At 40.8% G+C, this 72,089-nt stretch overlaps 3 protein-coding genes across 3 annotated transcripts in view; 1 reads left to right on the top strand and 2 right to left on the bottom strand.

Moving 5' to 3' along the window:
• The window catches only part of espl1 (extra spindle pole bodies like 1, separase), a 15,520-nt gene extending 14,058 nt beyond the window's left edge, over positions 1–1,462 (bottom strand). The window contains exons 1-2 of the mRNA XM_047339386.1: positions 684–1,462; positions 412–500 (exon numbers count right to left, since the gene is read on the bottom strand). Of these exons, the coding sequence (XP_047195342.1) occupies positions 412–492 (81 nt within the window). The 5' untranslated portion in view covers positions 493–500; positions 684–1,462. The remainder of the gene's footprint in view (positions 1–411; positions 501–683) is intronic.
• Positions 1,463–1,540: 78 nt separating this feature from the next.
• Positions 1,541–11,072, bottom strand: pfkmb (phosphofructokinase, muscle b). The gene is made up of 24 exons (XM_035152293.1): positions 10,978–11,072; positions 10,185–10,250; positions 9,305–9,409; positions 7,840–7,913; positions 7,384–7,461; positions 6,885–7,074; positions 6,058–6,223; positions 5,919–5,963; positions 5,004–5,112; positions 4,809–4,904; positions 4,621–4,713; positions 4,368–4,493; positions 4,156–4,220; positions 4,002–4,065; positions 3,756–3,902; positions 3,566–3,636; positions 3,368–3,455; positions 3,088–3,240; positions 2,804–2,968; positions 2,628–2,689; positions 2,431–2,542; positions 2,227–2,326; positions 2,013–2,118; positions 1,541–1,807 (listed from the first exon to the last, which is right to left on the bottom strand). The coding sequence occupies exons 2-24, from the start codon at positions 10,216–10,218 to the stop codon at positions 1,669–1,671; spliced, it is 2,388 nt and encodes a 795-aa protein (XP_035008184.1). The 5' UTR covers positions 10,219–10,250; positions 10,978–11,072; the 3' UTR covers positions 1,541–1,668.
• Positions 11,073–46,227: 35,155 nt separating this feature from the next.
• On the top strand, positions 46,228–66,166 carry c1ql4b (complement component 1, q subcomponent-like 4b). The gene is made up of 3 exons (XM_035149960.2): positions 46,228–46,631; positions 47,140–48,497; positions 62,922–66,166. Exons 2-3 carry the CDS (start codon positions 47,958–47,960, stop codon positions 63,099–63,101), a joined length of 720 nt encoding a protein of 239 aa, XP_035005851.1. The 5' UTR covers positions 46,228–46,631; positions 47,140–47,957; the 3' UTR covers positions 63,102–66,166.
• The last annotated feature ends 5,923 nt before the right edge of the window (positions 66,167–72,089 follow it).

The raw sequence follows: 72,089 nt of genomic DNA, 5'->3' as shown, positions 1-72,089 counted from the left end.
TAGAAAACATGTATAATATCTAATATAGCAATTGGACTATTTGGAGGTAGTTAATCCTGGGTTAAAATTTTAGCTTTAGTCCTAAACTAGTAAAACAACATGGACTTGTATTACAAGTGGTTCATGTTGTTAAAGATGTGATAAATTAGCTGTAACCGCTCCAAAGCTATGAAACAGTTTCTTTTACAAGTGTGTTAATACGGTTTATGCATTATCTGTAAATAAGACTATTGTATCTTCTGTAAATAGTTATTTGCTGATGCTGCTACAATTGTTGTTTTTCATACTATATTTTTAAACTTGTATAGAGATTTATCTTGGAGAGAGAAGCATCTGATTATTTCACTGTACTCGAGTACGATGACAATAAAGACCTTTGACTGTATAAAGTTGACTGAGTGTTATGCTAACCTCGAGCTCCTGGAGCAAACGCTCCGTCTCCCCCACGGAAGCAGTCCGCTTGATGAACTCGTCCACCTTTAAGCATTTCATGTCGCAGGCTGTGGACGACACGTTAGTCAGGAGTAAGCCATTTTATCTTTGAGCTTCCACAAAGCGAAGTAGCTCAGCTGTCAGACGACATCAGCGACAACGTCCAGCACGATATGAAGGCGGCTAGCGTTGACGTCGGCTAACGTTAACATCGGCTAACCTCACTACAGGCAGCGTTAACTGCCACTTACCTGGAGCGGGAGACCCTCGTAGAGAAACCTTTATTCACAGCAGATAACACGGACAACCGATATCCACACGGACATAGATTGTACCGCTTTATTAAAATGTAAAGAATAAAATCCTCAACAACTGCACGGCTCGCGCACTCTTTTTTGAAAGGCGTCCGTTAACCAATCCGACAAGACATCCGGTTTTATACGGAAGTTCAACGGACCTGTGGGTAATGTAGTTTCTTTGCCATGTACGAGTGCCCGTTCAGGTTCAGAACCACTGACCCACGTTTGAAAACCAGTGTGTTGAAACAACATGTTAGAAAATAAACGTTTGCATCTTTATCAGAAACATGGCTTCACATAATATCTCCCAGAAACAACAGGCTGGAAATTCAAGTAAAAATTATGCTTCCTTAATTTTGCTCAATTAATAGTACAACAGTTTTTCCATAAAAATACAGTAACTCAAATACCTAAAGCAAATTACCAAGGTTACAGAATGAACCATTTCAGAGTATGTTGATTATTACTGATGCAGCATCATTTTATGTTACTGCTATACGGTGGGGTCCATTTTAATGTTATTATAGATAGATAGATAGATAGATAGATAGATAGATAGATAGATAGATAGATAGATAGATAGAGATTAAGGCATAATAATAGCTCCACTGCTGTTTATCATGAATTTGAATCCAGGATGACCTGTAATAATGCATCAGAATTCATTGTTTATAACATATTTATCATAATAATTTGTAGATCTGTTTGTGTTGTTAATGTGAATCTACAAAGTAAGTTACAATTCAAATTAAATACATTAGCAAAAGTACAATATTTCAATATTTCCCAAAAATGCACCGGACCACAGGTTTTCAAGGTGTTCAAATAGAGTGTTTATTGTGAGACTTGCTTGTCTTTATTCATATCACACTTTTCAAAGACAGGGTTGCTTCAAAAAGAAAACAGACGGGTGACGTCAGGTTGAGAACAAAGGCTTCTAAGGAACTAGGCCTCTCTTCTTAATGACATGTTCCATCGCAGTCTTTTCAGAGGTGTCCAGGTCGATCTTGTAATGGGCCAGAATTTTCAGGATGGGCCTCAGCTTTAACCACCACTGTGTCTTTGGAAGACGGTGTCTGCAGATTAAAAACAACAACAACAACAACAAAAAAAAAACATGTGTCAGAGCAAGGAGCATGATAACAACAAGAGTGAAGTCCTCAAGACGTGTCGGATGATTTATGTAAAATATTTTAAGTAAAGTAATTTTTGACCGATTTCACATCAAGAGCTAGAGAAGTGACATGAAAATAAACAGAATGGACTAAAATAAGATCTTACTCAAAGTCAGTCTGTTCTTTAAGTTCTGTCAGAGGCTGGAAGACCAAACTTCTCTTCTTCATGCCCAGCACACAAGCTGAATCTGAAGAGTTGGCAAAGATGCGACCTGGAGGGTTGAGATTAAAAACAAAGCCATATCAATTCAGGAAGCGCAAGGGGTGAGCACACCAGAAGTATACAACATTGTGTGTTTTTAGTAACGCGATGTCCTCACCATGTCTGTAGCATTCCTTCAGTTTGGCAGTCAACCAAAGGACAGACTTGATGCCCATCTTTGTGGCAAAATTCCTGTCGAAAGGACTAGGCGTTCCACCCTGAAAACAAAAAGCTTTTCTTATAATTGTGTTATTATTGAATTAAAATAATGAGTCTGTAACAACACAAACTGACAAAAGACCTGTTCTGAACACACACACACCTGCTGCATATGTCCGAGTACATTCTTTCTGCAGTCAAACACACCCTTGCCCTCCTCTGAGTACAGGTTGAAGATAAAATCTGTGGTGTAGTTAGCATTGCTGTTCTCATTTCTGAAACACAAGGAGGATATCGAATGAGGTACAAAGCCACTGAGAGTTTAAAGTTAATTCTGTTCAGACCAGAAACGATGCAAACCTAAGAATCAGTCCTCTCTTCACAGTGGTCTTCATCTTCTCCACCAGATGATCCACGTTCAACTACAAAAAAAAGCAGCTGTTAGACCACAGAGTTTAGAAATGTCCATCCATCCCTCCATCCCTCCATGCGTCCCTCACAGAGGTACTTCCTTTTATGCATTCATAAGCTCAGACCTCTAGTTCATGGATGTTGAAAGGCTCCTCATAGATGTAGGCAGCGTCAGCCCCAGATGCCAGGCCAGCCATGGTTGCCAGGTAGCCACAGTAGCCTCCCATAGTCTCAATTATAAACACTCTCCTCTTGGTGCCGGCAGCCGATTGTTTGATCCTGTCACATGTCTGAAAAGGAGAACGAGAACAAAGAGAAAAGAAACAGAGAGAAGATGAATAAATTGTCGTGAGCAGGACTTGTATAATCCTGGGTTAGATTGTTAAGTGTTTGTTTTTAAGAGTTTTACCATGGTTATGGTGTTGAGGGCAGTGTCAGCTCCGACACTGAAGTCAGATCCAGGAACATTGTTGGAGACAGTAGCAGGAACGACGACAAGGGGAATGCACAGCTCCTCATACTTCTCTCGAGCCTGCACCATCTCCAGACCTCCAACAAACGCCTGATGGGGAACAAAGGACAAAATTAGTACAAATGACTTTCATCGTATGTTTTACATGTTGCATTTGTGTGTACTGACTTTAATAGCGTCAATACACAAGCAAAACCTTCATATACTTGCTGCTCACCTCAAAGCCTCCAATAATGATTAGAGCATGAATGTTGAACTTAGTGATGCTCAGACTGATCTCCTCCATGAACATGTGTGGCAGGGATCTTTATGAAAGGGAAACACACTGAATAACCTGCTCCATGTTACATTAAGATAAAAGTCAATGTAGATTTTAAAAAAAAAACTGAAACATGTAATGTAATTGAAGTCTCACCTCTTAGTTCCCAGATTGGAGCCCCCCTTTCCTGTCCATCCTCCCACTCCAGACCAACCAATGGTCTCAATCTGAGCAGAGACAGCGGATCAGTCTCTTCCAATTGTATAGACATGCACCGACAGGGTAAAGCTGTTTATCATGAGAGTAAAAGCTTTCTTGTTTATATGTGTGCATAACTAGAATTTACCTTCCCATGAGCCAAGCCATCGAATCCATCGTGCACTGCCAACATCTGGTGGCCCTGCAGAAGCCCGATCCTGACAGCTGAACGGACTGCAGCATTCATCCCAGCACACGGAGCGCCCACGTTCAAGATGGCGATGTTGATATTACTCTGACACAGTCAAATTTGCAGAGACACTTGTCAAAACAAAAGTATTGATTTTCTGACTCAGAGACAGTTTATGTATGTGGCACAACTGCACTTCCTCACCTTTGTGTCTGGGGGGTGCAGATGAGCCAACATTTGGTAAGTGTTCCAATTGTTTTCAAAGCTCCTGTTGTCAGAAGTGAGAAATGTACAGACAAGTGAGACTCAATGCAACACATGAGAATTTGAAATGATAACACAACCGTGCATGCCTCACTTTCCCCTGAGCTTCACAGCATCGTCAAACCTCCCTTCAGACATGGCTACGGTGACGTCTTTAGTCTGAAGTTGATCAAAATACAAAAAGGAAACAGAGGATTAAATCAGAAAATGAACAAAATACTAAACATATGTTAATAATTTAGCTCATTTTGTATAAACCGTAGAAGCAGGTTTTTTGTGTACAGTATGTAAAAATAATGGACTCACCACTTGCACACACTCCATGAGAGGCAGCCTGACAGCCATGTTCCCAGACAAGCTGACCACACATGCAGGAGTGTCTGGTGTGGCCTCCAGCAGAGCCATCACGGCCTCTACTCCCATCCTGCTCGCCTGGATGATGTCAAGGCATTTGAGAGAGCACGTTGGCACTCAGAGAAGCTCATAGATGTATGTGTGGTTGATGGAACAGAGATGAGACCCACTGCTGAGTTTATATATGAGAAAAATGAGGTATTACCAAGATCCTGTCAAAGGCAGAGGGGGTTCCACCTCTTTGTACGTGCCCCAGGATGGTCGTACGAGTGTCGAAGCTGAGCCTCTCTGATACCAGCTGGACAGACAGATCATTTATGAGCAGCCTTCCTCTTGTAACAAGAGTATATCCTATGTTTTAGTACAGTATGTTGGAGCACTGTCTTCACTCACATTTTTGACAAGCTCACAGGTAATAGGCTTTCCACTGCGGTCCATCGCTCCCTCTGCCACAATGATGACGTTCAAACGGGAGCCGCGACCTCTTTGCTGAGAGGGACAGAGAACAGCTTTAGAATCAACAGGCAGACTTTAAAAAAAGCCAGATTAAAGTTAGTCTCTGAGGATGATGCAGGATAAGACGTGTACTTCTGTCAGTCTCCTGCAGAGATGCTCCTCCCATCCATCATCTGGAGGCATCTCAGGGATGAACACCCAGTCAGCGCCACAGGCCAGAGCTGTCACTAAAGCCAGGTAACTGCGGGTAAAAGGTCATCAGACGGGCGATAAATGCTTTTTGAAAATTAGACTCTGAGTAATGACCTTTTAAACTATTTAATGTGATCTTGGGTCATTTTTTATACAGCATATTACAATTTGATTTAGGTCAAATAAGCCTTTCAGGACCAGTTATCGCACAAACAACCACATTTTCCTGTATTTTGGTTAATGATACCAAAGATAAAACCTGCAAAACCCATACTATTCTCATCAGCCTTAGCTGCCAATTAGCATATTTTATGATAAGATAAACTCTCAGCATTTAGCTCAAAGTGTTGTGTGTCAAAGTACAACCCATACACTATGGCACATCCTCATAGAGCAGCTAGCATATCTGTAGAATGTGAAGAAGAGGAACATTAACTATTCCATCCTCAGAGAGGATCTGCCCCTGAGAGGAGCTATAGAATCAACAGATTGGAGACTCACTGTTTGAACATAAAACTTGTTTGGAATTAAGGTTTCAATTTGAGATTTTGGGTTAAAGTTGCAATTTCCTTTTATTTGGACTTTTTCTGTTATTTACTGTTTTACTTAGAAGATACCAACGTTGTGTGTCTTTGTTTTACATTCTTACTTTGTCTGCTCCGCCCTGGTTTATTTCACCAGATATCCCTCGAGAGTGTCCTGTGTACCACAGTCCCAACCGTTTTTTGTATGTAGTGTACAACCAGCACTTTACACATTAAGCATCAGTATCCATCATGTTACAACTACCCGTTTATAGAGCTTTGTGGCCACTTCACCCCCGTGCCACACAACATGCACACAGGCTGTACTCACCCACAGTATCTGCCCATCACCTCCAGGATGAAAGTCCTCTGGTGACTGCAGAATGACACATTTCAAGTCAACGATCTTAAACTGCCACAGCAGGTCTGTCATTCATGTAAGTGAATAACTTTTACAGTAACATTAGTACCTCTGTGCTGTGGTGGTGATGGCATCCACTATCTCTATGATGCGATGCAGGGCAGAGTCCGTGCCAATGGTCATGTCGGTGCCACAGAAGTCATTGTCAATGGAGCCCACCATGCCGACGATGTTGAGGTGAGAGGAACACTTGGCCTCGTTGGCTGTGATCTTACCTGAGTGAAGATTAAATGCACTATTTCACCAACAGGGTTAAATGAAACAGCAGATGTGGAAGAGCACAAGGTTATGGTGTCAACCCTGCTCTTGGGTTGGTTTTTCAGTCGGATTACGCATAAACTACGGAGCCAATTTCCATGAAACTTGGTCAAAGGAGGGGACATTCAATTTTGGTGTGAGATCTGGACAAAGGGATTTAAAAAAAACAAACACTTTCTTTAACATTGCAAGCAGTGGTGGGATGTAACAAAGTACATTTTCTTTGTTACTGTACTTAAGTACATTATTCATGTATCTGTACTTAACTCTGCAGTAGATTTATATTCAGGTACATTTACACGTGTTACATGTTCACGTTCTTTTTTATATTTTTAAAGGAATCAGTGATTAAAGGGGAATTGATCCACTGATCCAATCACAACGAATTCAGAAGAGGCCACCCCTGAGCCTCAACCATAATGATGTAGTAGACTATGCTGGGAATGAGTTACACTTGGGAGAATGCTGAGTGTGTGCAATGTGGTGCAGCTTGATTGAATTTAAGGGGACTGTTAGGCCTTGGCGGTGGGATACGCTCTACTGAATGACATTCTAGTTTCTCTTGTATACATAGGTTGTCTTGTTTAGATTGGTGTATTTCATGGCCATGACTCTCACCGGCTTTGACCAGATCGACCAGCAGCTCACTCCACTCTGTTTTGAACTGGTTGGCGCCCGTCAGACTGCCATCGCCACCAATCACACACAGGTTGGTGATGCCCAGCTTGACTAAGTTGCAGGCAGCCTTGGTGCGGCCCTCCTTGTTGCGGAAATCCATGCAGCGGGCGCTACCAATCACAGTCCCACCCTAAGGTCGGGCAAGGAGGAAAGGTTGCATTCCCAGACATGATTCATCGGGAGGCATATAAGGACAAGGGGTAAGGTCATGAAACCCTAGTGCTCATGGCTAAGATGCAGTGAGTCTTGCTATTTAATGAACCCTTGACATTTAAATGACCACTTGACCTACAGAACTGTAAAGTAGAAGCCAGAGCTGCTAAAGTTACACACACATCCATCCCACTTATTATAGTTTGGACAGTGATCGGGAAAACAGTAGCAATAAGAAAAATGCTGTTTTATAAATATGCTTTTGCATCCTCATGCTTGTTCTCACCAGCTGCAGCATCATCGACACACTCTCCCAAGTAGCAAGGCGGATATTATCACCTCCATCCACCAGACCCTGGTAACCCTGGCAACAAACAAACACACAACACAAAATCAACTCTTTGAAAGAGCATTGATTGGAAGAAGTACTATTTTTACTGTGACACATGTTGCTATTTCAGTTCAGTGTATGTTGGAAATGGGATTTGGTGATGTTTGTCAATGGGATAATGCTAAATGGATTTGTTGATCAAAGTACATTTGATTTTGAAGTAATTCCTCAAACTGAAGTGTGGAACATTCACTGGTACCAGCTCCACAGTTAATAACGTTTTTGATGAACATTTTGAATACAGCACTTTAGCACCACAATAAATAGGCAGAGACATACAGTCTGTTGTATTTATTTTGATATTGTGCACAATAATATTAAGAGAATAACAATTATATAAAAAAATAATACCTCATGGACAAAATAAACCTTGGCTCCAGTGTAAAGTCCAACTCGAACTGTAGCTCGTACAGCTGCATTCATACCTGTAGGCAAAGTGCATGCACATAGTAATTACATATACATGTTATGATAGGATTGAAACAAAGGTGGGACTGACTGAACCAGGTGATTGGAAAAATATGGTAAAAAAAATAGTTATTGTAAGACGTTTTGCGCTTTATATTCCTGCAAAAACATTTGGTTGTTTTTTATCAAAGAGTAAATAAAAAATGAATTTTCTGTACTACAGTTAAAACAATGTAGCATTTAGCTTGAGTGAGTTATTTTGAGAGCCCTTCAAAGCTTTAACGTGCTGCATGGATGTTGCACAACTCTCGATCATTGACTTACATTTGTATTTTGTTACTTTAAAAAAAACGGCTGATGATGGTGCAACAACAACAACAACAACAAGCTTAAGGCAAAGATGGATGATTATAACTGTAGAGTTGTGGTGTCAATCTGTTTTTCAGGAAAGGCAAGTTGGCCTCTTCACTCAGGGGGGTGGGTTACTTAAAGGACATGATTTGGATAGATTAGGTGTGCCAAGAGCATCTCCACTTACAGTTTAAAGGAGGAGAGGAGAGAAAGGTGGAGTAAGGTCGGCCTGCTCACTCACTACCGCTCCACTTTACAAACACATGACAGAAAGGTCACTCCTCTAAAATTAGCCCTCATAACAGATACAGTGTGAGAGAGACAGGAGGGAGGGAAGGAGACAGAAAGTTGGACTAAATCAAGGAAGATATCAAGATGACTAAAAAGGCAAGGCTGTGATTATGAAGATTAAGGGTGAAAAAGAAGAAGAGTGAGGGTTAGCCTGTTTGGCATGCACATGCTTCCACTAAGGTCTCGTAAAGTTAAGATAGGTAGAGAAACAGGCAGATGGAGCAGTCAGTGTTTCACACATTCACACTACAGGCTGGTGTGGGGTCACTGACACATCCTAAAGGTTGCCGTGGAGATTTGGTCCTCGTCAAGGTAAAGGTCAGAGGAGCATCTGTCTCACGCTGTGTTCCGAGCAGCTTGGAATAAGGGAGGTTGTGCTGCCCTTTTCGATAAGTTATGCTAGGATTTCAGATGGGTACCTAGCTAGTTAGACTTTTGTAGTACATAAAGAGATGTTATTACAGGCTATATTATACTTTAAACAAGTTTCAAGCTAAACTGACACACTGTGTGGAGTATAGCCTGTGTCTAAGGCAATCAATGAAGAGACATCGACATTTTCGACTCTACTCTATTTCTAGGCCTTTCTTGGCCTTCTCTCATTTTACAACTTAACTACTACTTATTATCTTTCATTAAACACTCCTGTAGAGTTATTAATTAATCACCAAATACTCTCAACCACCTGCCGTATCAAACAAACAACAGACACGTCCAGCCATGGCACTCCACACTGCCCATGCCACACTAGAAATCCTCTACTCACCCTGGGCATCGCCTCCCGAGGTCAGCACGGCAATCGCCCGACCCACTCCCATCTTGGTGGGGTGAACGGGAGCTGGTTGTGCCATGGTGCCGGACTTGAAGCTGGCTGAGGGAAAGATGCCTTGAGTGTAAAAATCCCTGCCACCCTGCTCAACTGTGTGGAGCACAAGGAGCCTCAACCTCTAATGCAGTCTGCCTGTTATGGAAAGTAATGGCAGTGGGTGTCCAGCTCAACTATCCTCTTGGCAGACACTGAGGCACACATAGTTGCACTCTAGCACTAAACACACACACACACACACACACACACACACACACACACACACACACACACACACACACACACACACACACACACACACACACACACACACACACACACAGAAACACACGCACGTATGCAGTGCCTATTAAAAGTATTCATCTCTTATTAATCTAATTAATCCATTCATACTCTCTGTAATTTTACATATTTCATCTTCTACAACTCTGAATGTGGATGTATTCTTTCACATTAATCAGCACACAAATGTCAAAAATGAAAATATAACCAATATATTTATCATGTATATTAAGTTAAAAAAGTTTTGCCCATGTGTGTAACTGCTGCAGGTCAAGTTATACGCCCCCAATTCTGAACTGAATTCTCCAGGACACTGATGTTATTTTCTCCGTACTGTCCCTGTTCAGTTGTTCGGTTTCTTTGTCTTGTTGAAAAATACTTTTAACATTAAAGTTTTGTGGAACATTAGAGATGCAGTTGTCATGTTATTCACTGCATATCGGAACAGCAGTTACTGCTACTGCAGCTGAATTTCAGGTCTTCATTCGTCACTACTGTACACTAATGGAGACAGTCCTTTCATTTCAATCTGGCTTACCAGCGCCTACTGCTGGATCAGAGCTGCAGGACATCTTAGTCTCAGACGCTGACGGGTCATCACCACCTGAGGAGGTAGAATGATACAGGATAATACAGACTGTGATAAGACCTCAGCTGTACCATACATATGCTCCACACAGACCTTCCTGTACAACTGCATCATCAGCTGTTCTTGTAGAAAACAAAGCTCCATCACTCACTGCAGTGTACAAGGGGGCTGCTCACTCACATGATAAACCCTTTTCCACAAAAGATGCTGCTCCAGCATTATTCCTCAGCTCTGTCTCTTCGGCCCATTTTGCAAGTGAAAACATTAATGATCACCATTCTTGTATTTTCTCTGCATATTAAATTAGAACTATAAAGCTTAACATTGATACTGTGGCCAATGAAATAGAAAATGAATAGGAGTCATGGTTAAGAATGTGAATTATTTATATTGACGGCCATGGAAATTGATTAAAGATGAAAAAGAAAGAATCAGTGAGAGACGAAGGCTCGTCTCTTGAACGCAGCCTATTGGAGGCGTCTTTAAATAGACTCAAGATGTCTGCACCGCCATTACTGTGAAACTGCACAGTCATCCCCTATTGGACTGAATGCCAAAACATGTCATGCTTGAGTATTTTTTACCTGATAAATACACAGCAGGCCTTTATGACATAATTTATAAAATATTACATTTAAAAAGTTTCCAAAAGTGATGCTGATGCAAATGTAAAGAAAAGCCACTGACTGAAACAGAGACAGAATGGGTCCATCACAAATACACACATATCCACAGCATTTACCTGCACCTTGAGTTTTCCTTCTGAGCCAGACCAGCAGACAGACCAGCAGCAGCGTGACAGTGAGACAACACTGGGCTGAGAGGACGGCCGGGTCCCACATCCTCTCTGGGTCTGATCTGTATTAATAGCTTTGATATCCCAACACTTCATTGTGTAATGAGCACAAGTGTAAATGCATGGTGGGTAATCAGATACAACCTGCCATAGAATCAGAGTCTGTAGCGCTGGGTAGTTGTCCAAGCATCACGTGTAATGTGAATATTAATCAAATTTGGCTGTATAATAAATATTTAGAAATGTATACTCAAAAAATACGCTAACACCATCTTAGCTGCTTAATTGATTCACGTTTCCTATAACTGAACATAAACCCAAATAAGAAAAAAGTAAAAGGGTTGCAATGGGTGGAAAAAATAAGAAAACTATGAAACAATCCAAAATCAAACCTTAATCTAAGCCCAAGCCTGACTCTTTAAAATCTCAAACCACATAAACTAAAAAGGCACTCAGTAAAGCGCATACCTCCACCAAGGCCCAACAGTTGCCTTAAATTCACAGATAATATTCGGTCATTGTGCTATGGATTGCTAGAGGTTATAGGATTCATCTGCATGATTTAAAGGGGATATTCAATCTTAACTTGTAAATCTTTCATTTATTTTGTGTTCCTTCTTCATTTACACTGTGTTACCTTTATACAGATACCAAGATCCTTCACATAGACCCTGTAGTTGTAGAGTTATACACATTTCATTTTAGGCGTCATTTTCGAGCAGGGGCCTGAGAAAAGGCCTAATACATTTTAACATCCAGGACTCAAAATGTTCCACAGAGAAAGAAACAGGGTGCAGGAGCGCACACAAACAAGCAGATCATGATCGTTAGAGAGGTCTTTAAAAAATGAATCCTTTTGTCACAGACACACACAGTCTCAGGTGATGTTTGTGGCCTGGCTCTTTGTGCAGATTCCTTCCAACACATGCGTAGCCACCCCTGGTGGGGGGGGGGACCAGCTCTCTCCTGAGGCAAACCCCGATCGATACCGCCATTTCCAGGTAATCCCACCTCCTTTCTTCCCCGCACAGTGTTAACATTCGCACAGCCTGTAATAAACCACATGGATCAATACAACAACAGTTCCAAACAAAACACTTCCCCCTCAGCTAATGCGGTGAAATGTGGACTGTGGATATTGTTACAATCTGATCGCTCACATTCTGCAATAATCTGAATCACAGTACACGGTAAGTAATTAGATCACATCAAGTAAAGGAGGATGGGGTCGTTCTGTAGCGACGTGTTGACCGGTTACACGTTTCTCACTGATTGCACAATGGTTTTCATGAATAATTTCAATTTGCATCTGACATTAAGAAATATGAGGCTGCCAAATATACAATAAATTGTAATATTTCCACTTCCTATTACACTTATTTCTTCCCTTCTTTATTATTTAAACCTCTATCTACAGTCTGTATCTCTCATTCAACTTATGAAACAATTTGTTACTACAGTTATTTATCAAGTCAACATGTTCACCAGGTGTTAAATTCCCCATTTCAGTTTATTTCACATATTCTTACACCCCAGTAGAGACGCAGGCTGTAGCTGAGAATCTTGGAAACTACAACAGTAAGTCACAGTGATCATACTCAGGACTCTTTTAAATGCTCTCTCTCTCTCTCTCTCTCTCTCTCTCTCTCTCTCTCTCTCTCTCTCTCTCTCTCTCTCTCTCTCTCTCTCTCTCTCTCTCTGAGTCGAGTGCACGTATCATGTGTCGCCAATGATGCATCTCAATAGCTGCGACTGTCTGCTGTCACCATATCGAACAAGGTGGTCCCATGTCGAACAACTTCACATGTAGTAGCCCTAGAGGTTTCTTAGTCTCTCTCTCTCTCTCTCTCTCTCTCTCTCTCTCTCTCTCTCTCTCTCTCTCTCTCTCTCTCCCTCTGACCAGCTTGTCCCTGTGGGGTGGGGCAGAGGAGTGCCCAGTGGACCACAGCAAACCTTGTCTATTTCTGTCTCCCTCTCCCCTCCGTCCCTCTTTAACGACAAAGACGGCCTCCGGGGGCAACGTCTGACCCCCTCAATATTCTCACACCCCAGTAGAGACGCAGGCTGTAGTTGAGAATCTTGGAAACTACAACAGTAAGTCACAGTGATCATACTCAGGACTCTTTTAAATACTCTCTCTCTCTCTCTCTCTCTCTCTCTCTCTCTCTCTCTCTCTCTCTCTCTCTCTCTCTCTCTCTCTCTCATGAGTCGAGTGCACGTATCATGTGTCGCCAATGATGCATCTCAATAGCTGCGACTGTCTGCTGTCACCATATCGAACAAGGTGGTCCCATGTCGAACAACTTCACATGTAGTAGCCCTAGAGGTTTCTTAGTCTCTCTCTCTCTCTCTCTCTCTCTCTCTCTCTCTCTCTCTCTCTCTCTCTCTCTCTCTCTCTCTCTCTCTGATTGAAAACCCTCGCTGAACCCTTCACCGTCAGCTCTCAGTCAGCCAACAGGTGGCAGCAGCATCTGATCTTTCCCCCCTTCCCTGTGTTTATCAGTGCTGGAGCCGCACATGCAGAGCCTGGCTAATAAATCATGCACTGAAAGTGTCAGTGCAAATTTTGTTGGATTTTATTGCAGTTTAATCAGCTCAATGAATGTTTTAATAGGCTGATATTTCAGACAGCGAATAGCAATGCAGTGATAAATTGTGTGGGGGTGAGGTGGCCCCCCCCCTCCCTGACACCCCCCCTCCCCCCTCTTCCGTCTCTTATTTTTCGCTGCAGAGAATCACTAATGTAGACCTGCACAGCAATTTGTCCACTTATTGTTGCAGGGGTATTGGTCTTGTGTACTGAGATGATCCATATTCATTTAAGAACAAACAAACTAATCTGTAATTGGCCCAACGAGACAATAAGTGTGTATTTATCTGATTAGTAAACTGCAAATCAGACTTTTCTGATAGTTTTTTTTAATCTCCTCCTTCAAGACCTTTTATGAATTCATCAGATTGGACCGGTGGGCTCCACCTTATACTCTCAGGCCTCCTACACCATTTAACATGTCTTTACCCCCTCCTCCTCTCTCTGAGGATTGCTCTATTTCTCCATTTGTCATCCCCCATCCCTCTTCCCCATTATGTACATATCTTAATCGGCCCATTTTCCTCCCCTCCTCCATTTCATCCATACCATGCTTTTTTTCATAGATGCTTCTTTGACCTTCAGCTCCCTGGCTTCATTACTCTCACCCATTTATGCATTTCTTCCCTGTTTTCATGACCATAAGGTGGTTATAGAATGCAAAATCAACATGGCTGTGACATTTTGGGTACCATTTCCCCCCCTAAAACCTGTACTCCCCTCAGCCTGTGTCTTATGTATACTGATGTCGTCTGCTGTCGTGAACATGTGTATGATGTGTGGTATGACTCCTCTAATAAGGACATAGATGAGAGTATGGAGGAGGCTGGGGGCTGTAATTAAAGGACGAAGGGTCTCTGTGAATAAATAAAGAGGGAGGGGAGGTAAAACGGTGGCTATCTGCTGCTGGAACAATAAATCAACCTGCCCCTTTTAACCGCCCTCAACACAATATCACAATACAGCATTCAGCCCCCCTCTTTGCAAAAGCAATTCCGTCATGTCTTGTTAGCTCATTCGTCTTCATCACCGCCAGGGGGAGGTTCAGACCCCCTCCTCAACCCCCAACCTCACCTCCAGCACCCTCCCCCCCTCCTCCAGCACCCCAGTGCCAGGCACCATTGATCAAAGCAGAACCAGCTCCGTGCATCAGCATGGGCGTCATATTATTCTCAAAAACACACACACACACCCCACACACACACAGAAGTGGCTACAGGAGTTAAACTAATCCAGCTCGTCCATGCAGATCTGGATCGCAGAGTAATGTTGTAATGAACGCGTGGGTTAACACACACGGTGCGCTAATGACATTCAGGGCCAATTAAGGGATGACTAATTAATGAGACATTTCCTATAAGGCTTATTGATGTGTTAATCTGAAATTACATAAATCACAGTCTTAATTTTACTGCCATCCGATAATAAGATATTCCTTGTTATGCCTGCTGATTTGACGATTCACCAGAAATGCTGTTTTGCTTTAAGGAAACATAGCATCACTATTGGGCCTCTACATGATGATATTGAAGACATTTTAACAATGGCTGTTGAGAGTGGACAGGATATAATTTTCCTCATTCTCCATGATGAAACTGGGAACTTGCTGATCATGTTTGCTTCTTTTAACTCGACGGCTGCCCTGCAGCTACTAGGTTTGATGTGAGGACTGCGTATGGACAATAGCTTCAGGCTGACAGCTACATGTCAGCAGTGCATGTATTACAAACATGTGAAACATCCTGACACTCGAGATTTGATGGTTTTTATTGTTGTTTGCTACATTGTTTCACAATCCTCTGCTCTGTTAATAGTGAGGGTGATTACAATGGATACATTCATGTACATCAGATCAGTATTAGCAAGTATTGTGAGTCACTGGTGGAGGTGGAGAAGACCACGTACTTGTGCCTTTTCTGCATTTAAAATAAGTCTGATATTAAGAGGTGATAATTGGAAAGTATCAAAGTGAGGCTGAAGACTGAAAGTTCTACTTGGAGAAATGTACATTATTGTCGTACTGATACTTTTACTAAAAACAGAATGACGTAGGTATTTCTTGCCACATGAGAATTTACCTTTCATCAAGGAAAACTTTTACACTGGTGTAATTTGTACAAAGACCTAGAGTTTACATCATGTGTAATTCTAATACTATATTAAGATCTAAACTAAAAAGTTGTTCAAGCTGTGGGGTCAGACAGTTCAGCCATTATCTACAATTGCAGAATATGTCTTTGAGTTCAGACCTGGCTGCCAAAGAGGGGTTTGATCTGTATGCTTTGTCATTAACGATTTGTTGGCAATGGAGAGTAATAATAATGCAGATAAACAATGGATGCGCTCGCTCCCACACAACAAAGAGAGGCAAGCTGAGAAATCCTCGCTGCTCTGCTCTTTTGCCACCGGCTACAAAGCTTTAAAACCTCTGGAAATGTCTGCTTTACTCAACAACACAACACAGGAGGCATGTCTCAAATGAACACAGCTACTGAGCTGGATCTCACCAGGCTGACTTTAATGACTGTTTAGTCATTAGTATTTTCATCATAAACCTCATTCAGTTTGTTTTTTAGGCTGTGCATGTGTTGGTAATTGAAAGTAATGAAAATTTCAGCAACTCCTCCTATATCAGTGACCCTATAGATGGTTTGTCACTGCCGTCTGATACCGATCTCGGAGCCCATCAGCTATCATCTGATGATAAATCAGCCTCTGGGGGCAACAGCCAATATTTTGAGGCTACCGGTGTAGACAGCTGATACCCGGGCCAAGACTCTGTCTTCTGTTTGATGTACACAGTTTACAGTCCGACTAGTTCCTTTTATTACACATAATTTCTTGACACTAAACACAAACAGTGATACTTTTTGTAGGCGTCTTACGTCCAGAGGATATTTTGACTAATCTCTATTAAAAGACTGTTTACCCGCTTAAATGGGATGGAATGCAAACCAGTCAACTTCCGGCCCGAAAATCTTTTCCCCAGATTCTGTCTATTCACATGTAGAATCTATTTAGACTCATAGGCGTACTGGACCTCTGTTGTCATCGTTACAATGACAACTATTCACAATCAGCTAGTTTGTTTGAACAAAACTTTCAAGGGTGCTAAATCACGTCAAGCAACAATACTGAGCCAGAGACTCATTCACATGATCGATAAACAGATGTTAGATGGGAGATTAGCCTAATGAATGCTAAGCATATTGTCTCAACACACACACACACACACATACACACACACACACACAAACATAGTGGCTGTCTATCAATGCTTCCCCAAGTAACACCGCATCCCAGACATTGGATTGACAGCTGTCAATCCAGCTGATGAGAGATGACTGAGGGGGTCAGACGTTGCCCCCGGAGGCCGTCTTTGTCGTTAAAGAGGGACGGAGGGGAGAGGGAGACAGAAATAGACAAGGTTCGCTGTGGTCCACTGGGCACTCCTCTGCCCCACCCCACAGGGACAAGCTGGTCAGAGGGAGAGAGAGAGAGAGAGAGAGAGAGAGAGAGAGAGAGAGAGAGAGAGAGAGAGAGAGAGAGAGAGACTAAGAAACCTCTAGGGCTACTACATGTGAAGTTGTTCGACATGGGACCACCTTGTTCGATATGGTGACAGCAGACAGTCGCAGCTATTGAGATGCATCATTGGCGACACATGATACGTGCACTCGACTCATGAGCACGACATATGAAAACTCTGTGTCTTAAATTTCCGTCTGTCCATCACTGTGATAGATAGAAGACGGAGATTGCAGAAGAAGATGATAGGAAGAGACAAATCGATTAAGTAATACCTCAGGAGGAGAATGCACCTCACGTCCATGCTCTCAGTGGCTGGATACAAACGAGAAAAAGAAAGGGAAGAGAAATGAAAGGAGACATGAGACGGGAGAAAAAGCCAAATGGCTGGAGGGAGGCATACAAGTGTGCTTTTTTAACTAAGACAGTGTATTTTTGGTCACCGTCTCTGCGGAGGTGAGTGGGAGAGAAGACAAGAGAGGAGACAAGGTTTATGAAGCACTGGGAGAAAGTGTCAAAAACAGACAGCTACATAGACAAAAGAGGGATGCTGAAAATATTTTTTACCTTTTAAAGGTAAAGAGGGGGAGAAAAAAGCAGGCCGACAGTCAGAGAAAAGACCACTGGTGTTGACAGAGGCTATTAACAGTCAGGCGGTACACTAGAAGGCTAAAAGGAGAAATGGAAGGATCGGGCTGTATTCATAATGAAGACGGAGAGCGACAAAGAGGAGCCAGAGTAATGGAGGAGAAGCTGTCAGTAGTCTTTGGTCCTTTGGTCCATGCTACAACTAAACCTTCCAACGCGGCTGATGGTCACACGTATGCACATATGCATACACACACACACACACACACACACACACACACACACACACACACACACACACACACACACACACACACACACACGCACACACACACACACACACACATACACACACTCACGTACAGACACACAAATTCATTCGTCTTGCAGACTGTCTGATCCTCTCTCCTCAGGGAGGTGTTAGTTGGGAGAAATCTAAGGGGTTTCGTTTGGACACCAAAGTGAAGGGAGTAATAATTCTCTCTCTCTCTGTCTCCCCTCTAGCACTAAACACACACACACACACACACACACACACACACACACACACACACACACACACACACACACAAACACGCACGGAGGTGACTGTTTCATTCAATGCAGCGCAGGTGAGTCAGCTCTCATATCAGATCCATCCCAAATCCCTGAGCTCTTTACCGAGGCCCAGAGTTGACGAACAACTCTGCCATGTGGAGGAAAGCTGCTAAAGATGGATACAATTAGATATCAGTCACAAACAGTTAAAACCAATGTAGAGAAAAAAAAAAAAATATATATATATATATAGGGTTATATAAATATAAAATATAGTGTAAAATAACAAGACAAAGAGCCTATAAGCTATCAGCATTGTGAGGCTGTGCTTATAGGCACATGACAAAGCATAAGTCAAATAATTGACAGTTTCCTCTGTTGAGTTGCAGGATTTAAAATAAAGATAGAATTAAGTGTGTATCGAAAATTAACAATTGAATGTATCTGAAACAATTGGCCACACACTGAGAAATAGATGGAAAAGCATATTGTGTAAACTGCGCGACATTCAGTGTTTGTTTTGGTCAAAGTAGTGTTGTCAGCACAAATTACGTAGCGCAAATCTATAGACACAAAAAGACGATGGGATAAACTTCACTGGCCAATCCAAAGAGAGGTAGAAGGTGTTTCACTTGAATTCATCAGCTAACTGGATGTAGTCACACATCATACAAGCAAATTTAAGAAGCTGTAATCACTTCACTAAAAAACGAGATAGAATATTTTAAAAAAAAACGGTTCTCAGGAATCGGGTTGTGGTGATTCTGCCCCTGTCTTGAGAGAGTTTTATGATTTCACTTCTGATATTTTCTTTGTGGACCTATTTTTTTTTTACTTATTGTGTTTATGGACTTTGACCATGCTGTTTTCTTTCTGTTTAATTTTTGAATCTATAGCTATGCACTTTGAGATCATAATTTTCTATTTTTAAACTTCTTTCTTTGCGTGTTTCTCTTTCTTCACTTCCTGTCTTTGTCTAGTTTCACTCCTTTCTTGATTACCTGCCCCACCTTAATTGGCTTCCTGTCTTGTTGAATTTATGTATTTAGATACTGTCCACACTAAAGCACTTCGGCCCATTCCTCTGAGTTTGAGCCTCTCATCCACACGCAAACAGTGTTTTAAGTCACTAAAACAGAGATTTTTACAAACGCCTTCCAAAGTGCAGATTTCAGTTTTCAGTTTCCATGAATCCATGTGTGCTCGTTAAATGGAGCGTTGGTGATGTCATAGCTTACCTCCCACATGCCCACTGTTGCTTTGTGTGATGAGGAAAATGCCAGAAACAACAACTACAATGGTGGCTATATAGCAATTGCTCTACGTTTGATTTGTACTGCTGCATCTAAGTACAAGTTTGCAGCTAAATTTATGATCAATGTATCACATTCACAGGCTTCTACCTCCCCCAATATGGATCTAAGCTCACTGAGCACGCTCACAATGTTCTTCTCTGGTGTTCCACGTATCATTGATGTAGACTTTATCGCCACCTATTGGCACCGCGTGCTTGTTTGTGCATTTGTAGTCATCTTGTCTTGCGGGAGATATTTTGAAAACAAAGTTCATGTGGATGGATATTTTTTTCTTTAAACTGAGGGGAAAACACATGTTCAGAAACTATCTGCAGCAGTGTAAACAAGGTGTTAGTCTGTGCAGTGCATTTTGTTTAGTGCTAGTTCATTATGTCAGTTTCCCAGTGAGAGTTTTAGTGTTTTTCTTAATTATCTCCTGTAAGTTTTGTGTTTTGTGAATACTTTCATCTAATTCAATTGCAAACCTCTACGCCTGCCCATAAGTCATATTAAAGAATTCCTCATCCTCATTCAGTCGTAGGCTTAACACTGATAAACACAGTTCAGGAGTCAACCAAACCAGGCACCTGAGACTTGCAAATCAATAAAAAGTCACAAAACTCACAGTTAGACACAGATACAAAAGCTGCAAGGTTGAGATGGGAAAAGGGAGATAGTAAGAAAAGTGTGTGTGTGGACAGATCAATATCAAACAGTGCTGTGATACCATTTTCAGCCTGGGGGCCTATCAGAGAGAATGTCAACACTCTGGTGAGAGTATCCCACCAACCATCTCCCCGCACATTCACACACACACACACACACACACACACACACCGACACACGCATACACACAGTGTCCCCACGTCACCTTTTCCCCAATTCATTATGAACAAGCTCGCAGGGCCTCATTAGCAGCAGGCCACACAATGCAGCTTCCACAAACAAAACAAAACGCTCCACAACAGTAATTGCCTTCTTCCTCCATGTCTCCACCTCCAAGCCTCCTTCTTCAGCTGACACCTGCAGTGGAGAAGTTTTAACAGAAAACAAACACACACACACATTGACAAGAGCAACCTCTCTAGGACCACTGAGTCAGTCTATCTTTACGATTTGGACCTTCTTTCTTTAGTCCAAGTTGGTTATGACCTTCTGATAATAACAGCCAAATCAATCATATTCTTGTGAGGACTTTTTTGCATTCGAACAACTCCATTTCCACCTCTGCCCATTTGCTCCAAACTTTGTATTCTTTTAATTTTCCTTCACTCTGAATGTCCTCCTCTGCACCACACCTTACGAAATAAAATAAAAAGTCTTTAAGATAGACAAAATAATACACAAAATGAGAAGCGATGAAAAAGAGAGACTGCGGGAGAAGAGGCAAGAAGAATATAGGTAAAATAAACAGAAGGGATGCTCCACTGCTTGGCTGACACACATGGGGTCTCTGCAGACGGAGAGGATGCTCGGAGACGAAGGGGAGGAGAGAAAGAGAGTTGTGTGGTGTGGTGAGCAGCATCCATTCCCCTCCTTCTCCTCCTCCTCCTTCTCCTCCTCCTTCCTCACTTCAAGCCTCCACCTCTCCCAGCCCGCACAGTGGAACTGTATGCTTGGCTTCTCCTGGTTTCTTTAGCATTCCTCCCCCATCCTCTCCCAAAGCCTGGGAGAGGACCACAGTAGACAGCAGGGCTTGTCAGAGTCACAGGCCCTGGTCCAAGTAGAGTCTCTGTCTCTCTCTGTGTCGAATGTGCATATGAATCTCTACTGTATGTGAATGTGTTTGAACATATGTAGAAGTGCTCAATTGTATGCGTATAGTACTAATTTGCATATGCATCCCTGCATCGACGAAAATATCTCACGGGAAAATTTTAATTCAGTGTATGCAAAGGAGGCTCATTCAGAACATTCAATTAATCAAAATTCATCTTAAATAAAATATTCTAAAAAAGCTGTGAAACTGAACCAAAAACAAACACTTAAATAAAAGACTGAGCCACAACTCAAACCAAAAAGAATAGATTTTTTGGGCCACTTTGGGCAAACAGGCTGTGAACACAACACTGACCTATTATCACCTTCTACAGTATACAATTAAACTGAGTACAACTCTGGTCAATATCACTAAAATGTTAAGTTAATACGATTTTATTAGTCTTCAGCCATGGGGGCTTCGGAGGAAGAGAGGGTCATCCACTGACCACAAGGCTAGTGGTTCGATCCCCGGCTCTCCTAGTCCGAATTCTGAAGTGTCCTTGGGCAAGTAACTGAACCCCAAATTTCCAACAGTGTATGAATAGTGTGTGATAGAAAAAAAGAGCGGCAAATGTGCTGTATTCTGGGTGAATGAATGAATGAGTGCTATGCAAATACAGTCAATTTACCATAAAAACCAGCCGAGTTCATGTTCTAATACTACAGTGAAAGCTGCACATGTAAGAACCAACTGCATCACATATCAGTACCACCTTAAATAGAGAATTAAATAAAAATTTAATAAATTAAATCAAATAGAAAATAAGATGTTTTAAATATATTTTTTTCACCCGCCTTTATTTTTGATGACTGGTTCAATCTGGGGAAAGATGCTCTGACATTCTTTGGAAATTATTCTATTTACTGCTCTATGGGGGATTTTTTTTTTTGTGCTTTTCTATTGGATTCATGTCAGGGGACATGCTCTGCCAGGTCATAGTCTTCACCTTTTTCATCTCTTGTGTGTTTGGGATCATTGTCCCTCTCCTGCCAAGCTTCCACAGGTTGGGAGTCATAATTTACTCATCATGAGGGTATAAACAAACCTGTATTTATAGTTCCATCTATAAATCTCCCCTACACATTTTGCACTCTTGCCACCCCGTACCAGCACACTTCCACCACGGTGGTCGTGGTCCAGCACTGCATCTGATCCAGACCAAAGAAAGTGCTGCAAAAGATTTCTTTTCATGATCTTTACCAAAATAAATGGTGCAGTTTTTGTAGCATTTTATGAGAACATTGTTATTCATTGAGTCATATTTCTGGCCCTATGATGAATGTAGGTCTAATATTCACTTTAGTTTTGCTCCAATTTTGGCCTCCACCAGCTCCTGAGCTATATAGCTCTGCTGCTGTTAAATGGTGCTGGACAGGCAGCCTCCAGTTGATCTTTTTTTGTGGCAAAGAATGACACTAAAGTAATGAGAGTGAACCATAATGGCAAAGTTGGGCTACAAAAACAAAGCAATGGGTTGACAGGTGATAAGAAGCTCAGTAGAGTCCAGTTCAACTGTAGAATCAAATGACAGTTCTCAGTAGGTTCCTCACTACGACGCCCGTCATGTGACCCCTTTCACAACTTTATCTCCATTCTGGCCATTCTTATTCTGGCTCATAATGGCCTCATCGGCAGTGAACATGTTTTACTTATGTAGCATGGTGATATTTCAACAGTAATAATTATAAAAATGTCTTGCAAGGCTTTAACAGAAATACGAGTGGGCTCATTTCTCTGTTTACTTTTGGTCAGACTCTGAGACAAGTCTCTGAAATTATTTTTGCTAAATTTATTTTCATTTGAAAAGCTTTTAGTGCTCCTCTGATGTCGTTATTTGGCTAAGCTCTGTGTTGCCAAACATCTACAGTGGCGGGGATAAGCACAAAGTTAGCATGACCCAAAAACAGAATGACTAGGTTATTTAGTCCGAGGCTGAAAAAATTGCTGAATTTTCCATTAACTCAATGAACGTCAGAGTAAAATATGACTATGACATTTAAATGAGTGCCTCTCAATAACATCAAGCTAATGTGAGAACATGTTGTATTATTAATTTTTTCTTTTCTCTTCTGTTTTGTCCTCACAGACAAATGTAAAGCGTCCTTGGGTCCTGTATAAGGCGCTATATAAATGCAAGCCGTTCTTATTATCATTATCATTATTAATGTGTGTTTGTGTGATTTAAGTAGTTAAATATGTGAATCTGTATGAATGTCCATCCTGCGTGTACGTGTGCACGTATTTGAGTGTGGCCTGTCAGGACAGGACATCTAAGCTGGCTCACAGTATTGGCAGAACGACCCCCTTTGACTTGTGGAACCAGAGACAAAACTCACACCAGGGACCTGAGCTGGACACGCTCATCCTCTGCCAACTATCTACTCTCCGATATCTATAAATTATTCACCACGCCTCAATTGATGGAACAGAGATCCTAATGAGAAAAATGTTACAGCGAGACACTCGGCTGTGTCAGCGTGTGCATGTGAGCGTGGGTTAAGTATAAATAGGCACCATGTCATTGCATATGTAGTGGATGTGCGCGCTCGTGTATGTGTTCATGTGTGCATGGTGTATACAGAGAAGCTAATTAAAAGCAGTGCTGCTGGACACGAGGAATGATTAAGTCCCTGTGTAATTAAGTCATGGTGGAATAAGAGAAACTCAGTTAGCTGTAACTCACAGAGTACGTAAACACACCTGCGTTCTTTTGCTCTTATTCACAGAAAAGTCATGCAAATCTGAACGTTTTTTCATACATTTTTGTTCGAGGGAGATGATGAGATAGGTATCTGTCTCATGTCTGTGTTAAACTAAAAAGAGGTCACACAAGCTGCATCTTTCCAATTGACTTAAGCTGCTTTCAGACATGCACTGAACTCCGCAGACATTCTGTGGAGGAGCTGTACGTGTGAACTAAAATGTCTGATTGAGAGCTTCCGGACTTTCTTCGGACTTTCTCCGGCCAGTCCCCTGGTAAAAAGTCTGCAGAATGTCCAAAGGACCCGATGTGAGAACACAACAGGAGATCCTCCTTCGGATTCACCACAAGCAAGACGGTGTGTTGATGATTTTTCATAACACACGACAGATGCAAAAATTAAAGAAAAACATAAATAATTTGTATTTATCTCAGGATAAAAAAGTGGTGCCACACATGAAGAAGACACAGACGAAGATGTCAAGAGAGTTTGTGGCGATATGGGCCGATGCTGCTTTGTCAACGTGCTTTAAACAAAAACACGTGATCTCCGGAGCAGATTGAATATGTTAATTCCCTTGAACACTCCAGAGATTTCTGTGCTGTTGCAAACGCGTTTGTGCAGAGAACCTCTCACTGCATTGAACATGTGTCAAAGGCAAACTCTGGAGAAAGACCCAATTCTCCGGATATTTAATCTCTGAAAACGGCTTTAATGTATCTTGTTAATTTTAACAGACGTGATCCACTTGAGTGTCACCGATTCTTGGAAGGTGGTCCAGCAATTTTCTTTTTTTTATTTTACTAATTTGACGGGTTTATAGTTGTTAAGGGAACTTCTTTTCAATTTTGACAGAGTGAGCTGCCTCCAATTCAAATCCTTAATTGGATTAAACACATCCACAGTCCACGCTTAAAGAATTAGTCCCTCTTTATACAATATTCACACAGATACAGTGAGAGAGAGTTACAGGTCAATGTAATAATTATGTCCATGCCGGATGTGAACTCTCAATGAAGAAAGGGAAAGGTTACAGCGACCACTAATTCTATCAGCGTGCATAAGAAGATATGATAATGTTTGTTATTGCAGGAAAATCTTTCTTGTTTGTCATCTCAGTCCCAAAAGGATAGTAAATATCCATGCTTACCAAATTGTTGAACTTCTTTGTCTAACCTGGTAGCAGTTTTGCACTGGGACACAGCAAAACAAAACAGACAGAGCAGCAGATGACACAGATACATTGAAGTTTCTATCTCCCCTACCTGTCGACTTTCTCCTTCTCCTCCCAACAACCCCAGCACACCTCGCGCTGTCTCTCTCTCTGTTACCTTGGAGTCTGGCCGTCATGCTCCTGTGGCTCCCCTCTAAAGGTTACGCTGTGTACCCACCGTCACTGCCTGTCACTCTCCCTCCACCACCACCACAACCACCAGCCACACACACACACACACACACACACACACACACACACACACACACACACACACACACACACACACACACACACACACACACACACACGCGCTTCTTCAGTCCCAGGCCCTGTCAACGATATATTGCAAACCGTTTGGCTTTGCAAAGAGGGTGTTGGGGTGAGTAGAGTTGGAAAGCCAGGACAGGTTACAGGTGATAGAGATAAAGTTTGTGTTTGATAGTGTATTAAAGGAATAGTTCACCGAAAAATTTAAATGCACTCATTATGTACTCTCCACTATGCCGATGGAGGGGTGGGTGAAGTGTTTGAGTCCACAAAACACTCTTGGAGTCTCAGGGGTGAACAGCTTAGCAGCCAAATCCACCCAACCCTTCATCAGTGGTGAGAAGATAATGAGTGAATTTTCATTTTTCGAGGAACTATCCCATTTAAGATTGTGAGACTGACTGTACAAAAAGTGGGAAGGAATGTGCAGGTAAAAAATATGTGTGTGGTTGTGTGTGCGTGTCCATCTGCAGTCTGCTGGCCTTGGTACATGGAATTAAAATGCTGCTCACTTGACAGAAATCAACAGGGTCCTCAGAGGCCTCATCTCTTTCCCTGCCTCCCTTTCTCCAGCATCACTCGCTCCTTTTTTTCCCCTTAAAGATGAATCGCCTGCAAAATGAGCTGAAGGGAGTGAAAGGGAGAAACAGGTGAGGAGAAACATGCTTGTTATAACAGTCAATGCCATTAAAACTGTTACACGATGATGAGAAATCCATGTTCCTGGCTTGTTTCCTTGCCATTCTTCCATGTCACACTTATTTCCTCTAAGCTTCACTCTGTTATTCACTGCCAGATGCTGTATACTTTAATGCTGCATTCAGACGATGTCAGAGCAAGAAAAATATTCAGACTCAGGAGTGTGCACGCATAATTCCAAGATGCTTAATTCCACCGGTTTCTCCTGCAGTGACAACATTTAAATAGCCAGAGTAAACAGTGTGAAGCTACTTTTAAATTAGCTGAAGTAACTTTGTTAGTGTTTTAATTGGATTTGACGGCTTTTGCAACCATTTTGATCACAAATTGTTGACATCTTTGTGGTTCTTTTCACAAAAGGTCATCGCTATCAAAAATACCTGACTCGGGATTACAACCAGCAGGAAGAAGTGAATGTGAACGCGATATTGAAATCAAAATTGGAGGTATATTTAAGCAGCTGCCACGGTAACAACCTGACAAATTTAAAGTTCAAACGCAACCTTTTACTTTTTAACAAAAAATTGGAGCCTTTTCTCACCAGACATGCAATTTGAGTTCTAAAAACCCTATAGATAAAACTAATACCATTTTCAAATGTATCTCTGCAAATGCTGCGCTGACACCACTTATGGAGTGTGTATCAACCCTAAGCAACTCGGTGGTAATACTTAGCAAAGACCCAGAATAGCATGTTGAGCCTTTTATAGGTGAAACAAAAGCACTTACAGTAGACATTTCATGGACTGTGGCAGTTGCCCCATAAGATCCCATTGTAGCCACTGCAGCAGTGTCACAGCTGCTGGTGGAGGTGATCTACTGGACTGATTACAAAAGTTTCATACATTTACACACACACACATATGTATAAACGCATTGCCCGGGTTGAAAAATATTGGCATTCCCCATTAATTATAACTGACACTGGCTTTCATGTGTTCATATGTCAGAAACTGGAGGAGACAGGAGAATTAAAGGGGGAATTAATACATCTGAATCTGGATACATACACCAATGTCTGCACACATACTACACAAATGCACATGCCGGCACACACACACACACACACACAATTGAACAGTTTTTTTCTCTAATTAGCCAGTGAATGATATTTTGAACCAGGTGTAATGAAACTAATTTGACCTCAGTCCTGACACAAACTCTGCCTCGTCCATAAAACGCCTCCATTTTCTTGAAATATCATAAATCTCAAATCACACCAGTTTTACAGCTGCTCCCTCTGATATCCCTGTGAAGTTCTCTGTTGTTTAAACAATAAACCATTGTTTATTCATTTATCTGTCTCTCCCTCTCTCTTCCTCTCATCCCTCTACCCACTCCTGTCTCTTCTCTCCATCCTCCTCTCTGTGGGGCCCTCCGCGGAGCGTTCAAGCAGTCTGACGACATGCACCGCTGAGTTCTCAACATCTTGTCTCGTCACGGCAATTACACACACACACACACACACACACACACACACACACACACACACACACACACACACACACACACACACACACACACACACACACACACACACACACACACACACACACACACACACACACATTCACACTCACACACTCACACATTCAACATTTAACATACACATACTCAGTACACTCAGAACATATTGCAAAGTGTCATTTACACTGAACAACACAGTCTACTCTTAGATGTTATAACACTCAAATACAATTTTTTTTTTTTGTGGCTTAAATCTCAGTGGGATTGACCTCTCCTGTGTGAGAAAAGACAAACAATCAGACAACCCCTCACGCTCCAGTAAGACAGATAGCTAAAGTCCAGGAGTGACAGACGAAGGGAGTGAGCAGGTGGTCTGAGAGGTCAGGACGGGGACCAGTCACTGACCCCCTCCATACTACTATAGGAAAGGATAAGGGTTAATTAACAGCAGACTTTAATCGCCTCTGATGAATGATTCATAGCTTCCTGGTCTATAACCAGTATTTAAAACACACGGACAGAGCCGGAGCACACATGAATTATTCAGGTCCTATGGCACCCATCGCTGCATTTCACTCACACTGAGCAAAGACAAAGCTGGATTTTAGCCTGTGCGCATGTAGATGTAGCCTGTTGATAAAGAGTAAACCACAGATATGTTGCAATCAAATCACAGGGTAAGTTGGGTTAAAGAGACAATGATTATTTCCTGAAATGAAGCAAATGTGATGCACAGTCATTATTTGGCAAAAGAGGAGACAGGGACAAGGAGACGTGAGAGACAGAGAAATGTTGGAGGACTGCTGCTGAAAAAGACGGATGAACAGAAGAAAAAAGAGACGGAGTAAGTTTGGTCAGCTAAGATTTACTATCTTGCCTGTGAATGGAGCAAATAATAAGTCACCAGCTAAGCAGCTTCGATATATCCTTAAAATCCATGGCCGTCTTGTCTGAGTTTTTTCTACACATTACTCAACCCCCCTGTTCACGCCTTAGATAAACTGAGATGCAGCTGGCAGAAAGATATAGGTCTTCAATGAAAATGTAGGATTTATACAAAGGCATGGTGAAATACAACAGTGACAAAGAGGATAGGGGGAGGATGATGAAGAACAACAAGGTAAATTATGCAGAATGGAGAGTAGGCTGATTTGACAGACAACACCATAGCTCTACAGCAGACAGTCTTTAGACACATACACATGCTGTGACCTCAGCTGGAGTTTTAATACACGTTGCTCATCAGAATACACTGAAGAAAGAACTCATTCAGCCTTCTTCTACTATTGGACTATTTATTTTAAGTGCTGCATCTCTTCGCTGTTTGTAGCAGAAATACTGTACATTTCTCTTTTGACTTCGGGGGGGTCATCCGGGTCAGTGGTTCAGTCAGAATTATCCAGATAGACTCTTCTTGTCTCTACCGTTGTTCGAGTCTTTTCAATTTCCTATGGGGGGAATTATGTAGTGGAATGAAACAATAACGTACAATACTCAAATGGTTATACACTGTAAATATTAAAAAGTCGGGAAAACAAAAAAATTCAAGACAATTTACTGCAATAGAATTTGGGGTTTTGAGGCAAACTTAAAATCTTAAGTTTATTGCGCCAACTATTTGCTTTGTTCAAACAACTTCAATCTTTCATAATTCTAAAACTTAAAAGTAAAAAAATGAGTTAAACATACAAAGAATCCCAAACAATCAAAATTGTGCCAACTAATTATGCTTTGTAAAGAAAACGAAGACAACAAGTTCAATCTACATGTATATTTAAAACATGACAAATCGTGAAACAATTGTTAAACTGTTAACACTTGACTGTTCTGTATCCTTCAATCTGGGACTCACAGACACATAATGAACATCTTTTAGTCTTTGTAAGATCTGTGTGGACAATTTACTCTTGTTTCAGGGGCGTCTCAAAATGTGTCCTGGGCCACATTGAAGCTTTGTCATCTCACAGCAGCTGACGTCTTGTGACCCTCTATAGATTCATAATTAACCAACAATATTCTTAGACTTCTCAGTTTTTCCCATACATTGATTTTTTTAAGACAAAAAGCCACAATATCAACATTGGCCACCACATATTGATTTTCAATTTTTTTTTTTGTTAGGGTTTCTAATGAGTAAAATCTTATTGAGTGAATCAATGCGCTGCACACACTCTCTCTCTCTCTCTGTCCACTTGTGATGGGATCACCTGAGACAGATGTTTGTGTTGACTGGAGGGACCCCGGAACCCAGAACCTTCTTTCTGTGAGGCCACAGATACTAACTACTCTGAATTAATTTACATGTAAGCACTCTCCTTTTCTCTTGGTACCCTCAACAGTACCCTCCGAGCGAATCGGTTCAAAATGATATAATCACTGAATGCATCAATGAAACTGATTTGGACACTTTCAGATTTAAGTTAGACTAGAAGAGAAATTACTTTATGGCATCTTTTCTCTTTTGTGCCTTTTGGTCTTATTCTCCTATGTCATCACATCCTGGTCTTCAGATTGATCTCTTGGACCCAGAGAGTATTCAGCGAAGTCCAGTGTTTCCAAGGGCACCGATCAGTCCATTAAACAGGCCTCAGCAAAGCATTATCTACAGGGACCATTAGATGGTTAATAAAAATGTCCGATAAACAGTTGAAATTATCTATTATTATTATCTTATTATTTTCTATCAGCAAGAATAATCAATAACAAATCATGAACACACAGGAGCCATTTATCTTCTGACCTGAAGAAGCACAAAACTTACGGTGGTATTACTGAAAAAAATAACTAGGAAAACTAAAGCTGCAGATGTGATCATTTTCTGTACATTTATGGCCCAGGTTTTTTCTTCATCTGACAGAGAGAGAGACAGAGAGTTTGGTTTTACCAGCCCACACAAGCACGGGCAAATGAAACGTCATTATCTACAGGATAAAAACAAATGAGGCCGCTGTACTCGTGGTGTGTGGAGAGAGCAGGAGGGTAAGAGCTGGAGATAAAGCTTTGATAAGAGATAGGGGCGAAAAATAGAAATGGTGAGAGATTGTGTTTATATTAAGTCGTGTCCAATTTAATGAGAATCTCAAAATCGGAGAGGATATGTTGCAATTAATAATATCCAGCTCGCGGGAATAGGATTTTTAGAGGAGAGTAGTGCATTGTATTTCACTTAGTGGTGATTTATTTCTTTTGTATCCTGTTGTGTTCTTATGTTTCATACTGTGTTAGGCTCCATCCACCTTAGTTACTGCTGCTGTATGTCCAGCTCTCCACTCTGATACAGTGATAGCATTTATCAGTGAAAATGTGTCATCATTTTTGAAATAATAGATCTTCAGTTTAAAATAAAAGTGAAAAAAAGCTATAATTACTATAATTTGGGTCGTCTAAAATAATGACTGTCGCTACAAGGTGTTACATCCAGAGACACTTGAAAACTCAAATGCAGATGACACTGATGATCAGGAGAGATCAAATGAAGTCTATAATTTTACTTATTGGTAAGTGTACCTACGTTGGCTGAAATGTCTCACACAAACGCATTGATGACTGCAAAGCTGGAAAACGACTGGAAAAGTGTTTCTGTCGTGGCTGTTTTTCGATAATGAGTTTGTGTCAAACGTCTTGGCAGCTTTGTTCTTGTATTGCAGGATAGCGCTATAGTCCTTGTATTAAAGTGCAGTATTAGATAAATAAAAATCTAATTTAAATTTGTTTTAATTTTTTCTTTGCAATTAAACAGCCAGCAGCCTCAGCATTCCAATCGCTGTGTGTGACAGTGTGACCTGATGAGGTCTGGTGGGATCAACTGGTGATTAAATACTGGAACAGACTTGGAGAGGTGTGCAGCTGAGGCAGCGGAAACCAGGAAACCACGGCCAGAAGGGAAACACAAAGAGGGGAAAGATGAAAGATTCCCAACCTTTTTAGAATATAGGACAAGATGGTGAATGTCCCTTGTATGTTTGAAGATCTTCTGCACAATTTGTTTTTATTTTGTTACCAATTAACAGTAGATGTTAGCAGGTGTTAGTTGTCACCAGCAAATAAGTCAGGCCCACCACAGGTTGATCAGACCTGGGTTCAGGTCCCTAGCATCCTGGGGCACAGTCGGGATCTTTCCTCCTGATCCAGAGCCATTGGCTGCAGTGTTCTGCAGTGTGTGATGTTTCTTTTATGGTCTGGCGCAGGGCTTGTACATGGATCCCCAGATCTTTGAGCAACCTGATGTTGGATGATGTAAGGAAACCCCTGCAGTCAACCTCCACAGGGCAAACTATTGCTTTCCAGCCATGTTGTTCTGCCTCAAATGCCATGTCTGCATACTGCAGCCTTTTCCTCTCATTGGCTTCATCAACATGATCCTCCCAGGGTACTGTGAATTCTATGAAGTAGAAGATGTGCAGTATCAGGTCTGGTCTTAGGTTGGTAGTGACAATATGTGATGGGACTGTAAGCCGCTGGCCCACGTACACCAACATTTTCTTGCAGCCATTCCCCACAGATCCTTCCAGCTGATCTTTCTTTTCTCCATGCTTTCCCACTTCATCCACTATGGCTTGAGAGACAGCCTTTGTACATCTTGCTGCCTCTTCCTGACACCAGATTTCCAGGACTACCAATTTTCGTCGCACTGAAGGAGTTGCCTTGTTCCACAGGGGTCTGCTCAGACCTAGGCCCAAACCTCCTCTTGCCTGCTGAATGTGGACCACGATGTCAGCAAGCTGGAGTGTTGCTTTTGCCTTTTGATCTTGCCTTCTACATTGAGGAGACTGATGGGCCGTAGTTGTACAGTAGATGACGTTACCCATTGTCTCAAGCTTTGTCTCAACTGTGACCTTTTATCTTTTCAAGGATACCGCAGGGCTAACGACTTTTTCTATGGGAAATATGAATGTAGCTTTTACTTTGTGTTTTGACAATATCCTAATGACAAAAGAGTTTAGGAGAATAAAGCCTACTAATAAATGTATGTTTGAAATGAAGTAAAAGCTCACAAGGATGCTGAATCAAATAATTCACGGACTGAAAAACTGTAAGATCACATCATGATAATGAGGCAAGTCAAATTACATGTACATGAAAATCTGATGTTTTACCGTAAATGTGATCACACAGAGCCTCAGAGGGAAAAAAGTGTGCGTGTGTGTGTGTATTAGAGACCGTTGTTCAGTATATCAGACAGTGCCTGTCATGTTCATGTCGCAGCAGCAGGGTATAGGAGGTGTTCTTGTCTCTGAGTGATGCGATGGCATGAACAGCATGGTTTAAGAGCTAAAAGAAGGTCATCTATGTCTCGCTTCACTATCTCTCCCTCCTTTTTTCTCCTCTCTCTGTTGCTCCTGTCATCCCCACTGGATGATCCCTCGCTCTCTCTTCCACCCCGGCTGTCTTTCTGTCCTTCGTCACGGGTTGCTGTGTCCATTTCTTTCACTTGTTTTTTTTTTTTGATTTTTGTGTGTTAGATTCACACACAAAAAAGTATTTGTAAACTGTGAAAAAGTAAGAAGCGCGAGCAGAAAGCAAAGGGTCCTAGTCAAGCCAGAGTTTGGGACTCTGTCCCAGGGAGAAACTGGACAGAATCCTGTCTTAGCCTGTGTTAGAAGCACTGCTGCTAAATTATTCCTATGTTTTTGGTGGGAATGAGTGGGTGTAGAGGAGGTGTCTGGGTAATCTCCTGGGTTTAAATGAATTGTTGACTGTTTTCACAGCCTCTATGTCTCAGGTGACAGAAGGCTGCGTCTCCTGACAGCTCTCCTGAATGAATGTCAGATTAAATTCCACTATATCACCTCTGGACGTGGCTGGCACCAGGATGTTTTCACTACAGTGCTGACGTAGTTGATGTATGACAGTTCTCAATTTTCAAATTAAAGAAGCAAATTACAATACCTGTAATTATTTACATGATAGACAATGTATAGCATTATTACAGCCTACACATACTGTACACAGTGGTATGCTGTGCCAAACACACACATACACACACAAACATTAGTGAAGGGGGGGAGTGCCTACTAACCGCTGGATGTCACATCTGTCAGAGCGGGACAATGCGTCTATTTTTGTGGTTCATGTTAAAAGCATCTATGATGTCCTGCTCATCAAGGTCTCTTGCACGTTCTGTGTTGACGGACAGCAAAGTCAAATTGCTATTCCTTGGGTCCCCGCTGTTGCTTCTCATGTAGCTTTTGACACACCGTAAACAAGAATAGCTGCGCTCACAGGTTGCAGATGTGACTGGCAGTGTAAGAGACGTACACAAAAGTCTGTGCAAATCACTAAATGTGTCCTTGTATGGGTAGAGGAGGAAGAGAAATTCCTGTGTGATGTTCAAAATCTCCTCTGCTTTTTTTTTTCAGACAAAGAGCCGTTAAGCTTGGCCCAGTTGTCAATCAATCAATCAACCAAATTTTATTACTATAGCCCATATTCATGCTTAACAAGGTTCCACATCCGATGTCCTTAACGATCAGGGTTAGGGTTAGAGTAGGGAAAAAAATGTAGAAACCTCCGAGAGCCACATGTGAGGGATCCCTCTCCCAGGACGAATATAAGTGCAATAAACGCCGCGTGTAGCTGAACACATCAACAAAATAACTATACTTACAACATCGATGAGAAAAAAGTCAGTGTCTCACATAAATCGAGAGGTGGATCAGTGTTTAAAGTATTTATACAAAATAAAATATCTGACAGAGTCAAAGGGAGCAGTAATGACAATTGTAATGATAAAGGTGTGGGCATGGAGGACACTGTGGCACATGTCGATGCCACCGGGGTCTCCCAACAGCAGCCATAGACAAACCATTCACCTTTCAGCATTTTCTTTTCTTGAACCAGACCAAACATAAATTGGCGTGTCGTCTCCTGTGTCCCTGCGTCTCTCTCCCCATGTCTCTCTCCCCATGTCTCTCTCCCCATGTCTCTCTCCTCATGTCTCTCTCCCCATGTCTCTCTCCTCATGTGTCTCCTCTGTGGCACTCTGCTGCTGCCTTTTGAATCTGAGGATTAATCACCCAGCAGCCCTCCGCTGCGGTGATTAATCCTCTGGTACAAGTGGATGTGCTCTATGAGCCACCTCCATGCCCACAACATGTATTAGCATAATAGTAGTATATGTGAGTAGGCATATTGTATATCGACATAATCTAGTTGTAATACTAATCCCGATCAGCTGCCACCACGATCCACCATCCACCATCATGGTCATGATACAGGGTGTTATGACAGCGGTACTATCATAGCACCGGCCAATGTACTCGTTGATACTAATGTCAGAAGTGAACCGTGTCTAGGCCATCAGCTCATGTGAAGTGAAGGTAATCCTCTGTGTGCCGTACTAGGTCACATGGTGAGGGCACCTGCTCTTTAACGTCGCAATCATCCCACTAGTACTTAAAGTCATCTTGTTCGTGTTCCTTATCTTGTCCGCAACATCTCGGGAATGGACAGTTTTTCCATCTCCACTGGTTTTTACAGTGGTTTACATTGTGTTACACTTGAGTACACTCGCCAGATACATGAGAATACACAAGTTCACCCTCTTACAACACAACCCCTGACCCCTCATACACTCTTACCAGATGAACCACTTACATGTTTTCTAAAAGTCGATACAAATTATACTTTTAAAAACTATAATTAGACTAAAATTGCACTATATGTTTTTCTATAGGCTGGTGACTTGTCCAAGGTGTACCACTCTCCCAATGTCAGCTGGGATTGCCTCCTCAAAGGATAAGCAATATAGACATATGGAGGGATGTTTTTCAAAATATATATTTTTAGGTTAACAAAAGCCTAGGCATTTCCATAGCAACAACAAGCTACTGGCTGGTGCTATCACTGCCTCTGGACATCATATTATAAGTATCTAAATCTACATCTATGTACTGCATAGCTGGGTGTAATACAGTGCAAGGCTGGCTTGGCGGATGAATCATAGAAAATGATCTGGGAAGTAATATACACGAATGTGACCCTTGTAAATATTTGTCCATAAAAGTCAACAACCATGCAGGCAGCTCTGTGAGTCTGTCATCAGCAACTCTGCATCCTAGATATTACATTTATATACAATTAATTTTCAGCAGCAAATAGGTATGGTAGGAAACATAATTGTGACTGAATTATGCATGTTGTTGATTTGCATAATTGGTAAGTCACAAATACGTTGATACTGAACATATCACTGACAGAAATGCAGAACAGTATCCTCTTGTAGTGATGACAGATGTTCACGTTGGTTATGTTTAGGTATCAATATCCGGTTAGAAAGATTATTGTCTTGTTTAATACTTAAAGGTTCAGTGTGTAGAATTTAGTGAGATCTAGTAGTGAAGTTGCATGTTGCAGCTGAACACCCCTCACCTCACCCTCATCTTCTAAACATGAAAGAGAACCTTCGGTAGCCTTCAGTTGTCATAAAAACTCAGATGGTGTTTAATTTGTCAAGTTAAGACAACTGTAAAAAACATGGCGGCCTCCGTAGAGAGGACCCGTTCCCGATGTAATTATAAAGTATTTAAATATAAAGGGCTCATTCTGGGGTAAAGAAAACCACAATTGGTAAAATTTAGATGAAGCACACTAGTAAAAACAACACTTTTATAGTCAGTTTCTGCGAATACAATTTTACACACCTTTATTCTACCTTTTCCTGTCCTACCGAAAGGACTTTTTGCTCAGATTGGATTTTAGATGCAAACAACCAACCACCTCCACGCCATTAATAAAAGCAGTGCTTCTGTCATTCAAAATTACTGACACTTTACATAATCCAGTCAGTTATTATGTTGCCACCACAATGTAACAGGGAAAAAAAGAGTCGTCCATATTAAACTAATGCAAGCTTGGAAAGCATGCTCACGATGACAATGCTAGCAGCAATGTGTACCATGATCACCATCTTAGTTTAGCGTGTTAGCATGCTAACATATCCCTCTATTGCAACAATCCCTGTAAATATACTACACTTTACAATCAAATGAACAAATCATTTTCTAGAAGAGGATTATATCTGATCCTAAATATAATGGTCAGTAAATCAGCATCAGTGTCGCTGTTGAAGGGTTTTAAAACTCCACTCCAATCCACTTAATTGGTTTATGATGGCACTTAATGTGGCGGACACTCCCCACAAATGCTCCAACGGAGAGGAAGTGGTTTAGGAGACGGTGCATGAGGTAGTTTCAGAAAGTAACAATAACCCAAAGGCTCCCAAGTTTGTTTGTGTGGTATTTTACATGATTGCACATTGGTACCATATGGCAACAATTTACCAACAACAACGTTTTATAGATGATATTGTTTTATGTGTTTCTATTTCATAAAATTGCTTAAATGATGGAATAATTTAAAAATTATTATTTTCTAAGGAATAAGTCATTACATAGAGGGATACAAAAAGAAAATAAAGTACAGCTGAGACTGATGGGATGACATCCTCATCCCATAATTTTAAAGGTATTTGGTGATAAACAAAAGTTAACATTTTGATGATGGTACAAGAGGGAGCTGTAAGAAAAAATTAAGGAATCATGACAGTTACTATTCATCCTGAGTGAGACATTTATATCTGCAGAAAATGTCAAAGCAGTTTATCCAATAGAAGCTATATATCCTTTAAACCCATGGTAGTTTCACTGGAGGAAAAATCAGACAATCACTAAAGTCAGTTGAATAAATTGTCTTTGTCATTTTCTCTACACCAGTCAGTGCGTTATTGTTCTCGCACAATTAAAACGTACGATATCAATGTTGGTATCAAAGATCTATGGTCGGAGATAAGAAAAATAGCATAATGGGATAAAATAAGTCCACTATATAGGGTATAAAGATTATCGCTTAACATTTGGACAGCAGTATTACTGAGTAGTGAGTGAGTGCTGACACAGCCCTTGTCTTATTGTTCCCTTTACTCAGTTTTCTTTTAGTGAAGTTTCTGTGAGAGCAATTCAAATTTTGTATTTATTGTTGTCATGTGTTGATTTTACGTATCCAAGTCATTACTTTCATTATCTTCATTTGTTGAAGAAGGCTCTAATGTTGCTTAAACAACAGACAAAAGCCTCACTCACAAAAACCCCGTCTTCATACAGACTTTCAATATAGCCCTTCCTAGTAAATTCCACCTGATACCTACATGTGTCAAACCTGCAAACACATACAGTTCACACACACCTCTGAACAAACCTCCAGTGGCACTGTCTTTATAATTTTATAAACAGTAGTTACTCCAATATAATTATGGTTTTCACATCTGTTCCATCAGGTGTTAATTTAATCAGTTCAACTGTTTCAGCAATTATTTCAAAGATGGGAATGAACAAAGGTGAAGGACATGTAAACAAAGAGGCCGTGGCTGGATAATAATTAATAATCTAAGGTTCACGCGTCCCTTGTGTACAGATTTTTTTTTTTTTTAAATAAAGAGAATTGGGACCACTCAAGTGTTGAGAATTAAGCTCTTCCTACAAAGCCGAGGACTTGTGCAACATAAAAACAGCTGGGGTGATCCAGATGTCAGCAGAAGGAACTAAACTGACTTTTGTGTCAGTAGTATTCATTTTAATTCAGGACATTTATAGTAATATTGTACATCTGTTCCAGACTCGTGTGTGTGTGTGTGTGTGTGTGTGTGTGTGTGTGTGTGTGTGTGTGTGTGTGTGTGTGTGTGTGTGTGTGTGTGTGTGTGTCTTGTGCAGTCTCGCCCATGTTGGAGAGACTCGGAACACAGATTTCCTGGCGGGAGCAGCAGGATGTTGGGACAGACAAGAGCTTTAATTAATGTTCAGTCTGGGGTTGAGGATTTTGACACAGTAGCCCAGTGGGGATTCAGTAGCTACTTTTGATCCACGAGTAATGAACTGTACATAGTACTCTCATTCTGCTCCTCTCTCTGTCCAGGAAGAATTTAACTCAGCTTCCCTACATGTCTCTGTAAAGATATCACAGCTCCTGGTTTTCACACACTGTGTCAGCGATCTAACATCGTCCAAACAACAAAACATCTGACAAATACAAGAACAAACATCACGATGTGTCAGGAGAAGAGGAAGACAAGGGTAGTGAGGAGGAGGCCTTTTGAGTCTTTTCTTAATTTTAACAAACAGCCATATGTCTGTGACAAAATATCTAATCACTGAGCACCCATACGGATATGAATTGGAGTGATAAATCATTATTTACCGGTGTGAGAGGGCTTACTTAACCTTGGAGTGCTGGCGGAATTAAAATGTGGATTTCAGGGAGAAAAAAAAGCCCACTCAGTATGCTTGACCATGCAGTGGAAGGAGAGCAAGACATGAGTGCAAGAGGGAGGGGAAAAAAAGGAGTGCAAGAGCTGAAGATGGAGACGCACGTGAAAACGGCAGAAGAGGGAACAGGTGCAGAGAACTGAACGACGCGCAGAAAAGAGGCGAGTGTTGGTTCTGTGGAGAATGTGTGGAGAAGAGAGTCGGGAGGAGATGAAGGGACGACATGGAATCAGGAGCTGCGAGGTGAGGGACAGGTAGAGGAGGGATGGTGTGGTTTGGAGCGGAGGATGGGGGTGTGAGCGGGGAGGGGCGGGGGCCACGAGACAGATGACAAATTGTGATTAATAGATGGGGTCCTGTGCAGCACTGTGGAGCGCAACTCATTAATAGAGCGAATTAGAGCGGCTGTGCAACTCAATCTGCACACTGTCACTCGCAATCACCGACCATAATCAGATGTGCACACAAACAGAGGTGCACAAGAGGACAGGGGTTCACACACAGACACACATGTTTACCTCTGTGGTTCTTACAGGCAACATGTCCACAGCTGCACTCAGGCCCCAGGAAGAAACTTTCCTGAACACTTGACCCCGACCAAAAGCCTAATCATAATAATCATAGTACTGCTCTTAACCTTAAATTGAAGCCCCGACACGAAAGTGGAACTTTAAGTGGGCGAGGAAGTGCAGAGTTATGTTGAAATTTTGCAGACATGGCCAATAAGAGAACATTTAAAACAAAGACACACATAACATTGATAAATAATGAAGATAGGCTTTAGGTTTCACCTCCTCCAATTATAGCTGGACGATAACAATCATAGACTGTATATAAAGATGGATGACGCGTCTCCACTTCCTCCCGTTGTACAAAAGGTAAGGCGAAATATCCGGGATATGGATGCCGCCATCTTGCACTTTGGACTCCATTTGGAGTAAGAGTCTGTACAGTGGTGATCCTGGTGTGGAGCCACTGTACTGAGGTTCCACCAATACACACTCTCGACCATTCATGAGTCAGTCTCAGTTGTCAATCAAGACATTTTACCCTGTTTTCGTAGCATCAAATAACTAATTAAGATTTAGACCCGAACTCATTGGAAAAAGGAAAACTTGAACAAACATCAGTGCAATAAGAACTGTCTAAAATTACAGAAACCATCTTTAAGACTTTTTAGTTGGGTTCCATCTGCTAACATGGAGGAGACAGGGTTTACTGCAGGCAGCCACACAGCCACTTTATCTACAGTCTATGGTGACAGTAAATAGATGAATGTAAACGTAAAAACTGTAATGCTGTAGATTTCAGTTTAACTAGACTCCAGGAGTAGTACGTGTGTACATGGGCAACTGGACTTGCATGACCAGGATGACTGAGTCTTCATAGATAAGTGTAATTAGTCCCGATTTATGGTGTGGTTTTTTTTGCAATGACAGTGGAAGTAAGTATGGTAAGTACTGCTAGTAGGTATAAGGGAACAAGAGGAATAAGGGGAGATAACAATCTATGAACATAAAAACTCTTAATGCTGTAGGTTTGTGATTTGTTCGCCTGCAGCAGGATCTTCATTCTATGGTTTTTCAGTAAGAATGCCTCTTTCCTGACACACATAAGATATATAATGACCACAGTAGGTTCTTTCCAGGTAAATGTAAACATAGGTCACATTTGAAATAATATTCCTGGTCAGGAAGGTTGCCATGTCATGCAGAAATGTTGAAATGACTCTTTCCGCTCTGTAGAAAAACACAATGAATGCTCACCCTGAGCATGTTGGAGTAAAGTCCATACACTGGCAATGGGATGCTATGACCCCTACATTTCCATTACCTGCAGGCTGCCTCTCTGTCCTCCATCCTCCTCAGGCTCGTCTGCTCTCCTCCTCACTTGCTCTCTGACCTGTGGGATTGCAGGTCGGGTTAAGCCCTTTCCACAGCCACTTACATGGCTTAAGTTTGTGTCTCGCTGTGTTGATAGCACCTCCACCTTGAACAAGCTGGTTGATACCATGGTAACCTCTCTGATCATCTGCTGGCTTTCTGCTCATGCCCCTATGGGTTTTTACTGATAGTCTGAAACCGAGTGAATGACTGTTCTGCTGGTAAATCACCTTTGTCCGGCCTTATCTATCTAACCACAGTGTATCAGCAGGAAGGAGTCATTCCTACACACTGAGCTGGTTTGTATGAGTGAGCATCCAAAGTGAGACAGTAGCATATAGACCTGAGGTCAAACTGCTGTGCAGGGGTTCTCCAGCAAGACACAGAATTCCCACCAGCCCCAGAAGTGCTGTTAAATAACTGGACAAATAACTGGACTGTTTTACCTGAAGACAATGATGCGCATTCAAGTTTTTCATGATTAATATTGAATTGAGTTTCATTTTTTACCTTAGGAACAAAACTACCCCATGGAAAAGGAAAATTAGCACAAATATGCATCCTATTATGGTAAACAATGAATTAATGACCGTGATAAATAGTCATAATTCAGAGGATCACTTACATTTTTCTGTTTCCATGCCAACGAAGTTTCATGCATGTTTTGTGATGACAACTAAGATAAAGTATCTTAAGACTGAGGAAGACTGAAATGCAGCTACAATCTGTAAAAAGCTTCAATAATATAATTTGTTGCACAAAATGTAACATTTACATAAAGTGGTATTTTTCATTGATATAAGTTAAATATATTCCCCTTTTGGAGGAAAATGAATAGTTGTGTCCTTTATTTGATAAGATGTCTCCACATTCTGTGAAAACCAGTCTAAAAAAGTGTATAGTTTTATTATTGTTCATGATATTATTATTTCTACTTTTGTAATTTCTTTGTTTTCTGTATCTATTACTTTGTTGCTTTGGAGTAGAGATCACGCCTCTGTTGCCCTTCCATGTTAAAGGTTAAAGATTTTACCCTGACTGCCAGCGTAGTTAGAACTTTAGTGTCTGTGTTAAATAACTCAACAATGTATGGAAGGATTTTTAACAAACCTGGTGGGATTATTATTTGGTAGAGTATTGCCAGATGATTAACTTTTGGAGCTGACTGGTCAAAGGTTAAGGTCAACAAAAAAGTTCTAAAGACTAATTTTCTAAGACATCTCCAAAAGAAACCAAACTGTTTTGATGATTTACTCTGTGCTCCAGATCTGTGCTTTTATCCTTCCTGTATTTCTGTAAAGCACATTAAATTAACTCTGTGTATGATAATGTGCTACACAAATACATTTCCCTTGCCTTGCCCAGAGAGACAATCTGAAGTTTATATTGATGAGAAAATTAATTCCTCATCATATGTTACATGTTGAGTGATGCAATGAAGAAGCCACAGGAAAATGAAGTCATGCATAGTTAAAAAATGCATTTGAGGTATCACTGGATCCTATTGGACACAACAGCAATGGTGGGAATGCTAAATGTCACTATCATGCCACTATGAAGTCAGAAAATAACGTTATATTGTGATGTATGCTTTTACTTTTGCGAGCAATAACCTTAGAGACATGATCTAGAGCCTATTTATATGATCTTATTTTATCTGCCAACAACAAGGTCTCAGGGTTAAGGATATCGTTTTAAATTTTTGGGATGCATGAACAGAACTGACTTAACTTCAGAACTAACCAAGTCCAAGCGAAGGTTCAAGGGGGCCTGTCTTCTCGCACATGCCACCTAAGTCACATTCAATGTTCCTGCTATCTCTACATTCTACCAAATCATTATCTCTTTTCAACCAGTCACAAACTGACACGCGTGAGAGCCAATTACTTGTAAGCTGTGAACGTTTAAAATGTCCTCTGTCCCTCCAGTCATTTACCGAGATCAACGAGTGACCCCACCTCCACCCCTGCACCACCTCAACTCTGGGTTGCGGGACATCCCACTTCAAACCGTCCAACCAGAACCCTTCATCAGACATCCCAACTTTGTGCTGGTGAGGGTGGGGGGTCTCCTTTATATCCACAGCACCTAATTCATAGGACTGCTTCCATGGCATTACATGGGATCTAAGCACCAAAGTCTATTTCCCTTTTCAAAATAAATGTAATGTCATTCTACTTTACTCTTTTTCAATCTCTGTTCATTGAAATTATAATTAAGACACATTTAACGCATGTTGAAAAATCTCCTGTGTTCTACCATTTTCTCCAGATTTGCTCGTGGTGGGGTTGGTCTGTGCCTTGTGATAACAAAGAGCCGTGCCCTGCAACGTTACCAGCTGCTCTCTGGGATTCAATCCTTCCTGTAAAGCTTTTATATAACTCCACAGCTCAGGCACCTGAAGGTCACAAAAGAGAAGACGAATATCAGACTCAAGCTCAAGAAAGGAGATGTAGAATGATTTTAAAAAACAATTATGAAATTTTACGTTGTACATTCAAAATAAATGCTCGAGCAGTTTCTTTGTGTAAACCTGAGCTTTAATTTAACACAGCAGAGGATGATATTGCACAGACAAGAACATGGTATCATATATCACGAGGAAACAGCGTCAGAGACAGATATTATCGCTTCACAGCTTATATATTCATCGGCTTAGTTAATATTTCATGGGGCTCTAAAAACCTCCTTCTCTAAATTGTCCTCCCTTCTTTGCAATAATAATTTAAATGCAGGGAGCCCCTGAGTGTGTCACCAGTGTGTCAGAGCCCACATGTAAATTACATGTGTATGTGTTCACATATGTATGCATGTAGGCACTCACACACATGCCATTAAGGCACATAAAAAAAGCACAGCCAAGCAGGCGTGCACACAGAAGAGGATGCAAGCAGAGCGGCTACTGTAAAAACACGTACTCACTAAAACAGAAAATTCTTTAGCTTCTATTTGCCAATTTTGCAAAAAGTGTAGAGACCACACAGTTTCCCCACTTTCTGACAAGCACTAGTTATTTTCTCTCTCCAAATGCAAATGCGACCAGAGGCTTGGCATCTGCCTGAGGGCTCAGTCGGCTGACAGTATGCATCCTGGGGAGTGATCTATTGATCCATATTCAATATCTGCTACACTCTCCTGCTCAGTAAAGTTGGGAGATGAATGAATAAGGAGCAGAACTGACAGTACATACAAGTGCACTTGTGCCTCAGAGGACCGGCTGCTGCCTAAATGCTTCTCGTGCAAATGCCCCCCAACCAACCCACAATTTGTTTGGGATAAAATGTGAGCAACATTAGCAGAAATAGCCACCGGGCATTTCAGGAATCTGTATTTTTGAAACAGAAAATAAACCAGATGAAAAGAATGCCCTCCCTGACCTATATGTAAAAACAACTGTTTGAGAATCCATTAATTTACACATGTGATAAATAGGAAGTAAGGGAGAGAGAAAGGGAAGGAAAAGAAAAGGAACAGGAGCAGGAGGTGGGGGTTGTCAGCAGCGATACATCTTTCATCTCTAACGAGGTCTGAAAGCTACAGAAACACAGACATTGACAACAAACCCCAGGAACGCCACCCTCCTCCTTTCACCTTCTCCTTTTCACTTCGCTCTCCGGCATGATGTGTGTCAGTCTCACATCTGCAGCCCGTGTTCTGTGCTCACACATCCACACCTGTTGTGCTCCCCAACACAGCCGCACACAGCTCTGCAAATGATGGGTGGAGCGTTGTCCCCATGAAGAAGGGCGTCCATGATCATTTTACAAGTAAATTAAATAAAGAAAATCTCGCCAGAAAACACAGAACAAACAAGTAAAAGAAATTATCTTGGAATTATTTAAGGCTACGGCATTAATTGATGCGTTTAAGGTCAAATGAGGAGGCTGTAAATCCAGCACAGAGCATGACAGTCCCATTATCACAGTGATTCTTTTTGTTGTAGAGTCTAAATGTGGTGCAAATAAATCTTTATTATTTGAAAAAAACTACACACTCTGATTAAATTGTTAAACAGATGTAGTCATTTGATTTGTGAAAAGGTCACATGCTGGATGGGATGGTGGTGGATCTGAAAGTATGTGTTAGTGTGTGTGTGTGTGTGTGTGTGTGTGTGTGTGTGTGTGTGTGTGTGTGTGTGTGTGTGTGTGTGTGTGTGTGTGTGTGTGTGTGTGTGTGTGTGTGTGCAGCCAATACTCGTTATTGTTACCTCCATAGGACCTTTTCCAGTGTAAGCACTGACTTTGTCAGAACCAGTAGGTGTTAGGCATAAAATTGGTGTGATATTGTACTTATATCTTTGTGAGGACAATTTTGAGCATAGACCTCACATTTTGGCCAGGCCTCATTTTTAAATTTCTGGGTATGTTTTCTTTTTTTTCTGATACCGCTGGTTCGATACTTTTAAAATGGTACTTGTGCCTAAACGGTGCCAGAACCAATACTTCTTTCTTAGAAAAAGCACAAAATGACGTCCGACAATAAGAACGCCTTTATTTATTGCTCAGGCAAATTTAACTTAATTTAAATATAAATAAGTACAAAACTCTTTACAAATTTATATAAAAACACATAATAAATAATACCTCACCCATCTACAATAATTGAACACTAAATAACAGTTTCAGTGCTTAATACAGAACTTCATTGGTACCAGATTTTGGTGCCCAACACTAGCTAAGGATTATTTCTAAGGTTAGAAAGCATCAAATTATCTTGACCCCCCCCCACCTCGTCCATGTACTGGGCATTGAAATGGGGCTAAGGCAATGCACTGGCCAATGAACACCATCAAAACCCTCCATTCTCACATTAAGCCTTAGCCTATAGCTGATGTTGGTGCTATACTTCTTGTTTTTGGTTGGCTCCTTAAATTTTTAGTTGTTATACATTTGCAAATATATTTCTTTCATTTCTGTATAGATTTCTTAAGTTTACGTGTTTGAATTTGCAGATCAGTGCCAACGCATTGTTTTAATAGAAGTAGGTTTACGTTGAGGTTTGGGGTCAGGCATTTAGTTATGATGGTTACATTGTTTGTGTGTGTGTGTGTGTGTGTGTGTATATATCTAGTTATGAGGGCCAATCTGGGTTCAATACCATTATTGTGAGGACATTTTGACCTTGTGAGGTTATTTTTTTGCTGGTCCTCACAAATTCAAAAGGGTGCTTGAGGGTTAAGAGTTGGTTTTAGGGTTATGGTTAGGCATTTAGTTGTGATGGTTAAGGTTAGGGAATGCATTGTGTCCTAACAGCTATACAGAGACAAGTGTGAGTTGTGTGTGTGTGTGTGTGTGTGTGTGTGTGTGTGTGTGTGTGTGTGTGTGTGTGTGTGTGTGTGTGTGGAGGGCGGGGGGAGCAGCAGTAGTAGGCAGATACTGAGGGGAGAGAGGAGATGGAAATTACAACAAGTGAGTGAACTGTTGCTCTCCGACTAAAGTCGCTCCTCTGCGGGATGTTTAAGTCTGTGAAAGTCAATCATCGGAATATGTGATTTCAGCATCACGACACTTTGAATAATAGGCGATCACTTGTTTTTCTAAAAAAAGAAAGAAGAAGAAGAACCCTCCGTGTGTGCTCGGACCGCTCCGGGGGATTTTTGGAGAGTCCTGTCCGACCACCACGCAGGAGTCCTGGACGACAAGTTGAAATATCAGTGCGACTTGTTCCGCCGCGTCCGGTTCCGACTGTGGAGAATTTCATCCCGGTGTTGGAGCAGTTTTCCTGCAGCGTCTCCTTCTGAACCCGCGGCATGAAAAGAGCCTGAGCACTGGGGTAGAAAGGAGGAAAAGAAAAGTAAGAGAAATATTGGTAAGTTGATGTGTTTTTGCACGGTTTTCTTTAAAAGTTCGCTTGTGATATCTTTATTCCTTGCTCTGATTAAATCTGGTTGAGTGTTTAAAATGTAATTTATTTAGAAGAGAATCACTTCATGTCCTTCTGTGTAATTCAAATGTATTATTTTTGATTTAAAACTAAGCATATTGAATTTTGGCCTATAATAATATCAACATCCAGCAGTTCTTTTGATTATTGTATTTTTAGGTTTCCCATTTTGTTACCTTCATGAATAATAATAAGTATAATTAAAAAGTAAATTTGAAAAATCTCTCTGTTGTCTGCCACATTTTCCCCCAGTATTTTAAATTGCAAAAACAAATCTAAATATGCATTAATTACAAATTGAATGCCTTTATATATTTAATTTCTTCTACGTTTTAAATTTAAATTTAATATGGGTTAGAGCAAAGCGATTTGGGTTTGTTTGTCCATGACTGATTATTGAAATTTATGTGTGCTTTTGTCTTTTTCAATGCAGATTGCAAGAAACTGGATGATTTACGGTGATGCTCCAATAAAATGTGTTCTGCCTCATCCAAGCTGCCTTTAAAACAAGAGTTTCCTAAATTCAGTGCAATTTGGCCTGACCCTTTCTTCAGAATTTGCCCCTTTTTATGACCTGTAACAAATCTTTACTCTGAATGGAGGAGTAGACGGCTGAGCTAAAATAAAATACTGGCTCTTCCTAAACGCCGGATGTACAGAGAGCCGTGAGCCCATCAACAGAAACAGGGAGGAAGAAAGACAAAGCAGGGATTTAGCAGTTTCCCCCGTTCTCCTCGTCTCGTTCCTGGACAGACAAGTAAAGCACCCTTACTCGTATGTGGTGGGTGAGATGAACTCCAGTGGGAATACTGTAGACCCCACCTGACAGCTCCCTGCCTGAGCAACTGTAAGCTTTTCACTGGAGCTTCCACAATCACAGAGCTGGAAAGAAAAAAATCTGCCAAAACCTTAACATTTCAATCGCGATGCTTATGTTTGACAAATAAGTTTAAAGATTAAAAAAATACAAATAGATGCCCTGAACATCAAGAAATGGAAAATTGAATTTGTCATTTTTCCTCAGACTGTTGATTTTGTTCCTGCGTCTGTCTGAGACTTGCCTGCCCCAATCCTAGAGTAGCCCCCTTTTTCATTTCTCTGCCCTCAACTTTCACACAAGTTACTTTCTACCCAGAGGTCAGCCTGGCCGGCACAACCATTCCAGCTAAGGGGGAGGAGGATTTTCTTACGCTGGCCGCCTCCCGGCTCAGCCGCAAGAAACGTGTCATCGGGGCTGGAGTCGGCGTGGCCATGGTCCTGGTCCTGCTGGTGGCCATTCCCCTTTTGGTCCACACCACCAAAGGGGGAGGGTCCGGAGGAGGGGTCACGCAATACGAGATGCTCGGGAGCTGCAGGATGGTGTGTGACACTTTCACCCCCCCACAGGGAGAGCTGACAGCCGTCTCCCCTCAGCCCCCAGACTTCTCAAACCGCAGGGGAAAACAAGGGTTCAGAGGGAGCCCTGGACTTCCTGGCCCTTCAGGTCCTAAGGGGCCCCCTGGAGAGCCCGGCAAGCCTGGCCCACCTGGTCCACCAGGGCCCGGGCCCGGTGGCTATGGCCCCTCATTCTACAGCCCCAAAATAGCCTTCTACGCAGGCCTCCGAAAACAACACGAAGGGAGTGAGATACTAAAGTTTGATGACGTGGTGACCAATGTAGGGAACTACTATGAGCCAAGCACTGGCAAGTTCACCTGCCCTCTGCCAGGTATCTACTACTTCACGTATCATGTCCTGATGAGAGGTGGTGATGGTACGAGCATGTGGGCTGACCTGAAGAAGAACGGACAGGTGAGTGTGGGTGTGATGTGGGTCTTAAGTGTCTCTCTTAACTTCTGCAACTATTAACCAACAACGATGTGAGACTCTTGAGTACGGTTTACGTACAGACTTTGATCCAGTATCTGTGTCACCTACTGTGGATACAGTGACAGCAGCAATTCAATAATTTGACTCAGTACAACATAACACACACTGGATAACAGGTAGTCATCTGCATTAAACAAAATTATTAAGATCTTTTATAGTAGGAAAGACTGTGATAATATGTTAGATTTAAGAAATATTAATAATTTACTAATGCTGATTATGTCAAATTTTGATTAGCTGTTGCTGTTGGATTTCTGTAAAAAGACCTTGTCAAAATCCCCCTAACCAATAGAATTCCAGGCATGATGATGACCAATCAAATCACTGTATTGTTACAGGCATGTTTGATTTAATTATTATCTCATCCCTTATTAGCGGTTACTTTATATCCAGGTTCAGCAGACCACTTACTAGCATGGACATATTTTATTTTAATGGTGCTACTACTCTCTTCCTATTTATCTGTAGTCACATCTGTAGCATGGGAATACATCCATAATAATATGCTTGGCTTGGTTGAATGCGATTATTATTTAAGCCCACATAGTTGTTGTATCGACAACACAAACAAAACAAAAACAGAACAAAACAGAAAAATGTCTCGAAGCACTTAACCTACAGTTGTTTTTTCTTCTTTTAGCAAAAATATATTATCCAGTTCGTTAAGTACTGTTTTGATAACAGCAACAGCCATCTTGGTTGTTAATGGAAATCCTTCTGCAGTGCTTCTCTGTCAGTCATCATCTCAAACCCGTCCCATTTTAGATAAATGGTTGTGATTGGCTCAGCAAGTCTCATGGTGGATGGAAATCTGCCATGAAGGAAGGGAGGCTAGACTCACCTGAGGATGCTAATAGATTCAGTTTCCAGACTACCTTTAGACAGACAATATAGATTAGCCTTAGAAAAGCCAACAAACATGATAAAACATATTTTGGAGACTTTGTATGTTAAGTTCTGCTGCATTCTCTATGCACAAGGTACATGATAATGAGGTTGAAGACTTGGAATGGCCCTGGAAATAAAAGGTTGTTTAATTGGAATAAGGCTGAAGTTACTGTATCTTAACTTTCGTTTGGAGAACTATCACCACAAATAAACAAAGACAGGATGAAATTAGAAACAACTAAGGACTAAGAAGTGTTTTACATTGAAAACCAACACTGTAATTAATTGTACAACTTGTAAACAAAGGGAGCGGGAGTGAGAGGGAGAGATTGACAGCCAAGCGATCAAGAGGATAACAATCCTCCAAGTCTCCGTGGAACAAAGCTAAAATGCAGCAGCTGGCTACTGTCCTCTAAGGAACTCTGACTTTAACACTAATAAATAAACAAGTGTAAATGCCTTGGAAATAGCCTTGAACACTACCATCTGGAGAAGTATGACAAGCTTGAGGTACTAAGCCCTCACTCTGTTGAGGAACTGTGATTCTGACATGTGTGCTGCAGGATAGAAGAGTGATATCCTGGGGATTACTTGGGAAGAAGGGGGAATAACATGCTTTGCATTGTTACAAGCCAAGTCAAACTGAACCGAGTGCTTGATGGAATAACGGTGGTTTGTCTGTACATAATTTACACGGTACATGAACTGACAGCAATATGCTGCTGAGCAGACCATCACCCTGCTGGGCTGCTGCACTAATACGCTTTGCTGAAGCTCCATTCTAAAAAGACTTTTAATACAGTAAGGATATGGAAGAGAAGTAGCTGATTATGACAAATTCTTTGCTAAAAATCCCAGTTTTAGTTTGTTACTCAGTGTGTGTAATATGTATTCTATTTCTTTTTGGGGATTTTGTCTTTATGTGACAGTGCAGATATTAAACAGCACCTTTAATGTTGAGATACATGAGTCTTAACCATCAGGTAACCATAGCGTGCCCTTGCTGTGTTTTTTGGATGAAGGTTATGCTATATCTTGGCCAGCCAGTAGGAGTCACTTGAGGCCTTGTTGCCTTTCTCACCCAAAGTCTGTATATAAAGATGGACGACGCATTCATACATTCACTCACCTCTCTTTGTGTCCAATGAAGCTGGCATTTTGCGCTTTCGATGTTTTTTGGAGCCAGAGTCTACGCAGTAGTGATCGTGGTGTGAAGCCTCGATATTGAGGTCCTGCTGAGGCACACACTCCACCAATTGCAAGTCAGTCTCCGCTGTCAATCATGATGTTTCATCCCGTTTCTATAGCATTAAATCAATAATTTAAATCAAACTTACTGGAACCACCTAAACTAGCTAAAATGATGAAACCATCTTGGAAATTAATATATTTAAAGTGTTCTTTGACCTTTTAGTTGGTCCCATGTCCAATTTACTAACATGGAGGAGGCTTATGATCTATATTGTAGCCAGCCATTAGAGGGCAGACCTTTTTGGCCCTACCTTTTGGGAGGCAGGCATGTTGTCCATCATTATATGCAGTCTAACTGCAATGCAACAATGCAAAGATGTCACCAGCAACAACATAGCACCATAGTGCATCATTAGAAATGTCGCCAGGGAACACCAGCATTTGTTTGATAAAGTTGGATATCTCAAAAACTGTCGACTCCGTAAGATTTTGGGCCAGGAAATATTTGGTGCAGATCAATTTACTTACTGTCTTAGCATTTTTTGCTATTTTTTTATGAACTACAACATGTATAAAACTATTTTTTATGAACTACAACATGTATAAAAAACTTCTGGCATATTTCATTACCACGCTTGTATGAGTTGTATCAATATTGTCTATGACAATGTGTATTATGTTCAGATTTTTATCCAGATTCAGATGACGAAATAGGGCTTTAACTAATGACTGTTTGATTAATCAGTTATTCTGGTAGATGCATTGCTTAACCTTTTAGTTTGTTAACTATAAGAAAAATAATGAAAAGACTCTCATCAGGTTACATCCATGGTGACAACTTGTAATTGCTTGTTTTAGTGGCCAATAGTCCAAAACGAGCCGAAAAACCTTGCATATAAGAGGCTGGAAACTGTAAATTTGGCATTTTGGCTTGAAAAATGACTGAGAAAATTAATATTTTATTAAAATAATAAATCTTGAAAGCACATCTCTACCAAGGCTGTGCGATCAATCAAATACTGATAAAATCTGCATCAAAGTACACAGATTCGTAATGCAGTTCATGAGGAAACAAGGAAAATCCTCTGAATGTCTTTACTTATCTTATCAAATGTGATAAGATAAGATATGAACTGGAACCTGCTTTTTGACGCCTGCTATGCTCCAAATACAAACATAATAACACAGTAGATCTTTTATGTGACTGATAAAGTCCATAAACATAGTTATTCCTCAATTCATTGACTTGGCAGGATGTGCATAAAGTGCAGAGTAAAGAGGACAGACAGTTAAATGTCAGATATAATTGGGGGACTTGGTTTGTTGCGTGCCTTCACAGACATTGTCATTCCTGTCTACTCCTGCTGTTAAATTTTTCATAGCTTTTAGATGAGATCTTCTCCCCCCCACCTGTGCCCCTTCTTAACACACACACACGCACCCACACTCACGCACGCACAGACAGACTTTATACTTTTACCGTCCACACTGTCTATTGACTCCCCATTAATTATCTTTTCCATCAACTAAATTATTTAACCCAATTCAGTGCTGATCTTTACCCCTCAGTTTCAATGCACTGCGGGTTTTTTTCTGTGAATAGTGCTCTGGGAGCAGAATGAACTGGCTAGGTCAATTAGAAAAACCTTAAGGATAATATTGAAAAAGTTTGTCAATCTTCAGAGAGTAAAGACATTCAACAGCAAATTACACCTTTATTATTGTCATTACCATAACAATATTTCTTAATAGTCATTCTGTGTTTTTCTGTGTTTTCCACATTATTCCACTGTGAGAATTGGATAACACGTAAGAACACTTATTTAAGCAACAGTCTTACAATAAATATGCTTATTTACTTTCTTGCCAAAAGTTAAATGAAAAGATTGATGCCACTGTCCCGTCTGTAGAAATTAAGCTAAAATATCCTGGACACAAATGCTGCCATCTTGCGCATTTGGAACCAGAGTCTGTAATGTAGCGATCTGGGATGGAGCCACGGTTGCAAAGTCCCATGGACACATGCACTCGACCAATTACGAGTCAGTCTCAGCTGTCAATCATAAAGTTTCACCCAGTTTTTACAGCATAGCTACTTAAAACCAAACTTTACTGGGAAAAAAACTTGAACATGATAAAAACAATTTACAATGACAGAACCATATTCAAGGAAAATGTATTTGACGTGTACTTTTATATTTTAGTTTGGTCCACGTCTATTTCATTATCATGGAGGAGGCGGGGTTTATGAATTAGAGTGCAGCCAGCCACCAGGTGGCGATCAAGACACTTTGGCCTCACTTTTGGGGAGCTGAGATGTCACCCATCTTTACACACAGTCTATACAGAAAACATTTAACTGGACCCAGCAGCTGTTAGCCTAGCTTAGCATAAAGACTGGTAGCAAAGGGAAACAGCTAACTTGACTCTGTCCCAAGGTCACAAAATCCACCACCTAGACAATAATGTACCATTTTAGGTGGAGGTTTGAGCTAAACTATTAAGTTAAGCTTATAGGCTGCTCTCTATTGGCGACCACAAGTGTCATGGAAATATGTATTTATAGATTATTGTAAATAATGTATTATAATGTCAATCTGGTCCTTTAAAGTCTGTTATATCTGACTATGGTGTGTTTTGCAGCATGGGTGTGTGTGTGTGTGTGTGTGTGTGTGTGTGTGTGTGTGTGTGTGTGTGTGTGTGTGTGTGTGTGTGTGTGTGCGTGCGTGCGTGCGTGTGTGTGTGTGTGTACAAGTATTGTCAGACTGATATGCGATGGTGTTGATCAATGTCTTGTCAAAGAGAGCTGAGAATAAGACACATCCTGGGAGAGATCACTGCAGAGACAGGCAGGACACAGACAAGTGGGCTGACAGAGAGAGACAGAGAGAGGGAGAGATGGATGGATGGATATTCACAGAGGAGATAGAGGAGGATGAGTAAAAAAGTAACATCCTCTGTCCTCATTGAAGGGCGGAGCTGAGCAGACAGTATGTCACATCTGAAACGAATCAGACTTCTCAGGTTCGCGCTAACAAAACACGGATGTGCAAGCTTACATCAAGTTTGCAGAGCTGAATCAAGCAAACCTCTTCATTCAAAGTGTCCCATAACTCATCAAAAGATTGGTGTCGAGGTAGATGACCTTTTCAATGGATATATAATTCACTACCAATATGTACTTTGCCCTTTACAGTGATGAGCATGGAGTGGGTGTATGAATATTTAAAGCTGGTCCAATATGGGTGAATCTGGGTTGGTCAGTTGGACGGTATGTCGTGCGCACACACACACACACACACACACACACACACACACACACACACACACACACACACACACACACACACACACACACACAAACACACACTGGTTTTGATGATCAGTGCCGTAGTAGCATTTCAACATCTCATCTATTGACACCCGGTAACCTCATTAAGTGGCCCTGGCATCAGGTTGGATTTGACCTACTGGAGAATAAGACTGGTGGACAAAGTGGTGCCTTGTTAAAACCGAACAAAAGTCTCTGACATGTGGCTCAGTCTTAACAATGTAAGGTGTAAAGGTTAGGAGGAAAGAGGAATTAAAGGGGGACAATGAATGTGTGGACTTAATGGTGCACAGGTTAGAAAAACAGAAGTGAAGGATTTGATAAAGGTATATATGTTTTTTTTTATGATAATGTATTGTTTAATATATGACTGAAGATGAGAAAAAGGAATTAAATAAAGTCTGGCTTGTAAAGAGCAAACATCAAAGAAGAATCATTTTCATATTGTTTATCATAAAAACTCTACAAATCATTGTTTTTCATGTAACCACGTTAGCATAAAAAAAATATATATATATGAGCTAGTTAGATAATTAAATATTCCACATACGACAAGATGACAAGCGTGGACTGTTAGCAGAAAGAGAAGGCTCAGCTCCAGTTGGAAGGTGTGATACTGTGAAAGGTGTAAGCTGCTAATTAGTGTGTCAGGCAAAGTGTCAATGTTGGCCTCATGTGAGACAGTTTCAACTGTATTTTATTATGGCACTTTCGTACCATGTCTCCCTCCAAGAGTCATGCGTATTGGTTGAATAGTTCTTGTTCAAGATTGTAAATTTGTGTGCTTTGCATTGCTTTAGTGTCAGACACAAGGACCTAACATTATAATGGGGAACATTTTGTGATAAAGGATAAAAGCTCGTCCTTTCAGGCAGCATTTCATGTAAAGCAAATAGAAAGAATGCTCTTCTATACCCTGCAGCTTACCCTTGTTTTTTTCTTCCTGCCTTTTTCTCCCCGAAAATACACACAGCCATTATTTGACTATATGTTTCCGTTATAATGGCCTCAGCCATTATATTCTACAGACTAAAGGGTTTTGTGTGGTTGTTACGGTGTTTTGTCATGCCTTTATCCTGCCTTGCTTTTGCCTTCCCATTATATCATTATTTCTCCTCATCAAGGAAGCAGGACTTTGCCTCTGTTCTAAACAGCAGTGTTTCACAGTGTTCGATGGTGGCTGAACTAACATAAGTGAGGCTAAAATGTACCTTGGTTTATTGGAAACTTTAATAGTAGATGTATCAGAATAAGATCCTTATCCTCTAACCTGTGACACATTTTTATATTTACAGTCTACATGATTAATGATGAGTGTGAGATCGTTAGTTTCCCTTGAGTGTTGCTGCTTGTGTCATTGCATACTGTGCATACACAACAGGTGCATGTGCACGCACCCTTGTAAAAAAATCCCAGATTTATTATGAGACGCACAACAGTATGGCATTAGAGGAATAGTATAATTTACCCTCAGAACTGAAGCTTAGCTGTAGCTGATGCTCTGCAGGTAGCTACTGTCTATAGAAGCCATTTATATCTAATTAAGCCACCTCCTCTCCCCTCAAAGGTTTCAGTGTGGAGCCAATTAGAGACTTCTAATCAACATCTTTACACCTGGGTCTTGAGTGTCATGGCAAAACATTAGCATTTAGTATGCTAATTACTGCGTGAGTCAGGGGTGCACGAGGAGGGTTACTTGTCGACCTGCGAAAAGAAATAGGAGACCTCCATGGTACGCATGGATTGAGGCAGAGAAAACACCGCCGCTTTCACAAAAAAAGGCCATTTCAGTTGCCCTTCCTCTCCCTCCCCTCCCTGTTCACCCTTCAGAGGTCCCTCAGGTAAGTTTAAGAGACCCTGTCTCAATTGCCTCGCTCCGCTCTGAGAGGTCTGTACATCACAGTGAATGAATCCTGTCAGTTTTATTACCACAAGATCAAGGCACCGCTGTGAAACAAAACAATACTGAAAAAACAGCACGCCGCACGGACGGCCCACCTCCCCAACCTCATACTCCTCCCCCTGCTTTGAAATAGGCATGCTTGATCAGTTTGTTATCCAACACGACGCCCTCCCCATCACTCAAAGCCCCTCTCAACTTTGGCCTCCTTTGCTCAAATCCTGTGCCTAGACTGTTAAAGTGCGTGCAGCTGCTCGCCCCAATGCGTGTCCTCATCCAAATTTCTGCTTTCACACCCTTTTTTCACTACACATCCTTTTTAGCTCCTTACTTCACACCCTAGCTTCCATCAGTTTTCTCTCGGACATAAACATCATGAGCGCTGGGTTGATATACATAATAATAATGGAGATCCTTTGTGAACTTCGTTTCAAATACAGTATTTCAGCACTTAAATTAGAGGCACACAGCTGAAAATGTTGAAATTGAACACCGTTATAATTATTTCTATTCTGCCACTTTCCCCACTTTCTGTCCTTCCTTCCTTTCTGTCTACCCCCATTAAATGTTACCCCACTAATAAGAAGTGGAGGCAGTGTAATCTTCTCTATTGTCCCGTGGGTCTCCCTTCTACCCTACAGCAGCAGATCAAGTTGGAACAGCACTGGGCCAACAGACAGAAATTCACTCCCTTGTCGCTATCAATCTCCGCCACTGTTGACAATAATCCTGATTTGCCTTTCCCTCTTGTTTTCACTCCCAAAGCCCCAGTGCCTCCTGCCCACTTTAAGAAAACAAGGTTTCCCTGTAATTGTTACTGACAGCCAAACCTGTGGATTCCTCCATGCTGGTTTCAGTGTCCCAACGTGCAACGTGACCACCTCTGCTGGGACCAATAAATTATATATTTCATAGCAGTGGAGGAAGTTTTCCGAACCTTAAATTAATGCCATATATGTAAAGTGTCTGTGAAAGCACACACCAGCACAAACAGAGAGAATGGCCCTGCTGTATTTGTGTTGTATGGACTAAGTAAATACCTTGAAAGCAATAATTACATTTACGTTACCTATTTTTTTTTAAATATAAGATCAACTTGTCTGATTTTACAAGGAGTATATAATTAAAGCATCATAGTAAATCTACTCTGGATTGAATAGGATGATTAATGCAAATGCCAGAATGCAAAGGAAACATTTTTGCCTGAGCTGTTGTCAATAAGGGCAGAACAATTTTTACAAATGTGTTAGATCAATGTGCAACATAAAATGCATTATTTCCCTTTGAAATGTAGAGTAGAAATAGAACTAATACATACAATAACATCATTCAAAGGACACGTAGCAAAAGGTGACTGAAGTAAAATACTTGAGTAAAACAATGACTTTTGTTCAGCTTTCTAGTACATTATTATGATCAAATATATATTATTTATACATTTATTTCGTAAATTTGCTAAAAAGATAAGAGAAAAAAATTCATGTTGCTGTAAAATAACTCTTGTGACTGATATATCACTATATGATACATTTTAATAGTAATGCATCTGTGTGGAAGAAGTCATTGACTGTTGTAGCTGGTTGAGGTAGAAGCATTGTATTTAATAAAATGTATACATCTGTCAGGCAAACGTAGTGAATTTCATAAAATATCTATGAAGAAATAGGTAAAACTCAAGATTTAGTCTGTAAATTCTGCGCATGTCTCCTCTTGATTTTGGTTTTATTGCAGATGCCTCAGATGACATTTAATTCATGATTATATCTCATGTTAACGACTGAGAGCTCACTCTTAAAAATCTCAGAATAAAATGTATAAATTAGAAAACCTGTCAACTCTATATATGTATATATATATATATATAGGAGGAGAATGCGAACATGAATTAAACATAACACAGTAAATGTCAGCGTCTCTACGCTGTCTCAATCGACAATAAGTAAACCTATGTATCTCATGAGGAAGTCAACCATAAGAGCCATAAATAAAACTGTGTCCTTTTAGCTGGCAAATTTAATTAGCTAATGTTCATGTTTGAAATGCCATTTCAATGAAATGGTGTAAATAACAGGGCTGCAACGTTTATTATGACCCATAATTGTGGGCGATTGAGGTAGATGGAACTCAGCAGCGTAATGAGCTATTGTAATATTGTTGTCCATGCACATATACACAGTATAGAGAGGTATTAGTCAGTATTTTTATTGTAGCTTATCCTATAGTTCACTCATAGCAAGTTAGAGCAGCCTGTCAGCTTTTAACTCTGAAAATATTGTCAGGGGAATCATGGCGCTCAACCATGTAGACAGATGTTGGATGTACAAGATGTCAGAATCTCTTTGCTGTTGTATTTTTCCTAAAACCTATTAGATCTCCTCAGGGGAGCTGTTCAGTCCCTTCAGTGCAAAGCAGTCTAACAGTATGAAATAAAACAGAATAAGATAAAACGTCTGATATGCTGTGTGGTTTTTCACAGGTGTTCACTTGAGATTCATAAAAACAAAAAGGAAAGAGCGGCTGGAGACGTAGAATGAGCCGGAGTGTGTGTGTGTGTGTGTGTGTGTGTGTGTGTGTGTGTGTGTGTGTGTGTGTGTGTCGGATCTTATCCTGACCTCCCACTAGTATTTCATGGGCCCATTTGACCACTGTAGCCTATCCTGTGCCCCCATTTATTGTGATTGTGTGGAGTTATTGAGGAGTTGGACCTATTAGGCGGGGAGCTGCCATGGCTGTCCGACTACCAATTACCGTAGCCTGCAGCCATGTATAGCCTGCCCTGACGCATCTGGAGGTAGAGAGGGGCGAGGGATGCTGTGAGGAGGGGATGGGAAAGGAGGCAAAGAGAAAGGGGGGTTGGTTCTCAGGAGACCTGCCACAACAGCACGCCGTTAATCAATCCGATTTAGACCGGACAGGGACACACTTAGTCGCTGCTCCCGCCAACACTGCCACGGTGGGGGGAGAGAAAACGTGTGCGTGACCTGCATCTCATTGGGGTGTGAGGGCACAAAAAGATGGATAGATGGGCGCAGAATGAAGAAATAGAGATGGGGTGGCGAATGGGAGAGGGATGATGGAAGGGGCGTGAGGCGTGGAGGGGGAGACAACAATTAATGGAGTGATGTGAGATGAATTAAAACTAAGGAAATGTATCGATTAATTTCCGTCTCAAGAAGGGGGAATAAAGAAGTTCACCTTTTCTAAATGGAGGAAATGCTCGTACAGAGAAAAATAGTCAAATTGATAATTGAAATATGCAACAAAAAAAAAAGGAATAGAAAAGAAAAGCTCATTATTGGATGAAGGATGAGGAGAAATTGCTGGTTTAGTCTTATTTTTGATTTGTATTAGAGATAAAAGATAAAAGAAGTGAGTCAGGGAGGCTTGATGTCTGGTGTTGATGATGGACCATATCCTTAGTTAGACTCAGAGCATGAGACAAGGATGGAGTGAGGGTACCATATTTGCATTCATTAATATGTATGTGTTTGTGTACTTTATTTCCCAGTGTTAAATGAATCGTCTGCTTGAATAGTCGGTTACTTACCCAATGATGGCGCAATTTATTATGAGGAGATTTGCATGCTGGGATGCGAAAACAATTTAGGAGTTAGAGCTTAGAAGGGGATTGGATGAAATAACTGAATTGCCTAACAACATAATGAATAAGCATGTCCCATTCTCGATTGAATCAGCTGTTTACTGAACCTAAACCCTGGGATACTGGTCTGTGCATCTAGAAAAATAACTCCCACTACTTGTATTAAATATATAGTAGCCTATATGTGCTGGGTGGTCTTGTCCTAATGAAACCTCTTCTTAATTTCTGCACGCATTAGAGCATTATTCTTGGACTATCTGGTCATTATTGGATCAGCAGTGGTATGATCTTCTCTGGTATATAAACATGCACAGTAGTAAACCTTTTTTAGATGGCTGGTGATACCATTATAGACCCAACATCATGTTTAATCAGAGTGTGTTACTCCTGACATAAATCTGTCCTCTTGCAGATAAAAGGCTGAAGAATGACTCATCAGAACATCTATTGCTCAATTTAAATTATGCAAGGCTCCAGATTTCTGTTTTCCTCACAACAGATTATGCATCCTACTCTGTTGGGTGTGAATTTCAGTAATTGCTAGATGCTCGGTGGAAGCCAGTAATGCAAGTTTTATGAATCCCGTATTATGTCATGGCCTTATTGTTACTGTGTTGTAGGGCTATTGATTGCACTGTTACCAGGTTACTCATTGAAAAATACACACGGAAAAATACTGAAATTGGTGGTGCACAATTGAAATAGAAGGGTGCTCAGAAAGCACCTACCAAGGCCCAAAAGTGAATATATTGAATTAGGCATTCAATATATATATATTTATTTTATTGTAAAAACATTTCTGTTTAACTAAATTCTGATTTAGTTTCCCAGAGTTTCTGTTCAGCTGAAACTCTTGTTCTCTTTAAAACTCAAATATAGAAGTCATGCTCATTAGTGCACCAACTCACCCACTGTAATTTCTTCGAATAGCTGCTATAATGAATATCTTTATCCAATGTTCATACGAGGGGGAACTTGGTTACTGAAGACATTTTGAAGTACTTGTTTTTACTTATTAGTATTATATTTGTACTAATCACTGTTGCATATTCAGTTGTGTAATATCTTTGAATTAAGTTTAGTATATATGTATACATTGTTTCTTTATTAACTATAACTGTTATATATACATTGAGGGACAATTTATGGTGACACTGATGGTTAACATGTGGGGATGGGTGTTAACTGTTCTGCCGTGTCTGTGATAATTAATTAGACTGTGTTCGAGTGACTGTAACACGTGTGTTACCGACAGCCCAGATTACAAGATCAGTCCAGAAAACATGGACCACTTATACCAGTTTGCAAAACTCAATACCAGTGAAATAATATCCAAAAACAATAAAAACTTAATACATTATTAACTTAATACATAAAATATTTGTCGGAGACTATATGAGCACCTACTGATGTTGATGACCAGGAGTAGCAGTTCAGTTGCAACAACAAATATCAGCAGCTAATGTTAACTTACATTGATCGTATTTCTTGTTACTGCTGGACAAATGAACTGATGTCCTCCCTGATAACACCCCTGTAATCCCTAGACTCTTTTTTTTCCTTTGCAACAGGTGGATCAGGTGTGAGGGCAACAATCCTCTGAAAAAATTGATAGTGACTCAGAAAGGTTGTGCTCTCTGATGGAGGCTTAAGGCCAAAGGTCACTGCACATCTCATCCATCTGCCCAGTGGACAGGAAGGCATCTGCACTGATGACATTACACCAAGATCACAGAATCAAACAGGAAGAGAAATAGCACCGGTTACATCCAGATAAAGTGGACCAACTGGTTGTGCGTTGAAGGTTTGGACTAGATGAAAAAGATAAATCTTATTAAAATCATCAGTCTATATGTATAAACATCACATATTCACTTTTATTAGGATTATTCTGATTGATCAGTTTGAACATATTTTGGATTAAACAACAATGGATTACATTCTTCTTCACATGGAACATGGATGTCCATATTTCTGCTGTATTTGCAGCTTTAACCCCAGGAGAACATTTAGTTGACTTTCGTGAAACATGTCTCCGCTTCAGGTGATGATTAGAGTTGTGGGTCTCTGGACGACCAATGAAAAGAGATTTGTGGGAAGAAAGTTTTAAAGAAGCACACATACATATGATTCTTAAACAAAGAGATCATAAAGCAGAAGGGAATAAAATTAAATCACACGGTAATATAAATTGAAATTACAGTGTCTAAACCTATTAGACATTCAAAGAAGCTTTGCCGTAAAATAATGTTTTAAGAAGTGTTTTTAAAAGAGGCTGAAGATGTTGCCTGTCTGATCTCGATTGGGCTCAAACAGCCTCGGTCACTACCCAGAGGAGCTTCATCCACAGACATATGAACATCCAGGCACGTAATAATAATGATAATAAAAAACTTTATTTGTATAACACTTTTGAAAACAAAGTTACAATGTGCTTTACAAGTTTTAAACAGGATAAAAACAAATGAACTCAATAAAATCATGCAAATAATGTCGGTTAATGTCGGTCAAGCAGCGATTTGTTGATGTCAGAGCTCAAACTGATGCATAAAGTGAATTTCATTCATCAAGACGAAAATGATAAATGCCTGTATGACCTTAAATCGGAAGGAGAAATAAGTTAAAAGATGATTGCGACAAAATGAACAAGAAGGTGCCATATTTGCCGAGACAAACCTGCAGTGAGTGGCAGGTGCTCAGTTTGAGTTGCAGCCATGTTGGAGGACAACTCACCACCACTGTCTGTTATTTCTCCTCTCACCAACCTCAACCTCCTTCTAGGCCTCTCATTTTTGTAAAATATGCAGAAGCTCTAACTTTGCTACGAAAGTCCAAAAACCTGCAACGCGTAGAATAATAATTCAACATTTATTAGTGAAGAGTTACATTTTCCGATCAAACTCTGCTCTGCCGAAGAAGAGTTTCTCTCGGTCTGTAGGCCGGATCAATTCCTTGTCTTATGTGGTATGAAGTCGTCAGACCTTTGGCTTTTGGGGTTAAGATGCCTGTTTAATACTAAACGCCACAGTGCCTCCGCAACTTCAACACAAGCCACAAACCTCTGGCAAAAAACACATGACAGCCAGGATTTCCCTTTCCACGGCTGTGTCTCAGGCTCTACTAACCAGAAGGTCAAAGGTTCAATCCCAGTCTTCCACGTCCCGAAATGTCCTTCGGGCAAGATACCGAACCGCAAATTGCCTCTGACAGCCGTGCCAGCAGTGTGTGTGTGCGATGTGCGATAGAGAAAGTGCTGCACATAGATGCACTGGATGAATGTGTGTGTGAACGGATGAATCGCAAAAACTGTACTGTAAAATGCTTTGAGTGGACTGGAAAAGCACTTTCTAAATACAGACAGTAAAATGTTACCAAGACTTAAATGTTTCTTTCCATCTTTGCTGCCCATAAACATCTCTCTTGTCTGTGTCTCAGGTGAGGGCCAGTGCGATCGCTCAAGATGCCGATCAGAACTACGACTACGCCGCCAACAGTGTCATCCTGCACCTGGATGTGGGGGACGAAGTGTGTGTGCAGCTGGACGGTGGCAAAGTTCACGGGGGAAACACCAACAAATACAGCACCTTCTCTGGCTTCCTCATCTACCCCGACTGACAGTATACTCATGTTTATATACTCTCTCTTCTGTAATCAAGCAAAAAGTCTCCTCTCCATCCTACATCTAACGCACCAAGCTTCCATTACGTCATCTGTCGTTTCAAACGCTCTTCACTACACGAAACATGAAATAACATGATCACAGTTAATAACAAGAGTTTGAAGAGAATTTGTGTAAAAATGAATATATTATTGTATATACTACCACTTAACATTTACCTCTGATACACACGCTTGTGTAACCTGTGCCATGTACAGTATGTGTAAGCATGGCTAAAATACATTTAACTTTAACATCTGTTTCACATGCACAATTTTGCTGGTACACACACAAACACACACACACACACACAGGCATGAAAACACACACCTACTGAACTTCTCCGTTCATTTCAGTTTTTAAACTGACCCAAGATGGCTGTTTCAGCCACCGGTCTGAAAATCGACTGAGATGATCTCTGAATGTAGACTGTAAATCGAAGTGTGTGTATTTGGCTGCAGCCTCTCACCTTCACTGGGAGATGGATTTTCAATATGGCCGTTGTCACCGAACGAGAAAAGTCATGAATATATTGATCGCAGCCGATAACACAGCCGACACCACGATCATATCAGTGTGCTGTATGTCTGTGTTCATGCCCCGTGTGCGAGCGTATGTGTGTGTGTGTGTGTGTGCGTTTGCTCTTAAAAGCGTCATGTTGCTCTCAGTTTGACTCGCAGTGTCTGACTCCTGTTGAGGGAGTGGGTGTCGAGTTGTCGGTAACAGTCCCTTAACACACACAGTATATCGATATTGAGGTTTAGCTTTGAGATTTTCCCTGAGCCGAAGCTTATGACAGCGCCTCATTATGTCACGCTAATGAGCTGAGGCTTCTTCTCTAGCCTCACCTGTTCAGTCAATCCATACTGGCATCCATAGTGGGCAGTATGATGAATATGACTTAAATAAAGATGGGTTAAAATAACATTTGACTAGTGGGAAATGTGCCCGGTTGGATGAGAAGATTGCTACCACTCTCATTTAGCATATCTTGGATAAGACGTGTTGTCTGATCATGTCGACAGCCACAGTGGAGGGAGGATCAAAAAGATGTATAAGAGCATACACAAGTTTTTAAAATGTCGGTATACCTACATATCTCCACCTTGGTCATGTTGTAATGTTGCATGCTGGTTTCTGCGATAAAAGCCAGTCCAATAGAAGCTGAAGTCTCTGCATCTGGTAATTGATATCCGAAGATATCAGAAGGAGTCTGCCTCTCCACCAACGCACTGGAAACTAAGAAGCTCTCTCGACTCGCTGTCCTGCCAGTGCTGCATAATACACTATATGAAGAAGAAAAAAGAAATCGCAGTTGCATGTTGATCCCAAAATGTCAGAATCAATAAGTGAAAAAACCTTTGTGGCTAACACTTCAATGCGAGTTCAAATGTTGCACAAAAAAAAAAACCTGTGCCTCGACAAAATGTGCATCTTCACCCGCGTGTCATGTCTCCATCACTGCCAATCTGAGCTTGAGCGGTTTAAAACCTGTGTCATTTGACCCGGGTGTCAATGTTAGTTGTATCCATTCTCATTGCAGACATTACCCAGTGGGAAAGGGGCTATAGAGAGTGAGGATATCTATTTTTTAACATTGGGTTAACAACACACATTTTCAGACCGTCTCTAGATGGCATTCGTAGTGTTGTAGTGTGTGAATGAAAAAAGAGAACTACAGAGAGAAGGTTCTGAACTGTTTGCTAATCATGAGATAAAGTAAACGTGATTGTCGGATTGACAGTTTTGGAAAGTTATGGCCTAAGGGAAACCTGGCTCTGTTATAATCTGCCCTACAGAAACTTTAAAACTCACTAGTGAGCATTTATACCTCATTTGCACAATCATTGTGGTTTTGCTACCTACTGACAGAGCCAGGCTAGCCGTTTCCCCCTGTTTTTGGTCTTTATGCTAAGCTAACCTAGCCGGCTGCTGGTTCCAGCTTCATATTTACAGACATGAGAGTGATTTCAATCTTATCATCTGACTCTGCAAGAAAATGATGAGTCATACTTCCCAAAATGTCAAACTACCCTATCTAATTTCATGGTGAATGTACCCACATGAAGATGTTAATGTTTTACTGCCATACATATAGATTTTCTGTGCCTTACACTTTCTATTTGATTTAGATTTTTTATGCATGAGACAGGATTCCAAGTGGACACTGACATTCCATGCAATTATTGTCAACTCACATAATGAAAATGCAGATGCTAATTGTGGACACAGACTGTGAATCTTTGTATGTAACTGGAGGTAAAACTCACTGCTATAAATAAAAATAAAAAACCTAAATGGAGGTCAAGGTTCACTCTGTATGGTGGGAAGGAACTTCAGAAGCATTTCACTGTGTAATTCCAAATTTGTATCAAGGAAAATTGTAAAAAAAATTAAATGTATATTGATGTAGCCAAAATATTATATTTAACAATTCTATTCTTTTTTCTTTTATTCCATTATATTTAAATGGGATGTATGTCAATCTAATTTGAACACACCTATTGTAGTTTTAGAAGAAGAGAGCTTCTTTTCGGCCCAGTATCGTACTGGTTCATCTGTGTGACAGTGACACAGATCCAGCCCTGAGGCCTGATAGCATGACTGTACCCCGATGAGACTTGGATGTGAACTTTCTGATCGACTTGTGCTGTGATTTAAAAAAACTAAAAAACACCCTGACGCATTGTGTAGTATACACAGACATACCTGCTGAGTGGCTTTACATAACCCCTGTGCCATGCTGCATCCCTACTGTGTGTGTTTTCTGGAGCTGTTACCTTTGTTCATGAGTGTGGGTGTGGACTCATTGTTGTCACTGTACTTTGCAAGCGGAGTTGTGTGTATTTGTTATGTATGAAATCAGCATAGATTTTTCTCTGGCCTCGAAGACCACGAACCATAATAAAAAAGAAAAGCCAGGATTATTTTTGCTGTAAAAAAAACTCCCCAGCAGTTTCTTTATTCTTTATTCATTTTGTCCTCTCTAATTGTACATTACAATAAAATCAAGGACTCAGAAGGTGTTTGGATCTGTTGTGAGAGACGTTTTCGCTTCAGGGTGTTTCTTGGTTGCAAAGATCTCTGTGTTTTATCAGCAATTATGTCAAATGGAGGTCATGTTAAAAAGGAACTATATTATGTTTGTTTATTATACCACCCCTTGTGGAAGTACCTTTAACAATGACCTCACTAAAAAATAAAAATAGATTTATTGACACATTTCTGACAATGTCACCAAAAGCTAAAAGTGAAAGTAGCCTCATAGATTTGAATGACATTAAATGACATGAGTGGAATTAAAGTGAAAGCTGTCATCCTACACACAACAGACACAACAGACCCAAGAAAGAGAAAGGAGAGAAGCAACTTGAACCAATTCTCCTAAAATGTTGCATCGATAAAATTATCCTGACAGATATGAGAACACAAAGTGAAATTAGTCAGAAAGTCAGATTTCTGGTTTCTCTATGTGTATTAAAGACAAACTGAGAGCTAGAGTAAAAATTAATATAGTAAAAAAAATAAACTGAATTGAAACATCTTCTAAAAATATTGAGTATTGATAATATATCAGTCAGAGTTAATCTGCTCTGTGAAGCTACTGCACTCACTGCCCAGGCGCACATTGAACTAAATGCTAAGCAGTTAAGCAGTTAAGCAGTTATGATATTTACCATATTCATCTTTGTTTAGGGGAGAGCATGATAATATTGATTGGCACTAAATGTTTTGCAGGTATTTGTTCATAAACAGTTTGGATTATTAGAAGTGGGGCTTATTAGCTGCAGTAGATCTGGGTTGAGAAGTAGAGCCCTGCACTGATGTGGACTCATGGTACTTTCCACAAATTTAAGTATGTTGGATACATTTAAAATGTATCTTTACAGAAGTGGGGCATGTGCCTAATCTAAATTACATCAACCAATGAATTGAGATTTTGTGAACACAGTCACACTGTTTCAGGATTTGTCTAAATTCAGCTCCAAACCCAAACTTCTTTGGACTAATAACGAACTGAAACATATTTGAGAGGAAGCCGTTACAGCGACCTGTGTGAAGGTACTGTTCCTACAATAGGACTTGTTTCTGCACCTGACGCTTTTTCTACCCTCTGCCAAGTGTCAGTATGAAAATGAAACACTGGCTGAAGGGATTTCTCACCTCAATGGAACAAAAACAAGGAGCTGGATCTTTAAATAAAGGTGAGAGGTGATGCTATTCTGGATGAGGAGGTCCTTGCTGAATGTGGTGCAAAAGAGCGTTTTTTTTAAATGCTGGACTTGGGAGGGGGTGGGGTCGGTGGGGTTGTATCCCAGCACTCCCCCCCCCCCCCACTCCATGACTCCCAGTGCACCCTCCTCTCAGATTCCAGCGTTAAGTTAATTGGACAGGGAGAGAGGGCTGAGGAGGGAAGCGTTCAGCCCCATTAGCAATCTCCCTGTGGAAGGCCGAGCCGAGAGGATCACAGACTCACAAATAGGAGGATTAAAATAATCAATAGGCTTCTCTCCGTCAGCGCGGACGGATGCACCACACAAACACGGGTACTCCGGTATGCACACACAGTCTCGTGAGCAAACACAAACACCCAGCATGAGGAATACCAGTTCAAGGAGTACGACTCTCTTCAATGTTGTCTCTGGACTTTCACAAATTAGCCTGGGTCATGTAAGATTCAAACACACACGCACACATGCATGCACACGTCTCTCCCTCTCTCTCCCACTCACTCTCACACACACACACAAACACACTCTATTAATAAAGGTTAATTTGAGCCCCAGACTAAATGAGGACCAGTAAAAAGGTCATCATCATGAAACAGTCTCATGTATCAGTTATTTCTGTTCTTTTATTTCGTAATTTTTTACAAGCAAAGTCGTTTTTCTTGATTGTCTTTGTCAAATTTATTAGATACTGAATCTGTGGGAGTGGGTTAAACAAAACATTTAACTGTTGTTATTGTTCAACAATCCATTAACTTGAACAATAATTGAATTATTCAGAAAATAATAAGAATTCAGCAGATTTGTCCATCTCAGATTGTGTCATTAGGCCTTCAGAGAATACTTAATTCATAAAAGTCTTAGAAAATCAATAACTTTTTCTGTTTCTTTTCCCATTAACCATTTCATGTTCCCAAAGACTTGTGAAGGTGCAACCACAGCCTTAAACAGTTAAGTGATCATCCCCCTTTTATTAAAACAATTTTCCTTTAATAGGATATTTTCCCCCGTGGAGGTTGGTTGTAGGGGCTTTGTTGCAACATCCACCATCACGTTGCTCAAAGAGCTGGGAATCGGCAGACAAGCCCTGTGCCAGCCCATAAAAGAAACACAAGGGAATCCAGAACGCTGCAGCCAATGGCTCTGGATCTGTAGGAGAGACACCCACCGGGCCCCAAGATGGTAGGGACACATACGTGTGATCAGCCTGTGGTGGGCCTGCCTAAGCAGAGGGTGTCTTGTGACTAAAAGGCTGAGACACCAGATGACACCAAGGTGCGCAACTGATGATACGTCCCTAACATCCTCTGGTGATCCCTGATGTCTGCTGGGGACTAGTGCGGAAGACCTTCAAACTTGCACGGGATATTCACCATCTTGTTCTATATTTTAATATGATTTGAAAGGGCCAAATAACATTTAGCCAGACACAAACAACTTTAAGAGCAGATGTTAAATTGGGATTATTAAAGGCATCATTTTCTTAGTGTCCTCCTGCTGTAACAATCTGACTCTCCTTAGAGAGTAACAGACATTTCGTAATAAGGGGTGAAATAATTAATTGACAATTAATTGATAGTCGGCACAATAGACACTAGATACCCGATTGATATGAATAATTATCACATCTATTATTAAAGACACATTTTCCTTCGTATGTGCCCTCACTGTCACTCAATCCAAACCTGTTTTTTTGCATTTCATTTTGATGATGTAAGTCTTTTTCCATTCACTTGTGTATCTGGAAAAACTCTCCAAGCTGCCTCTACTGCTCTCCCTCTTCTGTCTCGTCATAACACTTACTCAGGTCCTGCTGAGGGAGCTGGGTTATTGACTGGGAGGTCACAGAAAAACAGAAAAACTTTAATTACTTTTTTCAAGATTTACCGTTTAGTGCTTGGTTTTGTTGATTTTTGGAATGCCGCCATGTTTTTTTTTTTACAGTCGTCCAACCTGGACAAACTAAACACCTTTTGAGTTGTTATTACAACTGAAGGCTACCACAGGTACTCTTTGGAAGGGGAGGTTGAGGTGAGGGGTATTCAGCTGCAACATGAAACTTCACCACTAGATAAATTCTACACAATGAACCTTTAAATCAAACCTGATAACTGAAGACGGCGCTGATGTGTGCAAGTCGTTGTATTACACCCCTAGACGTTCATAGGCCGGTGACAGGATTTACGGTATGGTAATTTATTTCCACTAGTGTGCTCCATAGTAACGTTTGTTTGGCTCCTAAAGTTTGCCCCACCATCAACAATTATAATATATTGCAGACCTAATTGTTTAAGGTCCAGTGAGTAGCTTTTAGTGGGGGGAACATTTTCAGAAATTGATTCTAATCTTCATAATTATGATTTCCTTAGTGTATAATCACCTGAAACATTCTTACCTTAGAATGGGCCTATCTTTATCAGGAGTGGGTTATCTTCCACAGAGTCCATCTTGTTGCACTGCCACGTCTTCACACTTCTTCTACACGTCTTCTACGTGCTTGGACAGGGGAGGAAGGGTATTCAATCAATTGAAATCTGCAACCCTTATGTTATATAACTTTGGTGAAGTATGTCTTACATTCAGTCTGATCCTGCCTAGGGTGTCGTAAACCTTGTGGTCTGTAACTATAATTTGTTCTGTCTGAACCTGTTCAAGCCTGATACAAACTCGATGCAGTTAATATAAGCTGCTCTGAGTTTGTGTTACCTTTTCCCTGACACACATGGTTATTGCTTGTTTTCCCAGATTACAGGTATTTACCATTTACTCAAGTACTACAATATAGGTACACCATTGAGTTGTTTATTCTTTAGTATTTCTACTCTATTTTTGGCTACTTTATACTTTAAGTCCTTTCAGAGTGAAATCTGCTCAACTGCTACATTTAAGTTCTGCTTACATATTAACAACAGTAACTTGAATGGAAAAATGCAGGATTTGTCTCGATCAGCTGAAAAAAGAATGAAACATGTTTAACTCAACACAAGACTTGGAGTATTTGTTTGGATCCACAACTAATTGCACACACCGATAGATATCCCATCAATATGCCGGATTTTTTTCATCAAGATCCATGCATTATTCCCTGGCAAACCAGTGAATATGTTGAAAACACTCTATCTCACAATGTTATAGAAAGTAGATCAGCACCTAAATTTAGGCTGTTCTTCCCTGACCTACACCACATCCTTCCACATTGTGTTAACCCGTTCACTAAGTTTTCAGTGTAATGCTGCTAACTAAATAACTAAATAAACAAACAAATGCAGATGAAAACAAACAAACAAACTTGAATGTCAACCAGTAGAGCCCATTCCTCCACCAAGGCCCAACAGCGCATGAAACCACATTAAGATTCACTAAAAACAAACAGTAGAATTTATTTGTCAAGTGAATGCATTATTCTTCAGTAGCAGGGGGGGCTCCATTCATCGAACTAATGAATGGAGCCAATTATATGATCTAAGTGGCTCATGACACAATTTAACTATATTTGTTAATGTGTTTTGGTTTATAAGTGGAGGCTCTGGCAGCTTTAGTCCCTCGTCCATCACCACTCAACTCAACAAGAGCCAAGAAAAACACCACGATGAAAAAGGTTTGAGCTGTGTGACATCACTTAGGGATGCTGCATTCACCTGGTGTTAGAATAATCTGAAAAATTACTTCCCCACTAGAAAATTCCCGTGAACGCACCAAACAACTCTAAAAAACACGGTTTAAAAGATATATTTGACACAATCGCAATGTCAGAAAATGACAACTTCCACAAAACATGCATCCATCATGTCAAATGTTGTATACAGAAAAGAAAGCAAAGCAATGTTTTATGGTTCATTGCAAGTAATGGTTACAAATTTGTAAACAAGGCATTGTTTCCATGAAATTTATAAATAAGCTCACATCCCATGGTTATAAACAAACAAATGTTGTCATTGATGACGATCAACATGTATAAGAACGTTATTTGTGAGACTGTGAGAGTGCCTGGAAATACAAGGTGCTGTGAGCTTTTTCACTTCTCTTTACAACAAGCAGAGGACGCTGCTGCTGCTTCAGATGAGACAGAGGTTTAAAAGAGTCATAAAACTCTGATATCATTACTGGAATAAATAAGTATATTCTAATATAAAAGGAGAAGAAATATATAATTGTGATATCAGGTCAAAGGGGGGCACCAATGCAGTCCATGCACATCACTGTGCTTCATCAGCAGCTCATTCACAAATCTCCCTCCTCCTGTCTTGGTCTCCACCTTCTCACCTCATGAAGAGTCTCTTTACTACAACATGGCTCAACATCTGTAATCAGACGAAGCTAACGTGGAAGGTCAAATAAAGTCAACTGAGGACATTCACACTTATATAATGAAAGTGTTGTTGTTATTTTGTTTTGCAACTAACAGACAAACAACCGATCAGACAAAAAAGCCACAGAGGAAAACAACCTCTTTGGTACAAGTTGCTAAAGTACTTTCACCTACTTAAAAGTAAAATTCTGAAGTACTTGTACTTCAATGACGTTTCTGCGGTTTTGTCTACTTTCTGAAGTGCTGGTTTTAATGTTATAGACTTGCATTGCAATGGTATTTGTTCTATTGATACTTAAAGTACCGATAGATCATGATACTTTTTACACTACAAAAGGATGCAAGTACTTTTGTCCATGACCGGGTAGGAGTCAAGGAGTATTTTTACATTTGAGAGTCTATTTTAT

Source organism: Hippoglossus stenolepis, chromosome 3 (genome assembly GCF_022539355.2).
Source record: "Hippoglossus stenolepis isolate QCI-W04-F060 chromosome 3, HSTE1.2, whole genome shotgun sequence".
NCBI classification, from domain to species: Eukaryota; Metazoa; Chordata; class Actinopteri; order Pleuronectiformes; family Pleuronectidae; genus Hippoglossus; species Hippoglossus stenolepis.
Note: the sequence above shows the minus strand (reverse complement) of the source record. Positions and strands in the feature narration are given on the sequence as shown.

Coding starts and splice junctions, on each gene's coding strand:
- pfkmb (XM_035152293.1), bottom strand. CDS start 10,218: ATGTCCTGCAGCTCTGATCCAGCAGTAGGCGCTG. Junction 4,714..4,808: donor CCTGTGAGCTTGTCAAAAAT/GTGAGTGAAGAC, acceptor CTGTCTGTCCAG/CTGGTATCAGAGAGGCTCAG. Junction 2,119..2,226: donor GAAGGAATGCTACAGACATG/GTGAGGACATCG, acceptor TCAACCCTCCAG/GTCGCATCTTTGCCAACTCT.
- c1ql4b (XM_035149960.2), top strand. CDS start 47,958: ATGGTCCTGGTCCTGCTGGTGGCCATTCCCCTTTTGGTCCACACCACC. Junction 48,498..62,921: donor ACCTGAAGAAGAACGGACAG/GTGAGTGTGGGT, acceptor TCTGTGTCTCAG/GTGAGGGCCAGTGCGATCGC.